Raw genomic sequence first — 72,089 nt, 5'->3', positions numbered from 1 at the left:
AGCAGAGAGACGGAAGGGAAGGCATCTTCATGCGCTTATCTGAAGTTCCTACCAATGAATTACATAAGTATCACTATCTTTATCTTTTATGTTATTTTCGTTCATCATCATATACAATTGAGTTTACCTGACTAAGATTTACAAGATGACCATAGCTTGCTTCAATACTAACAATCTCCGTGGGATCGACCCTTACTCGCGTAAGGTTTATTACTTGGACGACCCAGTGCACTTGTTGGTTAGTTGTGCGAAGTTGTGTAATGCCATGGTATTGAGCTACCACGTTTTTGGAGCCATTACCGGGGATTATGAGAGTTGTGAAAAAGTATTGTTCACAATTTCGCGCACCAACAGTGTCACAGATTTGCAAGAATTCAGCCAAAAACTGATGAGGATCTTCCAATGGAAGTCCATGGAACTTGCAATTCTGTTACATTAGAGAAACTAATTGAGGCTTAAGCTCAAAGTTGTTTGCTCCGGTGGCAGGGATAGAGATGCTTCTCCCATAGAAGTCGGGAGTAGGTGCAGTAAAGTCACCCAGCACCTTCCTTGCATTGTTGTTGTTTTCGGCTGCCATGGGTTCTTCTTCTTTGAAGATTTATGTTAGGTCCTCTACAGAGAGTTGTGCCTTAGCTTCTCTTAGCTTTCGCTTCAAGGTCCTTTCAGGTTCAGGGTCAGCTTCAACAAGAATGCCTTTGTCTTTGTTCCTGCTCATATGAAAGAGAAGAGAACAAGAAAATATGGAATTCTCTATGTCACAGTATAGAGATTCCTTGAGGTGTCAAAGGAACAGAAAAATAGAAGGAAGAGGTAGAAGAATTCGAACTTAGTGAGATAGAGTTCGAATTGTGCATTGAGGAGGAGTGATACTCCATAAATAGAAGGATGTGAGAAGAGGGGAAGAAATTTCGAAAATTAAATTAAAAAGATTTTAAAATCATTTTGAAAAACCTTAATTGATTTTGGAAAACTAAGAGTGGGAAAGAAATCAAGTAATTTTTTTTTGAAAAAGATTTTGAAATTAGAAATAAAAAAGATATGATTGAAAACTATTTTTGAAAAAGATGTGATTAAAAAGATATGATTGAAAAGTTATGCTTTTAAAAAGATATGATTGAAATGATATGATTTGAAAACAATTTTAAAAAGATTTGATTTTAAAAAATAATGACTTGGCTAACAAGAAAAGATATGATTCAAACATTAAACCTTTCTCAACAGAAAAGGCAACATACTTGAAATGTTGAATCAAATCATTAATTGATAGCAAGTATCTTTGAAAAAGGAAAGAAATTGATTTTGAAAACATTTAATTGAAAAGATATGATTTGAAAAAGATTTGTTTTTGGAAAACTTTGAAAACTTGAAAAAAATTTGCATTGAAAACAGAATCTTCCCTCTTGTGCCATCCTGGCGTTAAACGCCCAGAATGGTGCACATTCTGGCGTTTAACGCCCAATGCACTACCTTTTTGGGCGTTAAACGCCCAACCAGGCACCCTGGCTGGCGTTTAAACGCCAGTCTGCCTTCTTCACTGGGCGTTTTGAAAGCCCAGCTTTTTCTGTGTAATTCCTCTGTTGTATGTTCTGAATCTTCAATTCTCTGTATTATTGACTTGAAAAGACACAAATTAAAAATATTTTTGGATTTTTTATAGTAAGGAATAATCAAAATGCAACTAAAATCAAATAACAATGCATGCAAGACACCAAACTTAGCAGTTTGTATACTACAGACACTAACAAAATGAGAATGCATATAACAAAACACTCAAGTCAAGAGAATTCAAAGATCAGAGCAATGAAATCATCAAGAACAACTTGAAGATTGATGAAGACACATGAATGAATGCAAGAAGAACAAAAACATGCAATTGACACCAAACTTAAGATGAGACTCTAGACTCAAACAAGAAATATTTTTGGATTTTATGATTTTTTTTTATTTTTCGAAAATTAAGTGAAAAAGAAAATAAAGGTATCAAAATTCTTAATGAGAATTCCAGGAATCATGCAATGTTAGTCTAAAGCTTTAGTCTAAAGAAATTAGACATGGCTAGCCAAGCTTCAGCAGGACATTGCATTCAAGAGCTAAATTGATGAGAATCAATCAGCTTTGGTGATGATAAGAACATCACCTTGAAACACTAGAATTCATTCTTAGGAACTCTGAAGATAAGTACCTAATCTAAGCAACAAGATGAACCGTCAGTTGTCCATACTCGAAACAATCCCCGGCAACGGCGCCAAAAACTTGGTGGGCGAAATCGTGATCACTACAACTTCGCACAACTAACCAGTAAGTGCACTGGGTCGTCCAAGTAATAAACCTTACGCGAGTAAGGGTCGATCCCACGGAGATTGTTGATATGAAGCAAGCTATGGTCACCTTGTAAATCTTAGTCAGGCAGACTCAAATGGGTATAGATGATGAATAAAACATAAAGATAAAGATAGAGATACTTATGTAATTCATTGGTGAGAGCTTCAGATAAGCGTATGAAGATGCTGTCCCTTCCGTCTCTCTGCTTTCCTACTGTCTTCATCCAATCCTTCTTACTCCTTTCCATGGCAAGCTTATGCAAGGGTTTCACCGTTGTCAGTGGCTACCTCCCATCCTCTCATTGGAAATGTTCAACGCACCCTGTCACGGCACGGCTATCCATCTGTCGGTTCTCAATCAGGCCGGAATAGAATCCAGTGATTCTTTTGCGTCTGTCACTAACGCCCCGCCCTCAGGAGTTTGAAGCACGTCACAGTCATTCAATCATTGAATCCTACTCAGAATACCACAGACAAGGTTAGACCTTCCGGATTCTCTTGAATGCCGCCATCAGTTCTTGCCTATACCACGAAGACTCTGATCTCACGGAATGGCTGGCTCGGTTGTCAGGCGAGCGCTCGGTTGTCAGGCGATCAACCATGCATCGTGTATCAGGAATCCAAGAGATATTCACCCAATCTAAGGTAGAACGGAGGTGGTTGTCAGTCACACGTTCATAGGTGAGAATGATGATGAGTGTCACGGATCATCACATTCATCAAGTTGAAGAACAAGTGATATCTTGGAACAAAAACAAGCGGAATTGAATAGAAGAACAATAGTAATTGCATTAATACTCGAGGTACAGCAGAGCTCCACACCTTAATCTATGGTGTGTAGAAACTCCACCGTTGAAAATACATAAGAACAAGAGTGATCATTGGCTTCGGTCCCAAAGAGGGAACCAGAAGAACCAAGATCTGATCTAAGAACTAGATGTCCAAAGATGATCTAGAGATCTAAAGTGATCAAAAGATGAAAATACAATAGTAAAAGGTCCTATTTATAGGGAACTAGTAGCTTAAGAAATACAAGGATGAGTAAATGACATAAAAATCCACTTCTGGGCCCACTTGGTGTGTGCTTGGGCTGAGCATTGAAGCATTTTCGTGTAGAGACTCTTCTTGGAGTTAAACGCCAGCTTTTGTGCCAGTTTGGGCGTTTAACTCCCACTTTGGTGCCAGTTCCGGCGTTTAACGCTGGGAATTCTGAAGGTGACTTTGAACGCCGGTTTGGGCCATCAAATCTTGGGCAAAGTATGGACTATCATATATTGCTGGAAAGCCCAGGATGTCTACCTTCCAACGCCGTTGAAAGCGCGCCAATTGAGCTTCTGTAGCTCCAGAAAATCCACTTCGAGTGCAGGGAGGTCAGAATCCAACAGCATCTGCAGTCCTTTTCAGTCTCTGAATCAGATTTTTGCTCAGATCCCTCAATTTCAGCCAGAAAATACCTGAAATCACAGAAAAACAAACTCATAGTAAAGTCCAGAAAAGTGAATTTTAACTAAAAACTAACTAAATCCTACTAGAAACATACTAAAAACAATGCCAAAAAGCGTATAAATTATCCGCTCATCAGCGTGCAAGGGAGGGTCGTCCCAGGTCTACTCGGATACGGACAAATATGAACGAGGCAGATCCAAACCGGCCTAAGAGATGCGGTTTATGTCGGCAACCCGGACACACTCGTTGGAGCTGCCCACAGGTCAGAGGTAGCCAAGGGATACAGTCGTAGCTGGGTAGGATTGGTTCTGTGTTGTTTGATCTACTAGTGTCCATTGTTCGGAGTTTTAGTTTTTAAGGAAGAAAATGTTCTAGTTAGAAATGCATTGTATGTCTGTTATTTTTAACGACTATGAATATTTTCATAATATAATATTAAATGAAAAAGTACATAGTAAACACATTAAAAGTATGTAACGGAACTAATATAAATAAGCAAAGTAAACTAGTTTTCATAGTGGTTAATACAATTTAATCTCTTAGAAACAGACACACACATCAATTGATAAACTAAATGACCCCACGATACAACACTGATAACCGAAATACATAAACATAAGTATGTAGCATACAACGAAGTAACGAACATCACAATACAAAAATCATCTAAACAGGTGCGATCTTGTGAAGCAACGTCGTGGGACCCGTGTCCTATGACCTCTCCGGATCAGCGGCTCCTCATCCTCTATCTCATCCTCCTCATCATCCGAGGTGGCTATGCAAGCCTCGTAGGGTGGACATGTAAAGGCCGGGATGATGAAGGCCCTGCAACTGAATGTGACCCAGCAGTAGCTGCGGAAGGGGGTGAACTGCCCAGGGCAAAATAGTCAGCTGGAGGTACAGATGGAGGCTCATTCAGATCTACATCTAAATGTTCCTGTGACCCCGTCGTCTGACCCCCTCGACGACCAGCCTCATCCTCCTGCATGATGGCAGTGATCCCATCTAGGAAGTGCTCCCCATCGTACTCCGCATCAAGACTATCACTGGCAAGAAAGTCTGAAAACATGGTACCCGGACTCACCCATAGTGTACTCTCCTGAAGCGTCTGGTCGTGACCAGGGACAACGACAAAGTAATCTCCGAATGGCCCCTCTCCTAGTCCAGCGTCGTCAACAGGTGCCGAAGGATCTCCCAAACCAGACCCATACCACTCTCCACCAGCTCTGCCAGCATCGGGTATAACAACCCCCTGAGCAGCCCCTCCTGGAACGGCATCGTCACGAGGATCACCTCCAACGTGGTGGTCTGCAGGCCCTCTCCGTCTGCCCCCCACGACCTCTTCGTCGACCACGACCCCTACTTGCCTGGTCACCATCCTCCATAGCCTGGTCCAGCCACCTCCACCCCCGGTCGCTACGTCGTGTCCCAACATGAGCTCTCCTGTCAACCCGATGCCTATCAGGTACGTCATCGACTCGGTCCATGTCGGAAACTCTACCGACACCCCTCTGTGTCACCTCCACTAGAATAGGAATGTCTCTAGGATCCCCCAAGTACATCTCTGGTGACAAGAACCTCTTTCCGTGCTGACGCCACCATTCTAAGAAGTCATATGAAGGACTCGGGTCGGCAACAATGTCAAACCGAAGCACGTGGTCCGCACGTGTCTCCCAGTGAAGATGCCAGTGCTGTAGATGGTGCGGGAATCAACGATCACCCCCTCTACCATCTTTCGACATCAAGAAGTCGATGTTCAGGGCGGGACGGGGACAAGCATGTACGCCTCCAAACTGAGGTAACACCCTATCAACCTGGTGCCACTCAACCACCGCAAAATATATCAGCGACGTCACAGAACGCCATAAGGCCGTATGACGAGGCTCCAACACCTCCGGATGGACAACCTGGACGACGTCGGGTGTGCTATATGGCATCCATATAAACTGAAAAAGGCATCACGAATACATTAGAAAAAAAATTTAGCTATAACTAAACTTACATTGACTAGGCAAAGGTTTTTTGCATACTCACATCCCTAGGCTGTAACATGTCGATCCTCAGCCGAGTCATCTGCACCCGAGGTCCCTTCTCGCTAACGCCAGGATTGTAACCTGACCACCTACAAAGGTCGTTAAGATACAAAGTCAGTCATTAATGTGACGAACTAGTATACCATTACAGGTGAGAACTTAAATTCATAGAATAAGTAAACATAATATAATGACATATTCGTACCTGGATGCCAGGGGCCAGCTAAACGAATCATACCCATCGGGCCAAAATCTAGGAAACCGCCAAAAGATCCAAGACTGAAGTAACTGTAATAGCCCAGCTAACTTCACGACATGTCTGTTGGCCACTCGACATATACACCGGTACAACCATGCAAGCGCCGCCGACCCCCAACTGTAGCCACCCATCTCCTCAAGCCTAGCCACGTACGGTAGCCATCTGATGTGAATACGATTGCCGAACTTGTCTGCAAACAGCTGGGTGTCCAACAACATCATGATATAGGCACGGGCAAAGCGCCTAACTGTCGCCTCATCGGCCCCCTCGGGGCACTCTTCAAAGGTCTCTTGGAACCAGCTGCAGTTCACATCGAACTTTTGAATTTGGCTCGGGGGAGGTAACACACCGAGCAACTCCTGGAACCACTGCCAAGCTGGCCGGCCACCCTGTATGTATACGTGGAAATTCGTAAGGCAACCGCTGACGTAATGTCTGTCCATTGGCAAACCCAACTGATACGCCACGTCCTGAAGTGTGATGGTGCACTCCCCGAAAGGCATGTGGAAAGTGTGCGTCTCCGGATGCCACCTCTCGACGAATGCACTCACAAGCGGCTCGTCTAGTCGGAACCATCTGTCGTTCAGTCTCGCAAGATGGTATAATCCGGCCATCTGTAAGTACGGAACGTGCCGCTCATCGAGCCGCATTCCCTGCTGGCGCCGCGTACTCGATATGCAACGCCGGGGCTGCGTAACACATGGACCACATGATTAGAACAGATTCAAAAACCGGTTACAAATACAAATCAAGACATAAACATCTAATAAATACCACTTGCAAAATGAGATGTATCAAACCACTAGCAAAAACCCGTTGTCAAGCCGCATCCAAATAACCACTAGAAACACAGCAGCCTAAAACCGCATACAAAAAACAACTAGCATAAACCAGGGACAACTCCACTTACAAAAACCATCGGCCAAAACCGCTCAAATTAACAACTACCAATACCACCTACGTAAACCGCTAGCATAAACCATCAACAAAACCGCATAAAAAACCACTACACAAAACCGCATGCAAAACCTCTTATATAAACCACTAGCAATACCACTTTAATAAACCATTAGCAATACCACTTCAATAAACTATTAACATATAGTAACAACAAAAACCACTAAACAAAATCATCAGCAAAACCGCATAGAAAATCACTATACAAAACCGCATGCAAAACCACTTATATAAACCACCAGCAATACCACTTCAATAAACCATTAACATATAGTAACAACAAAAACCACTAAACATATACCACTTACAAAAACCACTAACCTCGTCGTTGATCACCCCGGTGATATGAGCGACTCCATCCAAACGATACATTCTTCCCCCATCGCGTCAATATGCCTCTCGAGTCTTTGCCGAACAGATTCTGGGTCGTTTTCTTTGGGATTTGGTGGGGTACGAGGAAGGGAAACTGATTCGAATGAGTTTGGTTCGAACTCCTTATATAGGCAACTCACTAGTAATTCGAATCAACTTAATTCGAATTACATAATGTCACCAAAAATGAATAATTCGAATCAACATGATTCGAACTCCCTAAACTCACGCAATCCTAGTAATTCGAATCGAGTCAATTCGATTTACGCTTCTCTAATTCGATACTACTTGATTCGAATTACATGCAACTCCATTTAAACGTAGTTCGAAGCAAGTTGTTTCGAATTACTTGCATTTTTAGTCCGAATCATGTTGATTCAAATTACATTAAAATGGTCATTGGTTAATTGATGAAATAATTTTGGTTTTGGCTGATTTTAGTAAAAAACTTCTCAGCCTGGTATATTTGGGTTTTTTTTGCCCTACTTTATATGTTATAAGGAATAAGGATATTGTAACATTTTGATTTTTGATATAAGATTATATCTTTAACAAGCGTGCATAGCAGACAAGAAAAGCGCACACACAAACTCTCACACAATTTGATACTTAGACATAAAAAAGAAATATTTCTTATTATAATTAACTATAAATAACATTCTATTATATATTACTAATATTTATAGATTTTTCATTAATCATATACCTAATACAATATAATATATATAATATCTTCATATTTTTTTGGGCAAATAATACATAGTATTTAATGGTATATATTTTTTTATCATCAATTACTAGTCAATGATAATTTTATCAGAGAGATATTATGGTAAAGAATCTACTATTGGATTTACACTAATTAAAATTGCTTAGCATAGGTCATTCCCTTCTTTTTATAGATGAAATTAATATAGGCTCTTCCCATTCAAGTAAGTTTTTGGTACATTCTATCGTACAAAATGTTTGGAAAACAATAAAAAAATAGTTTAAATAATCTAAAATTATTTTATTTAATATTTATTAATTATTATTAGAATAATTATATAATTTTAAATATAATAAATATATAATTATTATTTTAGAGGTTTTTTTTTTCCAATTGAGATTGCTTTGCTTAGTTCATTCCCTAGATTTTTATTGATGAAATTAGTATAGGCTTTTCTCATTCAAGTAAGTTTTTGGTACATTGTATTATAATATAACGGTCAAAGTCAATCAATTAAATAATAGTAATAATAATTACATAATAATCCTGCCATTTCTGTATGCTAATTAATTTCATGCAAAACAAACTTGCAATTAAAAGCCATTGAGACTAAGGCGATAAGATTTGCCACTAGTGATGTGAATATAGATAGATACACAATAAAATACAATAAACAACGACAAAGATGATAATTAACAAATTAATTACTAGTATCTCATTGGTTATTCTTAAAAAAGAAGATTAAGATAAAATAATATTAATTAACGTTATGAGATATCTAATATAAGAAATGAAGATCCGGAAATGGCTGCTGATAGATTTGATGAAAAGCAACTAAATCCCGCAAAGCAAATGCTAAAATGGGTAGGGTTTATTCACATGTGTCATTTCTTCCGATACTAATGTCACTTATTTTTGTTACAACCATTACGTGTGCTAACTACTAACACTTTTCTCTCCCTCTCATACAACTATTACTTTCACTTTCCTTCTTTAAATTATGCACCCCCCACATCAAATTATATTAGCAAACAAATAAACTAGATTTGTGCATGGACCACTAACTAACAATCATTATATATAACATTGATATTGATTCTTTACTGTTCTAGAAGACTAAAATAACCATCAATTAAGAAATGATGGGAACCTATATGGTACAAGAGTTCTAATGTTTTATTGTTATCTATAAGATATATATGTGTATTAATAAGAAGTTAACATAACAAACAAAATTTAAAAGATAAATTTGTTAATGTGATAATGTATAAGTAGGTATTTTCATAAATTTTTTACTATAAAATAAAAATACGAATTCGATCATGTATTATCACTTAAATGCTAAAATAATTACCTTTTACATTCGCAATAGCAATAATCAATGAAAGAAAAAAAATTGTGCTAATTTATTGGTTTAAATAAATTTTTTATTCTTATAAGATATTTTTTTGTCTTAGATATTTTATAAATTTGGTCGTGAAATTTAAAAGTGGTCTATTTTAATCTTATGATTAAAACCAAAATGAAAAATTTATTTAGAAAAAAGATGAGTAATTTCTTAAAACCAAAATGGAGAATTTATTTTTTGAACTTCATTTTATTCTTTGATTCCACCAATAAAAATAAAGTCCAAATACAAATGAAATTCATTTTTAGTTTTAATTCGTTTTTATTATTCATTTATTCCATAGAAAAAGCACAAGTCCCTATGTGAGTAAGTGTATATAAAAGTATATATATAGTGGCATAAGGTGAGGACCCAAATTTGTCAATTACAAACAAGTGAAGTGTGTTTTGTGTATGTTTGTGTGTGTGGAAGAAAACAAAGATTGCATTGCAGAACACGCTTCTTCACCTTCATTGGTTTCAGCTCCACTCTCTTCTCTTCTCTCTGGAGCTGAACCGAACCCGAACCCACCCCACCACCACCTTTCAAAAAAGATTCATACTTTTCTCATTTTCATTTCTAATTCTTAATTTTGATTCATACCCACCTAGTTTTAAGTCATTTCTGACACATAAACAACATCAAAAACATATCTTGATTAACTTTCTTCTGTGAATAGACAAAAAAAAAACATGGAAGATGACAACCACCGTAACAGCATAGATAATAAGAACATGAACACCACCACCACCGCCAACAACAACAACAACGTTAGTAGTAACAATTGTAGTGATTCAAAAAACATGGATTCTGATTTAAAAGGTGGAGTCTTTCCGGCTTTTCCAGCTAAGAGAAGCATAGCGGAGAGAAGGGGTTTCAATTCCAATGCAGCAAGGATCAACACAGCTAGGTTCAGAACAAACACAATCACAACAAGCCCGTTAGCTTCTCCATCTCCATCTTCTTGCTCTGCATCACCATGCATCACTATACCTCCTGGCATTAGTCCCACTGCATTGCTTGATTCTCCCATCATGCTCCCCAATTCTCAGGTTATTCGGCTTTCTCCTTCTTTTTATATTTTTTTGTTAATTTTTTCAGTGACCCTTTTGATTATTCTGTTTCAATCGGATCAAAAGATCATTTTTTTTTTTCGGTGTGTTGTATTTAATTTTTATTTTTTATTTTTTCAGGCTATGCCTTCTCCAACTACTGGCTCATTTCATTGGCTAAGTTCTTTGCCACTTGATCAAGGGAATCTCGATGATGCTCCTGATTCTTCCCTGAAGTTTAAGAACAATGCGACCCTTGCCGATCCTAATCCTTTGCCTCCTTACTCTGCGTCTCTGAATCAGGTAATTTTCTTACGAAATAAAATAAAATAAAACTAGTATATTATGAAAAGAAACGGTGGTGTGTTGATTTCTTATCATGTGATTCAATTCTGTGTTGAATTTTCATTTTTTATGCTAATGATTTATTTCTGTTCATTTCTTTTTTCTTTTTTTAATAGTTTGATTTGATACGAAGAATGAAAATCACTTTTCTTCAGTTGGATGTGGTTGATGTGAAGAGCAGCGTTTGTGTTTGGTTTACGTCCTTAATGATAAAGCATTATAGTTTACAACTTGAAAATTTTGACAATTTTGATACTAAATTGAAAAAAAAAATCCAGTTGGGCATGTGTCCAGTTCTTTTAGCTAAATCAGGATATGATCAATTGATCATCATTCTCTCATTTGTGATATGTGAAAGATTTCTAACTGGTATTTTTCTAAATTGTAATAACAATACATTTATCATATGGTAACCTTGAATTCTTTAGGTTTCTAGTAATTGGCACTTGGTAAAGGGAGGAAATACAGACTGTCAATCAATTGTTCCAGTTCTGCCGCCGATAGATTTTTCGTTCCCGGAAGACTTTTCAAAAGGACAAAACGCAAAAAGTATTGAGTCCCGTTCATTCAATGATGTGAAAATGGTAAATTGTTCACTTGTTAATGTTAATAAAGCTGAGATGATGCAAATATCACGTTCCGATGAAGCTGGTGATGAAAGCACTCTGCCGAAAAATGTTACTCTTGGTGGGGATATCGGACGGCAACCTGTTATGGAGAAAGACCAGAAGGAGACCTTGCTTACAACTGGAGTGGTAAGGACCTCGGAGGATGGTTATAATTGGAGAAAGTATGGTCAGAAACAAGTAAAAGGTAGCGAGTATCCTAGGAGTTATTATAAATGTACTCAACCTAATTGTCAGGTCAAGAAGAAGGTGGAAAGATCCCATGATGGCCAAATAACAGAAATTATTTATAAGGGTACTCATAACCATTCAAAACCACACCTTGGTCGTCGAGCGTCAGGGCTTTCCACTGATGAGATGTCAGACATGGGTGAAGCTGGTGAAAACTATGCTAAACTTGAAGGTTCAGGTTGGAAAAATGTTCAACCGGGAGTAAAAGACACGAAGCACGGTTTGGATTGGAAGGCTGACGGTCTGGAAAGAACATCCTCAACTTCTGTCGTGACTGAACTTTCGGATCCTATGTCGACTAACAAAGGTAAACCTTTGTGTGCCTTTGAAGCGGAAGACACTCCCGAACATTCTTCCACACTTGCCAGTAATGATGGTGATGAAGATGGAACCACTCAAGCACTAGCACCAGCTGAGGATGATGCTGAAGATGATGAATCAGATTCCAAAAGAAGGTTTTAAACTCCATCTGATATTATTTGCAACTTTTCATGTTAGCTATAACAATTAGAAACACAGCCTTTATGATTCTGCATTATTTTTCTATTGCAGGAAAAAAGAGAACTACTTGGTTGAATCAACTTTGCCTTCTAGGGCTGTTCGTGAGCCAAGAGTGGTGGTCCAAATTGAGACTGAGATTGACATACTCGATGATGGTTATCGATGGCGCAAGTATGGACAAAAGGTTGTCAAAGGAAACCCAAACCCAAGGTATCAATTCTTCCTTTGTTTATTTTTACACATTGGATATGGTTTTGTTTGTAATGTGTCTTAATATTGGTTGGTTGGTAATTTCAGTTATTTCGTTGGCTTTTTAACCTGAAAGTTCTAATTTATTACAACTTGTTCCTTTTTATTTGTCACCGTCACTTTTTCGTACAGTCTAACATTGTTGGATCAATGAATTTGCTTGCAATTTATAGCTTGATCTGGTGATGCACCGAAAGTGATAGTGGCAGGTAGATTAATGGGAGCGGAGTGAGTTATTGTTATTTCTGAAAGCTGTAATTTTTTCATTCTTTGCCATTGTGTTTTCCTCTTTACAGGTAGAAAGTTTCCATTCTTTGTTGACGCGAGTTGCTATTGTTTGATATTGTTTGTAGATATTCACTTATGTTGGTAGTTCTGTTAAGTCTTCATTTCATTATCTGAACTGGTGCATGTTCTAAGTAGATCAATGGTTTGTTCTTCAGGTATCAATTCATTCTCTATACATTTCACTCGCATCATGCTTTTCACATTAGATCTACAGTTGTAGCCGAATTGAGCACTCATGGTATACCGATTGCGCATTTGCTGATTTGCATTTTCTCATGAATTTCCTCCAGGAGCTACTATAAATGCACAAGTGCCGGATGTCCCGTGAGGAAACACGTCGAAAGGGCTTCGCACAATACGAAATATGTAATCACTACATATGAGGGCAAACATAATCATGAAGTGCCGACGGCCAGAACCAACAATCATGTAAGCTCGAATGATGGTGGTTTACCTCCCAGTGGTCCTAATGGCCAATCAGCTCTTGCATTACCTGGCAGTGCTGTTATCCCGAAGTCTGAAAATCATCAAACTCTTACGTCTCATTTTGATCGAAAACCTGAATTCGGCAGCGACTTTCTTCGGCCGAGTTTGGTCGGAGCATTCAGCAACAATTTGAAGTTCGGTTCTTCCCCCATGTGCCAGATGAAGTATCCTTCCTTGAGTAGCACCATGTCTTATGGTTCGTTTGGACTGAATCCCGATCGCTGCACTGCCCCACAAGCTGGATCTATTCCCTCAGTGTATCCCGACTTTCCAATGCCGCTTCCCTTGAATCTTCCCTCATCCGGAAACTTCTCTCTTGCTGGACTAAACTTCAACTGTGCAAAGCCAATGAATCCAGTGCAGCCTTTCCTTTCAGGGCAACAAGTGAAGGATATTGATACTGGGTTCTTGAGGCCTAAACAGGAACAGAAGGATGATGCAATATATGGAACATGCTTACCTCCAGTTGATCATGGAAATTCTTCATCAGCAGCACCATCATCCATTTACCAGCAAGTCATGCAAAATTTCCCTTCATAAATTTTGGTCTTAACTTCTGTTAGCAACAGCAAATTCAATTGGTTTTTTATTTAGTGTTTTTTTTTTTAAAAGAAAGGTCATAAATTATTTAGTTTTTTTCCCCTTGATATTTGAGGAAACAAACTGTGGTGTGCTCTTTTGCACAAATCGAACACCTGTATTTTGTAACTAGTTCTTGGTAGGTTAATTGTTTTGTTGTCCTATCATTATAGTTTACATTTTTCTCTGAATATTTATGGAACAGAGTTTAGTCTTCTTAATACAAAATTGCATACCAATATTTGTATCAAACTGTTGGTGTATAATTTTAGCTTCTTTTTTCTAATTTTTATATTTGGATTTTCGCTTTGAATGCTTGAGCTATTTAGGGTATACAAACAAAAATATAGATTCACATGAGTACATGAATGATAAGAATCAATGTATGAATGGGATCATACATTTAGTACAGGGGCCTTAGAAACTATTAACATTTTCATAAACCACTTCTTTCTTTTAATCTTTTCTGATTTGGGAAGAATACATAATGCTAGAGCAGAAATGATGTAAGAGATCTTTTTCTTTCGGCCTACACTGCTAGCAACTTAGCATGTTTCATCTACTTCCTAACTTGACTTGAATTGGGGTTAAATTCTTAATTTTGATTGCAATCCACACAATTTTCTCTTTTTAATTTTTGCTTCATTTGTAAGAATAGATATTTAGATTTTACAGGGTGAAATTTCTGAGATGTGTTGCACAGAAAAAGAGAATTTAAATTGAGGTGATTGGTAAAATGATAAAATGAGAGGTTAATTATTATTTCATTTGTAACTTCTATCATGAGTGAACCCTATTATATTAATTTGAGAGTTTTTTTTTTTTTACCAACTTTCTTACTTTAGAAGAACTTAATGCGAGCCTATCCAATTATGAAAGAGTGGAAGTTGACTTAATGAAATGTGTAAGAACACTGCTTAATTGGGAATAAAAGGTCAAACAAAATCTAATATTCCTAACATACCAGGCGTGAGACTGCAGGTGAAGGGCATGATTAGGTTAATACATGCCATAGGAGATAGGTATTTGGTCTGGAAATTCCAATACCTTGCCCTACTCTAAATTGTAGGAAACAAGTCCCCACCAAAAAATGAAAGTCTATGCTAAAATCATTGGAATGATAAAAACCAGGTGTGATACAAGCATTTAATAGCACAAGACCCTACACAAATATAAATTCCCAACCAAATATTTGTCAAAAACAGATATTGATAGGGAAAGATGCCACTAGACCCTACACAAACATAGAACCTTATTCTTATTCCAACATATCAAATTATCAATGGCACTAGAGGAGGAGAGGAAGCACCCACCATGATTCCATTCTTTGACTCGAGATATTTTGATATAATAAGAATAAAAAAAAAGAGTTAGTTATCATACAAGCAAAATATTAGCCATTTAGCATTTAATTATAAAACAGATGAATCAGAGACCCCTTCAAACACACACTATATCATCTAAAAACAGTCTTAACATTAACAACACCCGAGAAAAACAATTTAAATTTGAAGTTGATTTCCATTACTAATATAAATAGGTTATATCAAGAGTGAAAGGAGATTGTACAAGCAAATTCTCCCAAAACTCTTGTTTACTTTACACTGAAGATTTAAGCACAATGTGCTCAACGTTCATGGAAGAATTTATGTTCAAAAGGAGATGTCAAAAGAAAAAAAAAAGTTAGATACTTTTTAAGCATATCATTGGATTTATTAAGATCATCCACTAAAATTAAGAGAAATATATTATGAGGAGGACAAGAAGTTAAGCTAAAAAACATCTTAACAGCCATTATGAGTTAACTAATATACATTCCAGGCTTAGAAAAGAAGGGCCTCAAAATCAACCACCACCAAAGTTTAAATCCCTTCAAATCAAAAGAACCCCTTCTCTTCACATAGTACATAGACCATTATCATCATCATCATCAAAGTAACTAAGACCAAGATCAGGAAACACAATTAAGCTTAAGCATACCCATAATATCAAATCACTCGATATCCCCCAAAAGACACCAACTTTAAAAGAAAAAAAATGGAAAAACAAAAAAGTTTCGATCAAAAGAGTGAGGGGGTTCCCAAATTGGAGAGATTTCATATTATTTTATTTCTTTAGGCTTCCGCGAACGCCGGGTTTAGGCTTAGAGGAATCGCCGACGTGGGTGGCGTGGAGATTAACGATCTTCCCCTCCTCGAACGGAAGCTTAGGGTGCTTCGCATCGTGGTGGATCTGCATCGATTTCATGTCCGGTGCCGTCGCTTTGCAGAGCGGGCACTCAAACTTCGCGTGACCTCCCTTTTCTATCCCCGACCGGTCCGCCAAACCCGCCTTTCCTCCGCCGCGGTTGGTGGTGGCGGCGTCGACCTTCGCGGCGATCTCTTTCGCCGTGTGCTTCTTTGGCTTCGCTTTCCCTGTCATGGCGTAAAACTAGGGTTCCTTTGTTCTTTTTTAGGGGAATCGTTCTATGCAGAATAAATCTGTCGTTGTGGGTTCTTGATTGGTGATCGGATTTGTTAGAAATTAATCGAAAGTTTCGATTTTGAGTTAGATTTTCGGGGGCTGTTTTTGGAGGGGAAGGTAAACCCTAAGGATGAGAAACCCTAATTTTGGGTGCGTGGGCGTTTTGGATGAGTGAGTTGGGTTATTAATAGGGAAAACGGATAGGAATGGAGGCTTATCTGTGAGCCATTTCGTTTTCACTGGGTTTTTTTTTTTTTAAATTTATGTTTCTTTCTTTTAAAGAAGACACTTGACACGTGTTAAATTTTCATTGGATAAACTGATTGCTTCTACCAATGCCTTTAGGCCATATATCATTCACATGCGTTATGATTAACGCAGGGTATCTACTACTTGTATAATTGCCGTGGCTCATGAAGCCAGGTGTCGCCCTCATGTTATTTTGAAATAAAATAATGAAGAATAGATTGTTAAAGGTAAAGGTTATTCTATTCTCTCTGTTTCTACGTTGCTCCTTCTCTCTCCCTTCTAAGCTTCTCACTCTCTGTCTCTCCTCCTTCCTTCATCGTGTCAGTGTATCAATTTCTCTATGGATCTCCTTCTTCCCGGTAAAAGCCAGCAGAACCCGCTGTTTCAAACCCTAAACCCTGCCCCCTTTTCCATTTTCACTCTCAGGCATAGAACACATCAAAAGCCGAAACCCAACCCGCAAAATTCTAGGGTTTGTGTTTGCGGTTCCATAATGTCTCAGAACGGGAAGCTCATCCCAATCTCGACCAGCACAGCACCAAGCTCCTCAACCTCACTGATCTTCAGCGCATCGATCCCTTCGTCGAGGAAATCCTCATCACCGCTGCACACGTCACCTTCTACGAGTTCAACATCGACCTCTCCCAATGGGTTCGTTCCTTTATAATCTCCTTCGTTTCATCTATTCCATTCTCTATCTCTCTCTCTAACGCTTTCTCTCTCTTCTTTCTGCGATTACCGTTTGCAGAGCCGCAAGGACGTCGAGGGATCCCTCTTCGTTGTCAAAAGGTCTACTTTTTGTTCCTTTTCCTTCATCATATCGCAACAATTCATGAATTCCACGATCCGATTGCTTTTTGTTTGATTTTCTCTGATTTAAACAAACGAAATGAACGAAATTCAGTTTTCATTCCATTCATATTTGATGTGCACACAGAAATAAAAAGCATAGCTTGGATCTACTAAGTCATCAAGAACAGATGAAAAGATTCGGACATCACCTTAAACTATTGTTCAGTGATAAGAAACCATCACAATCTCAGACAAAACAACTTTGCAGAGGTTTCTGTCAGGTAAACACTGATAAGATTTGTTCATTCTTAATGGTTTCAATATTATATATGTTGTTGGGTTTTTGTTTCAGGGGACTAAGGTTGTTTCTCCAAACCAAGATGATTTTGCTATGATTTCACCAAGAATTAAACTCAGATGGGAGGCACCTGGCTTATCTTGAGAGGGGTTTCTAAGGATGTGGCAAAGTACAAGATCATTATTGTCCATGGTTTTGGAAGCTCCAAAGAGATGAACTTTCTCGCACCCCAAGTACAATTACTCATTCCCTTTCAACTTAAACAGAATAGTAGTACTATACAATTACGATATTCATATGCTGAATAAGGTTACTCAACGTGTATATATACATATATACAGGAACTAATAGATGAACTAGGCATATATCTGCTGATCAGTTAGAGTTAGGACCACAGTTCTATGTCATTGGAGTCTCAATGGGTTCATATGCTACATGGAGTTGCCTTCAGTACTTACGCCACCGGTACAGAATTACAACCTTCCATATGGATATATAGATTGCAAGACAAAATAGTCTATTAGGATTTGTTTGATAAGAGTGAAATTGATAAGAGATTAATTGAGTATCCAGCTGGATTTTGATCTGAGATTGCATCGCAGTTAGGGAAACAGAAATGAGTTCAGAACGTCTACAAGAAAATTAAGTTAAATAATTTTTCTTCTTGCTTATATTTATATAAATTAGATTTATAAATAATTTTTCTTATTGCTTATATTTTTCTTCGAATTTGTGTGCTCAGGTGAGAGAGTTAAGCATAGAATTCGCTTGAGTTGGCGGAGTGGAGATTCCGAACAACAAGAGAATTGAGTTCTCGCTACAGTACATCCATGGAATCGGAAGGAGCAGAGATCGCAAGATTCTCTGCGATATAAGCATGGACAACAAGGTTACTAAGGATCTCAGCGAAGAGGATCTCATCACTCTGAGATGAAGTCTCCAAATACGTCATTGAAAGCGATTTGGTTAGTTTCTTTTCGCTTAAACCATTCAATTAATTAAGAAGAAAGTTTAATTTATTGATGTGTTTATTGATTTTCTCAGAGGAGGTTTAATGTGCTGAATATATGGAGATTGAAGGCAAACGAAATATCAGTAGTAGGAGTATATATGCTTTTACATTTCCTATTTCCTCTTATATATATGCTTTCTGTGGGTAACAAACTCTGCTTTATGCTTAATTAAATTTGATTAGCTTTCACATTCCTAATTAAGATAGTATTTTGTTGAACCAGATTGGGGTTGGGTGCTTATTAGAGAAGCTAATAAGGCTAATAATTTGAATTTCCTCATATAGAGCTGAAGCTTGCCGGACTTATTTTTCTTCTTGCTTATATTTATATAAATTATATTTAATTTGTTCTTTTTTTTGTGGTTTAGTAATGTTTTTTTTTTTTGAGATGATGCATATTTTAGAACGAGTGAAATGAGAAGAACCGGTTGATTGTAGAAAGAGAAAAAGCTTTTAGCTTTTTTTGAAGTTAAAGATTGGTTTCTGATATATATTTAGTGGTTCTAATATTTTATATGCTAAAGTTTTTGCTTCTTTTATGGGTTGTTATGTTAATATAATACATTGGAACGAGGAGTTGTGTTGAGACAATTTTGCTTCTTTTGGTTTTAATTTCTATTTATCTCTTCTATTTAGCAGCAGAGAAAGAAGAAGAACAACTCGAGCATGGCACAAACGCTAGCGATGCCTATAGCTCCCTCTCTCGCCCTAATCTCAAACTCCAGACCTCTTTCCAGAGCTGTCTATTTCCCTGTTCTCAACCCTCCCAAGGTAACATAAAACAAACTCTACCTTACATTTCTGAAATTTGTTTGTTTACTTTCGAATTTTTGTGCTCAGGTGAGAGAGTTAAGCATAGAGTGCGCTCGAGTTGGCGGAGTGGAGATTCCGAACAACAAGAGAATTGAGTTCTCGCTACAGTACATCCATGGAATCAGAAGGAGCAGAGCTCGCAAGATTCTCTGCGATATAAGCATGGACAACAAGGTCACTAAGGATCTCAGCGAAGAGGATCTCATCACTCTTAGAGATGAAGTCTCCAAATACGTCATTGAAGGCGATTTGGTTAGTTTCCTTTCGCTTAAACCATTCAATTAATTAAGAAGAAAGTTTAATTTATTGATGTGTTTATTGATTTTCTCAGAGGAGGTTTAATGCGCTGAATATAAGGAGATTGAAGGAGATTCAATGTTACAGAGGATAGGTAGATAGGTAAGTTTGCTGAAGAAGGCAAACGAAATATCAGTGCTATGCGTTGCCGAAGTCGCACTCATCATCTTCTCTACCAAAGGCAAGCTCTTCGAATATTCCAGCGATCCCTGGTTCGTACCTCTTCATTCTCCCTCTCTCTGACCCAATATCACCTTTACTTAATTTCACTGCTCATAACTATACATAATATGGATCTTGATTAATTAGTGAAATTTTAATTTCTGTGTGGAAATTACTTAATTCAGAATGCCACCGATTATGTGTTTTCATCTGTTTCACATTAAGAGTACTGTCCACATGCAGTAGTAGGAGTATATATGCTTTTACATTTCCTATTTCCTCTTATATATATGCTTTCTGTGTGTAACAAACTCTGCTTTATGCTTAATTAAATTCTATTAGCTTTCATATTCCTAATTAAGATAGTATTTTGTTGAACCAGATTGGGGTTGGGTGCTTATTAGAGAAGCTAATAAGGCTAATAATTTGAATTTCCTCATATAAAGTTGAAGCTTGCCGGACTTGTTTTTCTTCTTGCTTATATTTATATAAATTATATTTAATTTGTTCTTTTTTTTGTGGTTTAGTAATGTTTTTTTTTTTTGAGATAATGCATATTTTAGAATAAGTGAAATGAGAAGAACCGGTTGATTGTAGAAAGAGAAAAAGCTTTTAGCTTTTTTTGAAGTTAAAGATTGGTTTCTGATATATATTTAGTGGCTCTAATATTTTATATGCTAAAGTTTTTGCTTCTTTTATGGGTTGTTATGTTAATATAATACATTGGAATGAGTTGTGTTGAGACAATTTTGCTTTTTTTGGTTTTAATTTTTATTTATCTCTTACTTCTATTTAGCAGCAGAGAAAGAAGAAGAACAACTCGAGCATGGCACAAACGCTAGCGATGCCTATAGCTCCCTCTCTCGCCCTAATCTCAAACCCTAGACCTCTTTCCAGAGCCGTCTATTTCCCTGTTCTCAACCCTCCCAAGGTAACATAAAACAAACTCTACCTTACATTTCTGAAATTTGTTTGTTTACTTTTGAGTTTGTGTGCTCAGGTGAGAGAGTTAAGCATAGAGTGCGCTCGAGTTGGCGGAGTGGAGATTCCGAACAACAAGAAAATTGAGTTCTCGCTACAGTACATCCATGGAATCGGAAGGAGCAGAGCTCACAAGATTCTCTGCGATATAAGCATGGACAACAAGGTCACTAAGGATCTCAGCGAAGAGGATCTCATCACTCTTAGAGATGAAGTCTCCAAATACGTCATTGAAGGCGATTTGGTTAGAGTATTTTTATAGAATACGGATTGAATCAAGATGAAGAAGCAAGAACAGAGTTGAGAGCAGTAGATGCGTGGATACTGACTGACAAGCCTTACTCTCATCAATCCATTCATTCGGTAAGCTTCAATCTCCATTCCCAGTTCTTCCCCATCTTGGATCTGTTTTTGGCTATGATATCTTGGTGTTTCGGGTTTCTTTCTTTTCCTAACCCTTATTGATATAGCTACCTGTGCGATTAGGGTTCATGGAAAAGGATGCTGGGAACAAATTTTTTTTGGTCTGATTTGTCAGATTCATTTAAAGATCGGTGGTAGTTCTCAAGAGGAAATCAGCCTAGGCTTCATGTCACTCTGCCGCTCTCTTATCTTGGGAAACAACAAGTTAGGTGGGAATTTTTACGGCGGCCCTGTCCTTTCTCTGTCCCCTTCCATCATGTGACGTGTTTTACTGTTCAGTCCGAATTTCCTGTGATGTAGGTATGTAGTGGTTATGACTTATTTCAGATTCTTTGATATTTGTTTACTTTGATACTCAAGTTTCCTTTCAATTAACAAGATTTGTTTTTGTCCCTGTTTGGGCGTTCTTTTCTGATTCTATTTTGAAAATTGGATTTTTTGTTTCGATATAAGATGTTGTGTTCCAGTAACAGTAATTGTTTTTGGTCCTGTTTATCCGTTCCCTTCTGATTTCCTTCTGAAAATTGGGTGGTTTTGTTTGTATTGCTGCTTGTGTGATAGATGAAACAAATGAACTATGCTTAGTGTCAACTGATTCAAAAAAGCTCCTCTCTAATCTCACCCCCTGGAAGGAATGTTAGAAGATAACACTTAGAATCATCGGAATGAGGAGTTTAATTGATCATAGGGAGGAGAATGAAGAACATGCTTTTCTTCGGCTTCTAATAATGGATAAAGAAGTTAGTTATTATAGCTATTTTGATAGTTTTGTTGAATAAGTTTATAGGTGTGTAAAAATAAGTTAGTGTATTTATAGGATGCAATTGTATTCACTGGTTTATTGTTTTTTTTCTGGTTTTCTGATTTTTATGGTATTTTATCTTCTTGATCATTTACTTTCTAAATACATATTTTGTTTTTCTCTTTTATTTATTCCTTTTTTCCTTGTCTGAATCTTTTTTTCCTTCTGTTTTCTTGGGTGTTGAACTAAAACCCGTGTCTCTTTAAGTGGTGAAGAATTTAGTGGTTGGTGTTCATATCCATTGTTTTCTTTTGCATTGTTAGTGTCTAGAGAAAATGAGCTATTTGGGTGTAGGTGTTAGTCCTGGAACAGCTCCAATGTACCATAGCACAAACCTGAAATTGTTGGATAAGAGGATCAAGATAGCTGAGTTGGTGTTAAGGTTTATGATTCTTGGTCTTGGAGTTGTTGCAGCTGTTCTTATGGAACTGATTCACAAGTGAAGGTGTTTTTCTCCTTTGAGAAGGAAGCTAAATTCACTGATGTTAAGGCTTTGGTGTAAGTATCTATTTATCTATGTTCTATGTTAATTTCTAGCAATAAAAGTGTTGCATGTTTTGTTGTCCAAATTCATTAGTTTTTGATGGATTAAAAACTTTGCAGATTCTTGGTAGTTGCTAATGGTTTGGCTGCTGGATACTCTTTGATTCAAGGACTCCGTTGTGTTGTGAGTTTGGTTAGGGGAAGTGTTCTCTTCAACAAGCCCCTTAGCTTGGGCCATTTTCTCTGCTGATCAGGTACCCTTCTATATTTGAAAGATCACATCCTACTTTTTTTGTTGTCTTATACATTGTGGTCAAAACACAAGATTATCAAGATTCATCAACATCTTGCTTTTTCCTCAAGCATTTTGTTGCCATATTGATTAATATCATTTATTTTTGTTATAAATTCATGCAAAGACATAATAAAAAAGTAATTTGTCATTATGTCCATAGTGATATAACCTGAGTGGCAATATATATTTTTTTCTGGTTTTCTTATTTTATGGTATTTTATCTTCTTGATTATTTACTTCTAAATACATATTTTGTTTCTCTCTTTTATTTATTTCTTTTTTCCTTGTCTGAATCTTTTTTTCCTTCTGTTTACTTGGGTGTTGAACACTATAATTAATAAGTGTTGTTGTTCTGTTTTTTTTTTCACCATTTGCTTCAGATTGGAGCTATTTATCTCTTATATTTCTAACTGTTGTATTATGCCTTTTTATGATTTCAATTTCGAAAAACTATTGTGTTAAAACAGTGGAAAATTCTTTAAACCCTAAAGAATTGTGTTATTTCGATCTGTTTTTGCTTTCCCTAGTTGAAGTGCGAAAAATTGTGTCTTGATTTCGTCCTGGATTGTTGCAAGTTGCTATTCCTTCCCTTTTTTATGATGGGTTTTCTCTATTTTGTGTTTCAGAGAGCCTTGACTTCTAATATTTTTTCTACCTTCCATTCTGTACGGAGTACTCTTATAAATTAATTACTTCAATTGTATCTACTATATCATGATTGATCTTAATTACTTTCTTTTCTCTTGCTCAGGAAGCATAATTTCTGCCTTCCTGTTGTTGCCCCCAGTGTAAGTTTGATATATTTCGTCTTCATTCTTAACTATCCCTTTTTATGAGGCCATATTTTTGTCATTTTTTATCTGTATCTGATCTTCCTAGAGTAAAAAGGAAACAAGTGCCTTAATTAGGATGATGCAAAACACTTAATTCATTAGTATTGCTTGTGCTGTTCTATCATTGGGTTTTAAGGTTTAACGGGTTTCATTGATATTTAATTTGATTGTATGGTAATTAGCTAATTTTAGGTACTTAATTACTTTGGTTAGATAAAGATAACTCTTTATTTACTTCACTTCCTAATTGATTAATTTTTATTTGGAGATTAAAGAAATATACCTGTGTTGTACATAGATGCATACTTCTTTTAGGTTTGTTAGTTAAAACCTGGCTAATTTTTTGGTTCTAGCAGCAATTGGAACAGAAGCATGTGAAAAAAAACACAAATGAAAGTGAGACACATAATAAGATCTATATACAATCCATATAAAAACACTTCAAATGCTCTCTGAATATCCTAGAAATTGTAGGCATCAGATTGGATTTGGTTTTCTAATATGTAATTCATAGTAGCTTTGAATAATTTTGATTCTTTTTCTGAACTCTGTCTTCATGAAGAGAGATTCTTTTTCGATTTTCTGTTAGGTTCTTCGTTTTCAGTATGCAGTGATTTTATTAGAGTTTGCAATTGTGTTCCTGATTTCCCATTGGGGTTTGCGTGTTTTAAATCTGAGTTTTGTAATTTTCCGTTGATTTTAATACTCAATTTTCTATAATGTACACTGAACTATTAAGCTATTAATACTCATACACACTTGATTTAGGGTAGGATTTAGGGAGGGAGATGATTTGTGGGAGTGATTGCTGATTGGAATATGGGTCAAATTGAAAAGCTAGATTTGTGGTCATGGAGATGTCTTTTTGCTTTCATTATGGCAATTGTGAGGTGATCCAATAGCTTCGACAGGTTAGTAGGCATTAGATTTATTTAAGTTTTCTTATGATGTATTCATTTATTGGGACCCTTGCTCTATTGGGTCTTTCTTTTCTTCAATTTGTTGTTGGAAAAAGCTACAGCAATAATATAAGTATAATGTCTAAAATTAGTTTGAGTATTTAAAGTATATAACTATAAGTTATGGAATAAATTTAGAAATAATGAAGTTTATTACAGTGCACAAAATGAGTTAAATAAACATTATTATTAGAAAACTGTCTCGTGGGATTGCTGATAATTTGGATGACCCAAAATACAAGCATTACAAATATTGGTCTAACCCCTTAGAAACAAGGTGAGATCCTATACTTAATTGCTTTAGTAAACATTTTGTAGAAGTTGCACACAAGAAGACTGCCAATCTAGAATTTGACTATTGTTGGCACATAGCTACTACGTAATTAATCATTTTATTACCTTGGTTTGGGGCATTGATAGATTCCTGCTTTTGCTATCTTCTATAATGTCGTATCCTGCTGTCTTTTAAAATCCGTAGTTTATTCATACTACTTCTCTTTATGGTTTGTGTTATATTTTTGTCCTGCTGCTACAGATTACCACATGCTCCAAATATGGAGATTTACTCTATGTATGGGGTCGGGATTCCAACGTAAAGAGTCTATGTTTATAAGTCAACCTTCCAATCGGAATGCTACATTCCGTTTCAGATTGACACATCAGCAATTGGTGGAGATGAGGACTCTTTTTTAAAGGATGGAGTTTATAATGCCAATTGGGATGAAACCGTTCCTGTTTTAAGCGCTGGTTTCATTTGTGCAAAAGGCTGGCGGGAAAAAACCCGTTTTAATCCTTCAAGCATCTAAACGTTCGTAAGGGAGTATGAAGACGCTGCTCCGGCTAATCTTCTCGAAGGAAGGGGAACCCAGAGTGGTGCTCATGTTGATATATTGGAGAACTTTGCACTTATTGAAGATATTATACGAGTAGCAGCAGGGGCCTCTGGTGAGGACTTAGGTAGACATAGAGTTCACTCAGATTTTCAAAGGGTTTCAAAATATTAACTCTCAGTGCAATAAATGTTCCGGCTGGCAGTTGTTCCTTTATTAAATTATTTTTTACTTTTCGGATTATAAATACTCATTGTTACCTTAGTTTAACATGAGTATTACCCATGAGGTTATAAAGAACTGTTGTTAGGAATTAAATGGAAATGTGCACTAATCTTTGATCATTTTAGCATTGGTATTGTGACACCAAACTAATCATTTCTATGTGTTAGTGAGTTTTCTGAAATGTTACCTGTTCTGTATGTTTGTGTTTTGGATTAATTTTAAGACACTTATCAGTTGTATCATATTATTAATAATTTCCTCTTTTGGTGCATGTGTTTATCTTCTTTTGATAGTGTTCCTACTAAGGCATATACTTAAAGTGTTGACAAGGATATGTGTATACCACAAAATCAGTCATGATTTTCTATTCGATTGATTGTTTTTTTATTGGATAAAGTAATTTAAAAAAACATTTAGATCTTATTAGCTCTCTCTCGTGTCAATTTGAGTGTCAATTTGAGAGTCAAATACGCAATTCTCTAAATACACAATTGTGATATTAATGGCACAATTATAAATAAAATTTTTTAACAAGAAAAAAAATTTAGGACACCATGTATTATTAACGTATATTAGAATAACATTAATTTATAGATATTTGTTTGAATCTACATAACAATATAATTTTGTTATTTTAAAACACAAGGAGTTGTATTAACATTATACGCATAATCAAATTATTAGTTAATAAGTTGTTTTCGAGTGGATTAATAACTTCGTTCACTTATCATATTTTTCAGGTTCTTGTGATTCAATTCGAATAGTTTACTTATGAATAGTTGATTTGCTGTAGAATACGTTTAACTATATATTTTATAATAATAACTCTGTTCTTATTGTGTTAGGATAATTACTTGCATTTGAGATTTTAGGTCAATAAATTTGCGACTTGCGTATGTGTATGAAATTTTTTTAAAACTTGATATTATTTGTTTAGGTTCAAGTATGAAACTAAAGCAATTTTTACTCTTTTGATTACTGATGATTTTTCTCAATTTTGACTCTTCTTTATCTCAATGTTAGAAGATTTAATTTTATGCATTTGAATAATAATATATTTTTGTTGTAATACGTGAAAAACCTATAAAATCTTATACGGTTCAATTTCAATTGCTCCCTTCCTTAAATTTTAATGCGATGAAAGAATTCTTTTTATATACATAAATTATATTGGTTTTTGTTCTTATTTATGTTTATCTTCTTAATTGTGTTGTTTATATTTTTAAGTTGTATTTGTTGTTGCATAATTTATGAAGTTGAACAAGATACAATGTTCTATGAAACAGGATTTCTATAGCCAATTCTAAGACGTGCTCATCAAAATTAATGTTTTGAAAAGTAACGATACTTATGCAACTATGAAGAGTTAGGAAAAAATACTTATGTATTGAGTAGTGATAGAGTAAACAAATCTGTCACATTTAGTTAAGAATTAAACAACAAAAGTACTTTTTATTAACTTAAAAAGTGACAATCCAAAAACATTGAGAAGAACCGAAATTTTCAACCCGTGCAATGAACGGGTCTTCTGCTAGTATATATATATATCAAGATTCTGAAAACCGAACCGGTCATCGAATCGTTTTAGTCACTGGTTTACTGGTTTACTGGTCCAACCGGTCTAACCGTGGTTCAACCGAAAAAACCGTTCCTTAATAAAATAATAAATAAATTATAAATAAACATCCTAAGGTATCTTTCAAATTTAAAACCCTATATAACATATCACCAACTAAATGTAATTAATCATCAAAATACTCAAATACTTACAGCAAATATATTGGCAATTAACATAATTATACTTTCATTAAAAATAGTTGAATTGAATTGCAGTGCACAAGTTAAAGACAGAGAATATTGCCTTAATGTAGCTAAGTCAAAAAATAAAACAAAACAGGCCCTTTTAATTCTTACGCTTGTAGGCTTCAATATAATCATTACCATACAAAGAAACTTTCTTGAAGGGATTTATGGCAACCAAAATAGGCCCTGCTTTTGTCTGAATTTTACAAGATATGATTAACAAGGTTAAATTAAAAGAATATTTTTCAGTTGTCTCAGTGAGTCCAGCTAGATAGAACAAACATCACTGTGTACTGTGGTAATTCTAGATCATATCTTACTTTTCTATCAGGCAGTGAAACAACATACTCAGTTCCAGAAGATGTTATTATCTTCACCAGCTCCCAATTCCTATTTGAAAGTTGAAGCCAATACTGAACCTTTGAAACAATGAACTTCAGAAGTAAGGGAAAGAAATAGAAAATACTAAGCTATCCATGTCTTACTAATAATAGAATAGAAAAACTCAATCTCTTAGAACTCAATAATTACATCAGTTATCCAACTAAATAATTGCATCACAGTTATCATAACCTGATTTCAAAGCCTAGAAGCAAAGTGAAATTAAAAACATGAGACATACAATAAATCAAAAGATCACCAATTGCAAATTTTTTTAACAAGAACGGAAGTTAAGAACAATAAAATTAATAAATTATTCACGAAATTAAAAATAGTAACAGCATTCAGCAACAAACATTTAGCATTCAGCACAAACAGCATTCAGCAACAAGACCATATCTGAACTCAACAATCAGCATTCAGCAACAAACATTACAAAATATTAACCAATAATCACACTAAACCTCCAACTAGCAACCAGCAACCAACAATGACAAAATAGCAATAAACATTAGTACATAAACATTCCAAAACAGTGATGACTCTAAACCTGCACCCAGCAACCAATAATTACAAAGCAGCAACATTATAAAACATTACACAAAAATTTGAACAAAAATTCCAGAAATTAAAAAGAACAAGAAGAACCAAGCATTCAGAAATTAAACAGAGCCATCACTCATCAGTAAACAGAACAAAATTAAAAGGAAGGAGCCGATCGAAGCAAAATTAAACAGACCCATCAGTAACCAGAAGCAAAATTAAACTGAGCCATCACTCATCACTCATCAGTAACCACTAGCCATGGCAATGGCAAAATTAAAAGGAAGGAGCGAATGCGAAGCAAAATTAAACAGACTAACAGAGCCATCGGTGACCAGAAGCAAAATTAAACAGATCCATCACTAACCTTCGACGGAGACAGGATGGAAACCGACGAGACGACGACAATAGGCAAGGCGACAGCAAGCGGCGACCCAACGGCGAGCTGCTCCAAGCCACGAACAGAGAAGACAGGGAAGATGGGGATGACGAACCAAGCTACCTGGGTTCCGAACAGCGAGAAGAAGAAGAAGTGGAGGCGCCGAGAACCTGGGGACGGCGGCGGCAAGGATCCTAGGGCTAGGGTTCTCTTTGATTTTCTTCAGAAGGGGCTAATGGGGGTGCACGATGCACGAATGATTCTTGATTCGGGGAAGGTGGCCGACGTGGTCGTGTGGAATAGAGCTGCCATCGGCGGGAAGTGACTGCACGACGGAGGCAAGAGGTGAGACCGGCGACGGTGGCTTCGATTTTCGAAGCTCAAACGGCGGTGGCTGGACGAACGTTGCGCCGTTGCCTTCGAAGCTCGAAGTTGGGACGGTGGCGGTGGCTGGACGGACATGCGCCAGCGGCTTCGATGAGGTTGAGAGAATCTGGACTCTGGACTGCTGCTTCGCGTTGTGGAGGCTGGAGACTAGAAGGAAGGGGGTTAGGGAACTTAGGGTTGCCATCCTGCACAGCGAAACGCAGCGTTTTTGGTAAGATTAAAAAACCGGTCGGGTCACGGTTCGGTACGACCGACCGGTTCCCGGCCGGTTCAACGATCCAACGACGGTTTTCAAATTTGCCGGTTTTGCCTTCTGTCCGAACCGTAATTGATAGCGGTTCGCGGTTCGACCGTCCGGTTCGAACCGGTTTTCAGAACCTTGATATATATATTGTGTGTGTACTCTATAATTATTTTGGGAATGGGCACTAGTGTCCTTAGCCGTCTTAGTGTGTTACTATAGATTGCAATAATAGATTCTGATAAGGCTTTCTGATATGTTTTTTTTATTATATCTTTTTATTCAGATAATATTAATTTTAATATTTGAATCTATTGTAGTAATAGAGTAAATATATATATTTTCCTTTAGTTTATTGGAATAATAATAATATCTGGTATAGCATGCGTCATGCTGCCAAAACACTTATATCGCTACCAGAATAGATGATGATTCAGCTGTATTTTTGTTATGCAGTTAGTCCATACTTTAAAAAGGTGCCTGTAAAGTCGATACTGATTAATGAACAAAAGAAGTTGGTAGAAATGTAGAAGTAGAATGGTAATTGAGGTTCAATATTTATCATGGATTAAGAAAAAAGCCTCCTCTTTAAGAACACAATCTAACGTTTGGTTCTTTTCCTGGTCATAGTTCTAACTTCTAAATTATTCATGATTACTGCATTTGATGGGACAGACACATGTTTTTGTTCTTTTGGGCTTACACTCAACCAGTTCCTGATAAAAGAGTTACTACTAAGCCCTGATGCAATAAATCAATATTAAGGCCCAAAGATATTTAAGGTTTGGATTTTCATAACAAGGCCAAAATCTGAATAGGTCGTTTCGGAGAAGAAGTACTTCAGACAAAAAAATGAAAAGAAACGCTTCACAAAGAATTCTCTTCTAGCCCATCATGGCATTGTCCAAAAAAAAAAAGAAAAGAATTCTCTTTATATTAGAACGTTTTTTGTGTGGATCTCGTAATTATTGAGAAACACTCTAATGCCTCGCTGATTACTACAATGGCTATATGATGTATCAATGTTTAGATTGTCACCAAAAGGGGTGGCAAATGGGCCAAAATTTACCGAGCCAATCTTTGTAATTTGTCAAAAAGGATGAGTAAGGTTAAAAATTTAATACTGCTAAATTTAGAATATTTGTCTAACTCGTACCGCTTAATCTGTGAGTTTTGATGGAACGGGCAGATTTTTATGTTGGGTTAGATATTTTTTTTGTCCAGTCTATTTTTCATTAATCTGTGAGTTTTGCCCATCGATTCGCTTCTGTCGTTATGGGTGTTGTACTTCGCCAAACTAGGATTTTTGAAAAATCCAAATCTAGCTCCCACCGTACCAGATTTGCCTGACCTGCTCCCTTTTGGCAACCCCTCCACCCTCTTGCCGTTAGGGTCAACCCCGGTCTCCTTCCATGCTTGATTTCGCCATTCAATAGACGTGGCTCTATCCAATTAAGCTAGCAAATTATCAAACTGAGCCACCTCCAACTCTGCTTGAATTTTCTTTTTGAGTCTATTTGCAAAGATGCACATGAGAGCCTCTGTTCCCAGGTTTCTCTGCGTTCGAACTGCAGACTTAAACTCTTGCTTATACTAAGCAACGTCCTCCACCTGTTTCACCTCTAGTAACAGAGCCATGGGGTTGAGAGCAGCTCCAGGTTAAAAACATTTCAATAAGTCCTCTTTGAATCGTCTCCATGTCTAAAATGGTGTGTATTCTTCCCACCACTCCATCCATGCGAGATCCTCTCCCTCCAAAGCAAGAGTGACAAAGTCCATTCTTCTGCCAGAGCCACCTGGGTGATACGAAAATACCTTTCCATCTCACCAGCCAGCCATTTACATCATCTCCCGAGAAGATGGGAATGTCAAGCTTCCTGGTAGGCTCAAATCTCCTTTATTCTGTTTCACCTTCATTATTGCCGCCACCTCTGCCTTCTGAACCTTCTCCATCTCCCTTGTTTCTCCCTTCAGCCACGTTTCTTCCCTGGTCATGGTGTTGTTGTGAAAGCATTTTCCTCACCTGTCTTAGTAGGTTGGTGGATAAGAGTTCAAATGATCGGTTTTGAGTTTCCAATGAACGATTCTGGCCTCCCTCATCTCCTCCATTTGCTTCTCCAAAACTTCCAACCTCGACTTCATGGCAGCTCGCGTGGAAACCATGCATAGAACACCTAAGATCGGTGCTCTGATACCAGTTGTTACACTGGTATTTATTTTAATAGAAATACAGAAATACAATAGAATAGTAAAAGATAATAGAAGAATTTCGAGAGTTCTCTTCTCTCCTAACCTAGACCTTTCCAAATCTTTTCCTACCTCTCACCTAATCAGCTCCTTCTTTTATTGCATTCCCTAAATTAATTATCATAATTAGCATTCAACTCATATGATTACACATTTCTCCTGCCTTATTATTCCTCTCTTTTCTTTATTGCTTCTTCTAGATTAATGATAAGGTAAAGGGATTATTTTCTTTCCTTTTTAAGCTGCCTTTGCTACTGACTCAGCATTTTCTCTCTCTCTCTCTCTCTCTCTCTCTCTCTCTCTCTCTCTCTCTCTCTCTCTCTCTCTCTCTCTCTCTCTCTCTCTCTCTCCAGGATATGTAACACTTTGTTGCTGCACTTTTTTCCTCCTCTTTCTATTGATTTTGCAGTACTCTATATATTTTTTAGAAGGTAAAATAAGAAGGAAAAGATGAATAAGAAGCAGAAGAAGATGAAGAGGAGAAAGAGGAAGAGTTTTGAATTATGCAGAATTTATCAGTACAAATCCACCGAAAATTTTTAAACAATACACCTAAATATCTTAGTTTTACCGCGAAATTTACTGCAACTACACAAAAATATTTTCTCTAATGCTGTATTTTTTTCTTCTTTTTTTCCTTATTTCTGTTTTTCTTTTAGTTGAATGAATGTAGGTTCATCATCTTCCAAGTAATTTTGCAGCATTATGTGTTTCTTCTTTTTTATTTGATTTTTTTTTCTTTTATTCTTATTAAGAAAGAGTAAAACAAGAAGAAAGTTGAAAATGTAAAACAAGAAAAGAAAGATGAATAAGAAAAAAAAAGGAAGAAGATGGTGATGATGATAAAAAAAGAAGCATTAGAAGACGAGGAGGAGGAAGAAGAAGAGTTTCGAATTATGCAGAATTTATCAGTACAAATTCATCGAAAATTCTTAAATACACCTAAATATCTTAGTTTTACCCTGAAATTTGCTGTAACTACACAAATTGAGAAAATTTTATGGCAAATTTTGGATCAGGCAACGTTATTAATATAGCAAAATTTCTACGATAACGATAACAATAACGATAACGACGATACATATAAGACGACGACGATGCTATAACAATGATGATCATGATGATGAAGATGATGAACGAGAAGGAGAAAAATGAATAAGAATAAAAAAGTCCAATGAAAAAAGGAGGAGGAGGAGGAGGAAGAGGTGTAAGAAGAAGAAGATGACTATAACAAAAGAGAAAAAAAAAAGAGAAGAAGAAGAAGATGACGAAGTGTAAAGAGAAGAAGAAGAAGGAGGAGGAGGAGAAGAACTTGGCAGGTCGCATGAATGTAAATGACTTGTATGTGTAAATAACTTGTATATGAAGAATAATTGATTTAGAAAATGCATGAACATACTGTTATTGAAGCTGTAGAATCTTATCCAGAAGCTTCTATTTTTGGGTTGGCTTTTGATTGGGTGTAAGTTTTAAACCAACTCCTATCTAATTAATGAAAATTTTAACTAACCATTATATTGGCTCATGACTTGCTCCTCTCCCCTTACTGAATCCACGAGGAAGAAAATCTTGGAGTTATCGTTCTAAAACTAGGTTGCAGAAGACTGATATGGTGAGACTCATAACTAATCTTGGTTACGGGGCTTAATTTCTGCTCAAGCAGATAGCAATGTTCCATCTTTATTTAAAATAGCAACACCTCAACTTTCCCTTCTCCTCCTTTTCTTGTGTACATGATAAAACAACAAAACCTTATCCCACTAGGTGGAGCCGGTTTCTTGTGTACATAAATATAATGAAAATATAAAGACTGAATTAACGTCTTACATAAGAGTATAAGACACCATCCAAACTAACAGCAAACTATTAGACATAATGAAGCATTTCAAAATTCAAAGCTTTGCTGGTCCCTTGGGGTGTTGTATGACTATGTAATTGTAGGCATTCAGGGTCAGAAAATCATCCAGTGTTGGAGCAGTGCACTGCCTTTTGAAGATCTTGCAAGCCTCCTTATACATTCCCTTCTTGAATTTATCTTTTCCCACCTCACTTTCAATCCTAGCCATCTCTTCCTCAACCACTCGGCTGAAGAGCTCCTTGCTCACTCTTACTCCGAGTCCATCCCCATCCAACTCCACTCCATACTTGATCCACTGCCAGTTCTGCACCCTGCTAATCTCAGCAGTGGCAGCATCTTCCATGAGGTTGTAAAGAGGAACTGAACCAGATCCAGTGAGCCATGCCGCCACATACTGAATACCGACACGTGTATTCAAGCGGAGACCATCCATTGTACGTACACCTCTAGGTATTTGCAAGAGGTCTTCTTCAGTTATGCTTGCAGCATCATCGCGCTTCGCGTCCTTGATCTGATTAGGAGCATTGCCCATGTTGTTGTTAAAAACCTCCACGCAGGCTGGTATCAGACCGGGGTGTGCTGCCCATGTTCCGTCGTGCCCTGCCTTTACTTCTCTTAGTTTGTCCTTCCTTACCAGTTCCAGTGCTGCCTCATTAGCAGCTGGATCATCTCTAATTGGAATTTGAGCTGCCTGGTAAAGAATATAAACTTAAGAAACATTTTCAACAAAAAACCACCTTCATGTATGGCTTGCCTCAATTTGGTTTAAACAGTTCCAGCTAAATTTTCAATCTAGCCTTGTGATTGTTATCCTTAATGTTCAATTTGATACTAGTCAGTTAGCATCTAAATTATATAGTCCATATACCCTTCACTTAAAAGTTAGAACTACCACTAGAAATTAAGAATGCTGCATAGTAGTAAACTCTGGTCAGCTTCAAAATTTCATGTGAACTTAACATGTTATACTTTGATTTCAATGCCATCATCTTATTTTCCTGTCCAAGCAATGAAAACATGTTTGTTAAAGCCATATGCAAGTTTGACATTGGAGAACTTATTCTTGTAGTGAACCAAATTCAGAGAATGGATATTGTCATTTCTATTTTTATTCCTTCATTTTTTCTACAAATTCATGCAAACATGCAAACATACAATGCAAAAGTATGTATGGAGTGACATTATAGAAAAAGAGTGACATTACCATTTTCTCCCAAATTTATCACATATACATACCATGCCTCCCATAGCATGCACGCCACGCCTATGACACGTCCGGATGAGAAGGTCAGAGTAGCTCTTCATGAAGTGCTGAGTCATGCCAACAAGAACCCTGTCCGGGAGCAGCCGATCCGGGTGAGCTTGGAAGGTCTTGACATAACTGAAAATGTAATCCCAACGGCCACAGTTGAGACCAACGGAGTGGTCCCTCAGCTCATACAGAATTTCGTTCATTTGAAACACAGCAGGAAGTGTTTCAATCAGAACAGTGGCCCGTATGCTTCCCCTTTCTATGCCTGCCATCTTCTCTGCCCTCTCAAACACATTATTCCATATCTTAGCTTCCCTGTCAATCACAAATTACTTGTTTGATTGTATTCTATATAAACTCCTAAACATAAAATCTCTAGCTTTCAGCTAGAGCTAGCTTTGTTCTTTACCTTGAGTGCTCCATTTTTGGAAGATAGAAGAAAGGGCCAAAGCCTGCACCCTGAGTCTGGCGGAACGGTGCATGATTGTGGTAGAAGTAGAGGCCGAAATCAACAAGGCAACCGGTTGCTGGTTCACCATCAATGAAAATATGGGCCTCGGGTAGGTGCCAACCTCTTGGTCTGACAAAAAGCTTAGCTGTCTGATCGTTGAGCTTGTAAACCTTGTTCCTGGCTTTGTCGTTGAAGGTTATAGTCCCAGCCACTGCATCCTTCAAGTTCACTTGACCCCTCATAAGATTCTCCCAGCTTGGTGAGAGTGCATCTTCAAAATCAGCCTACAAATCGAAATTTTAACAAACAGCAACTTTTCATTGTTTTGGTTCCAAATCTGAAATGTTATTTGAACATCACCCCAACATAAACACAATCTCTTATGAGAAAGTCTAGGGACGAGCACATTTATTAAAATTTAATCATTATTTAATAAAAAAAAATAAATAATTTATATTATATAAATTTTCACACTATTAAAAATACTAATAATGATTAATTGATAATTACAAATCACAAGAGTTGTTAGTTTCTATCACTTCACATCTCTTATAAGATAGGAATATCTCCTCTTAATCATTATCCTGGCCCATCTTCATAACTCCTAAAATATCTAAAAATCAAGTGTACTGGTAAAAAAAAATTCTTTTTTGTAAGAGCATGCGTGGAGTGACGATTATACAATTTACGTATAGTATAGTGTTTTTTTTTTTTTAAAAGGAAGTACTAAATAAATGTTTGATATATTGATTTTGGATCAAACTCCTCAAAGGGAGAGAATTAATAAAATAATAAAGTGAAATATTAATCAGTTTTAAATTAAGATAATAGAGTTTACATGATAAGAATTACAAATTCAATGATGATTATTGATTTATCTCTCATTTTATCATTTAATTAATTTCTTCACTAATTCATTCATTTTAGATATACAATATTGTTGACTTATCCATTATCTTTCAATGAATAGAATATAGACTCTACTGAAATCCAATCCAATAGTAAATAATGAATGAGTCGACACATTTTATTCCATGTAAAATGGATACCCCATCGTAAAACACTGCAAATGCGCATAAAGATGTGTTGGTAATTAGTACTAACCATAAAGACTTTAGCTCCAGAGTTGAGAGCATTGATAACCATCTTCCTCTCCACAGGTCCTGTGATCTCTACCTTCCTATCAGCCACAGCCGGTGGAACCGGTGCACACACCCACTCCCCTTCCCTTATGTACCTCGTTGCCGGATCGAACCCCGGCAGAGCCCCTTCATTGTACCTCCTCTTTGCCTCTTTTCTGCACTCCAGAGCATACCTTATATGGCTCCTGAACTCACGTTGCAACTCAGCAACAAACTTCAGAGCATCCTTTGTGAGGATTTTTGCAAACTCCTCATCATATCTTCCCCGAATGTCCACTCCTTCTGGAACATCATAGGACGGATCAATCTTTTTCACTCCTTGTTTGGGATATCCATAGGTTCCAGTATCCATCCCTTTCCTTTTTTTGTTTTATTAACCTTTGTTTCCCCTTCTACGTGCCTATAGTAATAGTATTGGTTCTTGTATGAAAATATGGAATGTGTCTTGAGGGGAAGGGCTAGTTAGAATTTATAGAGCCAATAGAGAAACGGGAGCAAGTTGGATAGGTAATGTTACGAAAACAATCAGAGTCATCATACAAACCGATACAAAATAGGAAATGAATTATCTCAAATTCTACAAGACAAATGTCACCCACATCATCAATGGCGTAACCTATCACACTTCTCAATGAGGGCACAAAATTCAACAACACCACACTCTTATCCCATGATAGACTTTATCCCTTGAGCAAATATAGTCATGCAATCTCTTCAGATACCCCATGCCGATAATTAGCTTTGTACCAATATATATTTGAATGATTTATTTTTTATTTATTTATTTTAATAGAATGTGTTGTTTCACTTGTTTGTATTTGTATCAAGGTTCTGAAAACCGAACCGGTCATCGAACCGTTCTCGTTACTGGTTTACTGGTTCATAGGTTCAACCGGTTCGACCGTGGTTGAACCGAAAAAACCGTTTTATAATAAAATAATAAATAAAATATAAATAAATAAATACATTAAAACATAATTATAGTTTAATATAAACTTTAAAATATCATCCAAAATAAAACCAGAATGTTATGATCTCATTCAAATACAAACTCAAGTCAAATAACAAAAAGAACCAACTAAACATAAAATGCCAACATCCAAGTTTGTCATCAATCATATTTATTCATATTCACAATTTTATCACATTCATTCATATTCATAATCCCTTGCCTTATTCAACAGCACAAAAATTGAATTCAATTAACCATCAATCTGTTATTCATAAAACACCTGCTCTGAGAACATCAGCAACAGCATCCTCTGCTGATTTTGCATACTTCAGATATTCATGTGGCCACTACATGTTACTATTTAATAATATTAGGAAGGGTACTAGTTATGCCCAATAGAATTACTTAGTCTTTAAAGAATATAGATAAGAGACTTTTATCAATGTATTAAAGGAATTAATGAATTGATATTGAACTTGGTTCAATTTGGAGTTTCTCTCCCTAATTCATGGAAGGAGTTCTAACATTAGTGCTCCCGCCGAGAGGTTTCTTCCATTTTTCACGGAAAAACAAATAACTCAACAATCTGAAAATACATTTCCAATATTCAATGGGAAAGATGGTTATGGATGGACACCTGAGGAGCAGAGATTCATAGAGGTGGAAAGAGGTTTGAAAGGAAAAACTCTAAGATGGTTTCAGTTATGGAAGGCGCTCTGCTGGAAAATTGAGTGGGAAGAGATTAAAGCTAGACTAAGGCAACAACGGCAACCAAATCTCAGCTATCAACAGAACAAGACTCGCAGCAGCATCAACAGAAATTCAAGAAAAAAGAAAGGCCGAAATCAATGCAAATTCAGATTCAACAAGCAATTTAGCAACAAATCCAACAACAGATCACAAATTCAATTTCACAAGATCAGTTCACAAGTCAACAAATCCAGAATATGAAATTGACGAAGAAGAAGAATCAGATTTCAATTTTGAATTCCAACCACAACAACAATATGAAGAATTAGACAGAAATTGCAGATCAAGCACGAATTCAAAATTCAAATCCAGAAATTCAATAAAAAATAACTCTAAATCCAGAAAATCAAGTACGCTTTTATCATGGAGTCTTCAGCAGCGGCTTTCGGCGGGGGTGACTTCTCCTCTCTCGCAGCTTTGGTCTCTCATGCTTCCTTCCTCACGTGACAGCGACGACGATGGCTTTGCGCAGCTCCAACAAACCCTAGCAGCGGCGATGATGGATTGGCAGCGATGGAGGCACGACGGCGACGCAGCAGAGGCTCCCTCCTTCCCTGCGGTGGCTGCGATTTTCGAAGGCTGACTTCGTGACGGTTCGTGGCTGCGCGCGAATAGAGCTAGCTGACGTTAGCACAACGGAAGTTGTGACGGCGGCGGTGGCTCGACGGAAGTTGCGCCGGAAGCTTGAGGTGAGTCAGACTGGAGACGTGAGAGGTGAGAGTGGAGGCTGAGGCTCGAGAGGAGAGGAGAGGAGTGGGTCTGTGCCTCTGGGTGACTAGGGTTCTCTTTTGGCCCTTTCACTCTCAGCATGCAAAACGCAACGTTTTGCCCAAATTTAAAAAACCGGCCGGGTCACGGTTCGGTTCGACCGACCGGTTCCCGTCCGGTTTGGCGGTTTAACTCCGGTTTTTAAAACTGGCGGTTTTACTATCTGTCCGAACCGTATTTAACAGCGGTTCCCGGTTCGACCGGCCGGTTCGAACCGGTTTTCAGAACATTGATTTGTATACATTTTTTTGTTTTTGATATTGAAATGGTAATGAAATTTTTTTAAAATGTAAATTATTGGAGTGTCATTTTTAAATATAGAACCGTATAATTAAAAAGGTAGAAATTGAATCGTCTGATTTGTTTGATAAAATTGTGAAAAAATAGGAAAAGAAAAGATGCAAACTTTTATTGATTGTTGATAAATTTGAATTGAATTGAAGTGTAGTGTTGTAAACTACGAAGGTAAACTAAATATATATAAAGTATTGTCCTATGAAAGATAAAAGTAAAGATAAGATAAAAAGAGAAGATAACATAAAGATAATATAAGATAAAATAATAAAAACTAAAATTAGAACTGAATTTATGTATTCTGTTGGGCCGAATTTGTGGACCACAAGACTTCTTTATTGTTGTCATAGGCTAGTATAGAAGAGTAGTTTAATATTATTAAAAGTACAAAAATTTAGACTGTCTAATTTGATTGGTATAAGTACAAAAATTGGACCGTCTAATTTGTGTTAAAAAAATTTTAAAAATTGAGGTATAGAAATTAGACGGTCCGATTTGTATATTCCAAATTTTTTAATTTTTTAAACACAAATTAAACGGTCCAATTTATATATTTTTTAAACGGTCTAATTTGTATATTTTTTACAATTTTAAAAATATTAAAAATTACTATATTAAGACATATTATTTATATTATTTTATATCTAAATTTTTTAGTCTATTTGTATATTTTATAAAAAATTATTTTTATTAATATTTGATTTAATGAACTTGATAAATAAGGCGATTATTATTTTTTAATATTTGATTTAATGGTGAAAATAATATTTAAGTAATGAATAAAAATTATACCAAAATTTGACAGAATGAATATCAACCTGATGTATATCAAAATTTGTGTCTTCTAAAAGCATTACTATTTCCTATATTTATGTAGGAGTAATATTATGTATTTAAATTTTTTTATGAACTAAATTTAACTAAATTAAATACTAAGTTTTGAAATAATATTAATCATAATTAATTTTTATTATATTAAATTAATTTAATTAAATTTAATAAATAAAAAGATTTAGGTATATAGTATTATTTTGTACGAGTATTTGTTTAAAAAAAATAGAAAGCTATAAACTTTATTAGAATATAGTCGTTAGAATAATATGAAATATTCATTGATTATTTGACAATTTATTTATCCAATAATCAGCAACAAGTTCTATTAGTAGTATTTTTAAAAAAATACTAAAGACTAATATTTTAATAAAAAATAAAAATTAACTAAATATTATCTCAATGCAATATAAATTTAAAAAAATATTAATCACTTAATTTGTTCGTTGTTTTGTAGGAATTAAATCTTTTTAATTTTTTATTTGAGAAGATAAAATATGATTATTTTATAAATTTTTATCTAAATAAAATAAATTAATTATTTACTCAAATAATCGATTATATAATTTTACTGTTTTAAATATTAGTTATAAGTTCGCTGGCACAAAAAATAAAAACGGAATTTATAATGTTTGCGTTGGTGCTAACAATAAAAATAGCACATAATTCTCTTTCAAATTTTGCTGTTGTTGTCCGGGAAAACAGTATATAAATTCCGCTTTCCTTGATAATAATATAATATATACACACTCGTAATAAAATTAATAAGTCTAATTTTAAGAAAATAAATTAAAAAAACTAAATAAATGTATACTAAATAACTTTTATTAATTTATTTTTCATTCCACTAATTTAAATAAATAAATTTTAAATTTAAATCGGTATCATCTTTTACAACTAAAAATTAAAGCTAACATATATTAAGTGTATATCTATACTAATTTAAACAAACTTATCCCTTAATCTAAATAAATACATGTTAAATTTAAATCTTAATCATCTTGACCGCTAAAAATTAATACTAACATCCATAAACAATGCAAGTTTATATTTATACTAACTTAAACAAAAATAAATATAAAAAATTAATTTTCATAATTAAGAAAATAAAAAAATTATAAACTATCAACCTGGCAACATGCTTACTTAGATAATCCACAATGTATATGTCCATGTCGTTATTTAGTCTATTAATAATTTAATATTATTATTATGCGACATTTTTTTTATTACTCTTCTTCTCCTCTCTTTCATATCTCTTCAGCTGCTCTACTCTCCCTCTCACTCAGCGGCGGAACTTTGTGTAAGTAAAAGGAGTCATGACCCTCCAAAATATTTGTAAATTTATTAATAATTTTATTTTAAAAAAATAAAATTAGTTTATTTAATTAAATTAATATACTTTTAATTTATGTATTTGAGTTTTATGTCTATTTTTATTATTTTTTTAAATTTTTTATTTTCTCTATTTAATATAATAAATGACATATTTTTAAATCAATAACAAATAACATATTTTTAAATTAATTTTATAAATTAAATATTATTATAAAATTAACACTAAATTATATTTAATTTTTCATATAGTTTTATGTATTTTTTATTATTAAAATAATAAAAATTATAATACAAATGATAGTAATATCAGTTATTAATAAAAAGTTATTATTTTATTTTTAAATCAATTTTATAAATTTAATGCTATTATAGTATAACATTGTTTACATTAATAAATTTTGATATTTTTATTTTATTAAAAATTTAAGACTTTGTTTTGTTGTATTATATTATTTAATTTGTAATAAAAATAATAATAAAAATAAGTCATCTTAAAATTTTTGAGAGATAAATATTATCAAAAATAAAATTAATTTTTTAAAATATTAAAAAATAATTTATAAATTATAATTAATTTTATATAATTTAAATAAAAAATTAATTTTAAAAAATTCTATTTTTAGATAAAATATTAATTTTTTAAATAAAAATTTATGTGCAAAAACTAATTTTTTATGTACAAACTGATTTTTTTAAATTAATTTTTTATTTAAAATTAAATTGACTTATTAACCTAAACAAATTTTTTATTAATCAAAGATCAAAATTATTTTTTGTTAATTTTAATTATATATAATTTTACATGTTAATAATAAATTTTAAAATAAAATAATTATATTTATAAATTTTATTTTAATATAAATATTATTATATAATTTTTTATTAAAATTTTTTGCTCCTTCAAATTTTTTTTCAAGCTCCGGCGACTATTCTCACTCAAATAAAAAATTTGGCAAACGAAGTATTTTGGAAAATACTTACAAAGGTCGCACTATTTATAGTCGCTATCGTCCCTTTTTAGTTTTTAGTAAAAGCACGCAAGAACTTGATCACATCGTCTGCTAGTGTTAGCAGTCAGGGACGGTTCTACTTGTGGGGGAAAGTACAATTTGAAATTTTCTTCAGTAATACATTATGATAATATTTATTTGTTTTTATTAAATTAATAAATTTAATTCTATAATAATTTTTTATTTAATTTTATTTTAATATTTAATAGTGAGAGAATTTCATATTAAATATATATTATAATAATTAATTTTTAAATTTGAATGAAATTAATATTTTTTATTAAAAATTAATTCAAAAAATATTATTTATTTATCGGTATTTTTTTAAATTAGCTTTAGTTGTTTTTATAATATACATTAATTAAAAGAATTCTTTAACTATAAATATTATTAAAAATGAATTATATGTGAGACAAATTTTTAAATAATTATTTAATAATATTTCAATTGTATTACTAAAAAATATTTAATTTTTTAAAATATAAAATTTAAAATTTAAATTTTAAATTATATATTATTATTTAAATTATTATTTTACTGTTTTAATTTATTAATTAAATATTTTAAACATTAATCATATTTTATAATAATCAAATATAATTATAACAACTATATTATATATACACAAAAAAATTACTTGTATAAAATATAAAATATAAAATATATATTAAAAATATATTAATATATAATAAATAATTTAATAATTAATTATATATATATATAATATTTTTATTATAAAATTGTTAACATACTATACATATTTTATTGTCACTAACAAAATTTTTTGGATTTATCAACTGTTAGTACTCATCTACTGAGAAGCTGAAGAATTGGAACACAATGATTTTTTATTTCCCAATTAACAGAGCAAGTTAATCTTATATGGATTCTATTTAAGTTTGAACTATATATATCTACTACTTGTATAATTGCCGTGGCTCATGAAGCCAGGTGTCGCCCTCATGTTATTTTGAAATAAAATAATGAAGAATAGATTGTTAAAGGTAAAGGTTATTCTATTCTCTCTGTTTCTACGTTGCTCCTTCTCTCTCCCTTCTAAGCTTCTCACTCTCTGTCTCTCCTCCTTCCTTCATCGTGTCAGTGTATCAATTTCTCTATGGATCTCCTTCTTCCCGGTAAAAGCCAGCAGAACCCGCTGTTTCAAACCCTAAACCCTGCCCCCTTTTCCATTTTCACTCTCAGGCATAGAACACATCAAAAGCCGAAACCCAACCCGCAAAATTCTAGGGTTTGTGTTTGCGGTTCCATAATGTCTCAGAACGGGAAGCTCATCCCAATCTCGACCAGCACAGCATCAAGCTCCTCAACCTCACTGATCTTCAGCGCATCGATCCCTTCGTCGAGGAAATCCTCATCACCGCTGCACACGTCACCTTCTACGAGTTCAACATCGACCTCTCACAATGGGTTCGTTCCTTTATAATCTCCTTCGTTTCATTTATTCCATTCTCTATCTCTCTCTCTAACGCTTTCTCTCTCTTCTTTCTGCGATTACCGTTTGCAGAGCCGCAAGGACGTCGAGGGATCCCTCTTCGTTGTCAAAAGGTCTACTTTTTGTTCCTTTTCCTTCATCATATCGCAACAATTCATGAATTCCACGATCCGATTGCTTTTGTTTGATTTTCTCTGATTTAAACAAACGAAATGAACGAAATTCAGTTTTCATTCCATTCATATTTGATGTGCACACAGAAATAAAAAGCATAGCTTGGATCTACTAAGTCATCAAGAACAGATGAAAAGATTCGGACATCACCTTAAACTATTGTTCAGTGATAAGAAACCATCACAATCTCAGACAAAACAACTCTGCAGAGGTTTCTGTCAGGTAAACACTGATAAGATTTGTTCATTCTTAATGGTTTCAATATTATATATGTTGTTGGGTTTTTGTTTCAGGGGACTAAGGTTGTTTCTCCAAACCAAGATGATTTTGCTATGATTTCACCAAGAATTAAACTCAGATGGGAGGCACCTGGCTTATCTTGAGAGGGGTTTCTAAGGATGTGGCAAAGTACAAGATCATTATTGTCCATGGTTTTGGAAGCTCCAAAGAGATGAACTTTCTCGCACCCCAAGTACAATTACTCATTCCCTTTCAACTTAAACAGAATAGTAGTACTATACAATTACGATATTCATATGCTGAATAAGGTTACTCAACGTGTATATATACATATATACAGGAACTAATAGATGAACTAGGCATATATCTGCTGATCAGTTAGAGTTAGGACCACAGTTCTATGTCATTGGAGTCTCAATGGGTTCATATGCTACATGGAGTTGCCTTCAGTACTTACGCCACCGGTACAGAATTACAACCTTCCATATGGATATATAGATTGCAAGACAAAATAGTCTATTAGGATTTGTTTGATAAGAGTAAAATTGATAAGAGATTAATTGAGTATCCAGCTGGATTTTGATCTGAGATTGCATCGCAGTTAGGGAAACAGAAATGAGTTCAGAACGTCTACAAGAAAATTAAGTTAAATAATTTTTCTTCTTGCTTATATTTATATAAATTAGATTTATAAATAATTTTTCTTATTGCTTATATTTTTCTTCGAATTTGTGTGCTCAGGTGAGAGAGTTAAGCATAGAATTCGCTCGAGTTGGCGGAGTGGAGATTCCGAACAACAAGAGAATTGAGTTCTCGCTACAGTACATCCATGGAATCGGAAGGAGCAGAGATCGCAAGATTCTCTGCGATATAAGCATGGACAACAAGGTTACTAAGGATCTCAGCGAAGAGGATCTCATCACTCTGAGATGAAGTCTCCAAATACGTCATTGAAAGCGATTTGGTTAGTTTCTTTTCGCTTAAACCATTCAATTAATTAAGAAGAAAGTTTAATTTATTGATGTGTTTATTGATTTTCTCAGAGGAGGTTTAATGTGCTGAATATATGGAGATTGAAGGCAAACGAAATATCAGTAGTAGGAGTATATATGCTTTTACATTTCCTATTTCCTCTTATATATATGCTTTCTGTGGGTAACAAACTCTGCTTTATGCTTAATTAAATTTGATTAGCTTTCACATTCCTAATTGAGATAGTATTTTGTTGAACCAGATTGGGGTTGGGTGCTTATTAGAGAAGATAATAAGGCTAATAATTTGAATTTCCTCATATAAAGCTGAAGCTTGCCGGACTTATTTTTCTTCTTGCTTATATTTATATAAATTATATTTAATTTGTTCTTTTTTTTGTGGTTTAGTAATATTTTTTTTTTGAGATAATGCATATTTTAGAATGAGTGAAATGAGAAGAACCGGTTGATTGTAGAAAGAGAAAAAGCTTTTAGCTTTTTTTGAAGTTAAAGATTGGTTTCTGATATATATTTAGTGGTTCTAATATTTTATATGCTAAAGTTTTTGCTTCTTTTATGGGTTGTTATGTTAATATAATACATTGGAATGAGGAGTTGTGTTGAGACAATTTTGCTTCTTTTGGTTTTAATTTCTATTTATCTCTTCTATTTAGCAGCAGAGAAAGAAGAAGAACAACTCGAGCATGGCACAAACGCTAGCGATGCCTATAGCTCCCTCTCTCGCCCTAATCTCAAACTCCAGACCTCTTTCCAGAGCTGTCTATTTCCCTGTTCTCAACCCTCCCAAGGTAACATAAAACAAACTCTACCTTACATTTCTGAAATTTTTTTGTTTACTTTCGAATTTTTGTGCTCAGGTGAGAGAGTTAAGCATAGAGTGCGCTCGAGTTGGCGGAGTGGAGATTCCGAACAACAAGAGAATTGAGTTCTCGCTACAGTACATCCATGGAATCAGAAGGAGCAGAGCTCGCAAGATTCTCTGCGATATAAGCATGGACAACACGGTCACTAAGGATCTCAGCGAAGAGGATCTCATCACTCTTAGAGATGAAGTCTCCAAATACGTCATTGAAGGCGATTTGGTTAGTTTCCTTTCGCTTAAACCATTCAATTAATTAAGAAGAAAGTTTAATTTATTGATGTGTTTATTGATTTTCTCAGAGGAGGTTTAATGCACTGAATATAAGGAGATTGAAGGAGATTCAATGTTAAAGAGGATAGGTAGATAGGTAAGTTTGCTGAAGAAGGCAAACGAAATATCAGTGCTATGCGTTGCCGAAGTCGCACTCATCATCTTCTCTACCAAAGGCAAGCTCTTCGAATATTCCAGCGATCCCTGGTTCGTACCTCTTCATTCTCCCTCTCTCTGACCCAATATCACCTTTACTTAATTTCACTACTCATAACTATACATAATATGGATCTTGATTAATTAGTGAAATTTTAATTTCTGTGTGGAAATTACTTAATTCAGAACGCCACCGATTATGTGTTTTCATCTGTTTCACATTAAGAGTACTGTCCACATGCAGTAGTAGGAGTATATATGCTTTTACATTTCCTATTTCCTCTTATATATATGCTTTCTGTGTGTAACAAACTCTGCTTTATGCTTAATTAAATTCTATTAGCTTTCATATTCCTAATTAAGATAGTATTTTGTTGAACCAGATTGGGGTTGGGTGCTTATTAGAGAAGATAATAAGGCTAATAATTTGAATTTCCTCATATAAAGCTGAAGCTTGCCGGACTTATTTTTCTTCTTGCTTATATTTATATAAATTATATTTAATTTGTTCTTTTTTTTGTGGTTTAGTAATATTTTTTTTTTGAGATAATGCATATTTTAGAATGAGTGAAATGAGAAGAACCGGTTGATTGTAGAAAGAGAAAAAGCTTTTAGCTTTTTTTGAAGTTAAAGATTGGTTTCTGATATATATTTAGTGGCTCTAATATTTTATATGCTAAAGTTTTTGCTTCTTTTATGGGTTGTTATGTTAATATAATACATTGGAATGAGGAGTTGTGTTGAGACAATTTTGCTTTTTTTGGTTTTAATTTCTATTTATCTCTTACTTCTATTTAGCAGCAGAGAAAGAAGGAGAACAACTCGAGCATGGCACAAACGCTAGCGATGCCTATAGCTCCCTCTCTCGCCCTAATATCAAACCCTAGACCTCTTTCCAGAGCCGTCTATTTCCCTGTTCTCAACCCTCCCAAGGTAACATAAAACAAACTCTACCTTACATTTCTGAAATTTGTTTGTTTACTTTTGAGTTTGTGTGCTCAGGTGAGAGAGTTAAGCATAGAGTGCGCTCGAGTTGGCGGAGTGGAGATTCCGAACAACAAGAAAATTGAGTTCTCGCTACAGTACATCCATGGAATCGGAAGGAGCAGAGCTCGCAAGATTCTCTGCGATATAAGCATGGACAACAAGGTCACTAAGGATCTCAGCGAAGAGGATCTCATCACTCTTAGAGATGAAGTCTCCAAATACGTCATTGAAGGTGATTTGGTTAGAGTATTTTTATAGAATACGGATTGAATCAAGATGAAGAAGCAAGAACAGAGTTGAGAGCAGTAGATGCGTGGATACTGACTGACAAGCCTTACTCTCATCAATCCATTCATTTGGTAAGCTTCAATCTCCATTCCCAGTTCTTCCCCATCTTGGATCTGTTTTTGGCTATGATATCTTGGTGTTTCAGGTTTCTTTCTTTTCCTAACCCTTATTGATATAGCTACCTGTGCGATTAGGGTTCATGGAAAAGGATGCTGGGAACAAATTTTTTTGGTCTGATTTGTCAGATTCATTTAAAGATCGGTGGTAGTTCTCAAGAGGAAATCAGCCTAGGCTTCATGTCACTCTGCCGCTCTCTTATCTTGGGAAACAACAAGTTAGGTGGGAATTTTTACGGCGGCCCTGTCCTTTCTCTGTCCCCTTCCATCATGTGACGTGTTTCACTGTTCAGTCCGAATTTCCTGTGATGTAGGTATGTAGTGGTTATGACTTATTTCAGATTCTTTGATATTTGTTTACTTTGATACTCAAGTTTCCTTTCAATTAACAAGATTTGTTTTTGTCCCTGTTTGGGCGTTCTTTTCTGATTCTATTTTGAAAATTGGATTTTTTGTTTCGATACAAGATGTTGTGTTCCAGTAACAGTAATTGTTTTTGGTCCTGTTTATCCATTCCCTTCTGATTTCCTTCTGAAAATTGGGTGGTTTTGTTTGTATTGCTGCTTGTGTGATAGATGAAACAAATGAACTATGCTTAGTGTCAACTGATTCAAAAAAGCTCCTCTCTAATCTCACCCCCCTGGAAGGAATGTTAGAAGATAACACTTAGAATCATCGGAATGAGGAGTTTAATTGATCATAGGGAGGAGAATGAAGAACATGCTTTTCTTCGGCTTCTAATAATGGATAAAGAAGTTAGTTATTATAGCTATTTTGATAGTTTTGTTGAATAAGTTTATAGGTGTGTAAAAATAAGTTAGTGTATTTATAGGATGCAATTGTATTCACTGGTTTATTGTTTTTTTTTTCTGGTTTTCTGATTTTTATGGTATTTTATCTTCTTGATCATTTACTTTCTAAATACATATTTTGTTTTTCTCTTTTATTTATTCCTTTTTTCCTTGTCTGAATCTTTTTTTTCTTCTGTTTTCTTGGGTGTTGAACTAAAACCCGTGTCTATTTAAGTGGTGAAGAATTTAGTGGTTGGTGTTCATATCCATTGTTTTCTTTTGCATTGTTAGTGTCTAGAGAAAATGAGCTATTTGGGTGTAGGTGTTAGTCCTGGAACAGCTCCAATGTACCATAGCACAAACCTGAAATTGTTGGATAAGAGGATCAAGATAGCTGAGTTGGTGTTAAGGTTTATGATTCTTGGTCTTGGAGTTGTTGCAGCTGTTCTTATGGAACTGATTCACAAGTGAAGGTGTTTTTCTCCTTTGAGAAGGAAGCTAAATTCACTGATGTTAAGGCTTTGGTGTAAGTATCTATTTATCTATGTTCTATGTTAATTTCTAGCAATAAAAGTGTTGCATGTTTTGTTGTCCAAATTCATTAGTTTTTGATGGATTAAAAAACTTTGCAGATTCTTGGTAGTTGCTAATGGTTTGGCTGCTGTATACTCTTTGATTCAAGGACTCCGTTGTGTTGTGAGTTTGGTTAGGGGAAGTGTTCTCTTCAACAAGCCCCTTAGCTTGGGCCATTTTCTCTGCTGATCAGGTACCCTTCTATATTTGAAAGATCACATCCTACTTTTTTTTGTTGTCTTATACATTGTGGTCAAAACACAAGATTATCAAGATTCATCAACATCTTGCTTTTTCCTCAAGCATTTTGTTGCCATATTGATTAATATCATTTATTTTTGTTATAAATTCATGCAAAGACATAATAAAAAAGTAATTTGTCATTATGTCCATAGTGATATAACCTGAGTGGCAATATATATTTTTTTTCTGGTTTTCTTATTTTATGGTATTTTATCTTCTTGATTATTTACTTCTAAATACATATTTTGTTTCTCTCTTTTATTTATTTCTTTTTTCCTTGTCTGAATCTTTTTTCCTTCTGTTTACTTGGGTGTTGAACACTATAATTAATAAGTGTTGTTGTTCTGTCTTTTTTTCACCATTTGCTTCAGATTGGAGCTATTTATCTCTTATATTTCTAACTGTTGTATTATGCCTTTTTATGATTTCAATTTCGAAAAACTATTGTGTTAAAACAGTGGAAAATTCTTTAAACCCTAAAGAATTGTGTTATTTCGATCTGTTTTTGCTTTCCCTAGTTGAAGTGCGAAAAATTGTGTCTTGATTTCGTCCTGGATTGTTGCAAGTTGCTATTCCTTCCCTTTTTTATGATGGGTTTTCTCTATTTTGTGTTTCAGAGAGCCTTGACTTCTAATATTTTTTCTACCTTCCATTCTGTACGGAGTACTCTTATAAATTAATTACTTCAATTGTATCTACTATATCATGATTGATCTTAATTACTTTCTTTTCTCTTGCTCAGGAAGCATAATTTCTGCCTTCCTGTTGTTGCCCCCAGTGTAAGTTTGATATATTTCGCCTTCATTCTTAACTATCCCTTTTTATGAGGCCATATTTTTGTCATTTTTTATCTGTATCTGATCTTCCTAGAGTAAAAAGGAAACAAGTGCCTTAATTAGGATGATGCAAAACACTTAATTCATTAGTATTGCTTGTGCTGTTCTATCATTGGGTTTTAAGGTTTAACGGATTTCATTGATATTTAATTTGATTGTATGGTAATTAGCTAATTTTAGGTACTTAATTACTTTGGTTAGATAAAGATAACTCTTTATTTACTTCACTTCCTAATTGATTAATTTTTATTTGGAGATTAAAGAAATATACCTGTGTTGTACATAGATGCATACTTCTTTTAGGTTTGTTAGTTAAAACCTGGCTAATTTTTTGGTTCTAGCAGCAATTGGAACAGAAGCATGTGAAAAAAAACACAAATGAAAGTGAGACACATAATAAGATCTATATACAATCCATATAAAAACACTTCAAATGCTCCCTTAATATCCTAGAAATTGTAGGCATCAGATTGGATTTGGTTTTCTAATATGTAATTCATAGTAGCTTTGAATAATTTTGATTCTTTTTCTGAACTCTGTCTTCATGAAGAGAGATTCTTTTTCGATTTTCTGTTAGGTTCTTCGTTTTCAGTATGCAGTGATTTTATTAGAGTTTGCAATTGTGTTCCTGATTTCCCATTAGGGTTTGCGTGTTTTAAATATGAGTTTTGTAATTTTCCGTTGATTTTAATACTCAATTTTCTATAATGTACACTGAACTATTGAGCTATTAATACTCATACACACTTGATTTAGGGTAGGATTTAGGGAGGGAGATGATTTGTGGGAGTGATTGCTGATTGGAATATGGGTCAAATTGAAAAGCTAGATTTGTGGTCATGGAGATGTCTTTTTGCTTTCATTATGGCAATTGTGAGGTGATCCAATAGCTTCGACAGGTTAGTAGGCATTAGATTTATTTAAGTTTTCTTATGATGTATTCATTTATTGGGACCCTTGCTCTATTGGGTCTTTCTTTTCTTCAATTTGTTGTTGGAAAAAGCTACAGCAATAATATAAGTATAATGTCTAAAATTAGTTTGAGTATTTAAAGTATATAACTATAAGTTCTGGAATAAATTTAGAAATAATGAAGTTTATTACAGTGCACAAAATGAGTTAAATAAACATTATTATTAGAAAACTGTCTCGTGGGATTGCTGATAATTTGGATGACCCAAAATACAAGCATTACAAATATTGGTCTAACCCCTTAGAAACAAGGTGAGATCCTATACTTAATTGCTTTAGTAAACATTTTGTAGAAGTTGCACACAAGAAGACTGCCAATCTAGAATTTGACTATTGTTGGCACATAGCTACTACGTAATTAATCATTTTATTACCTTGGTTTGGGGCATTGATAGATTCCTGCTTTTGCTATCTTCTATAATGTCGTATCCTGCTGTCTTTTAAAATCCGTAGTTTATTCATACTACTTCTCTTTATGGTTTGTGTTATATTTTTGTCCTGCTGCTGCAGATTACCACATGCTCCAAATATGGAGATTTACTCTATGTATGGGGTCGGGATTCCAACGTAAAGAGTCTATGTTTATAAGTCAACCTTCCAATCGGAATGCTACATTCCGTTTCAGATCGACACATCAGCAATTGGTGGAGATGAGGACTCTTTTTTAAAGGATGGAGTTTATAATGCCAATTGGGATGAAACCGTTCCTGTTTTAAGCGCTGGTTTCATTTGTGCAAGAGGCTGGCGGGAAAAAACCCGCTTTAATCCTTCAAGCATCTAAACGTTCGTAAGGGAGTATGAAGACGCTGCTCCGGCTAATCTTCTCGAAGGAAGGGGAACCCAGAGTGGTGCTCATGTTGATATATTGGAGAACTTTGCACTTATTGAAGATATTATACGAGTAGCAGCAGGGGCCTCTGGTGAGGACTTAGGTAGACATAGAGTTCACTCAGATTTTCAAAGGGTTTCAAAATATTAACTCTCAGTGCAATAAATGTTCCAGCTGGCAGTTGTTCCTTTATTAAATTATTTTTTACTTTTCGGATTATAAATACTCATTGTTACCTTAGTTTAACATGAGTATTACCCATGAGGTTATAAATAGTTACCCATGAGGTTATAAAGAACTGTTGTTAGGAATTAAATGGAAATGTGCACTAATCTTTGATCATTTTAGCATTGGTATTGTGACACCAAACTAATCATTTCTATGTGTTAGTGAGTTTTTTGAAATGTTACCTGTTCTATATGTTTGTGTTTTGGATTAATTTTAAGACACTTATCAGTTGTATCATATTATTAATAATTTCCTCTTTTGGTGCATGTGTTTATCTTCTTTTGATAGTGTTCCTACTAAGGCATATACTTAAAGTGTTGACAAGGATATGTGTATACCACAAAATCAGTCATGATTTTCTATTCGATTGATTGTTTTTTTATTGGATAAAGTAATTTAAAAAACATTTAGATCTTATTAGCTCTCTCTCGTGTCAATTTGAGTGTCAATTTGAGAGTCAATTTGAGAGTCAAATACGCAATTCTCTAAATACACAATTGTGATATTAATGGCACAATTATAAATAAAAATTTTTAACAAGAAAAAAAATTTAGGACACCATGTATTATTAACGTATATTAGAATAACATTAATTTATAGATATTTGTTTGAATCTACATAACAATATAATTTTGTTATTTTAAAACACAAGGAGTTGTATTAACATTATACGCATAATCAAATTATTAGTTAATAAGTTGTTTTCGAGTGGATTAATAACTTCGTTCACTTATCATATTTTTCAGGCTCTTGTGATTCAATTCGAACAGTTTACTTATGAATAGTTGATTTGCTGTAGAATACGTTTAACTATATATTTTATAATAATAACTCTGTTCTTATTGTGTTAGGATAATTACTTGCATTTGAGATCTTAGGTCAATAAATTTGCGACTTGCGTATGTGTATGAAATTTTTTTTAAACTTGATATTATTTGTTAAGGTTCAAGTATGAAACTAAAGCAATTTTTACTCTTTTGATTACTGATGATTTTTCTCAATTTTGACTCTTATTTATCTCAATGTTAGAAGATTTAATTTTATGCATTTGAATAATAATATATTTTTGTTGTAATACGTGAAAAACCCTATAAAATCTTATACGGTTCAATTTCAATTGCTCCCTTCCTTAAATTTTAATGCGATGAAAGAATTCTTTTTATATACATAAATTATATTGGTTTTTGTTCTTATTTATGTTTATCTTCTTAATTGTGTTGTTTATATTTTTAAGTTGTATTTGTTGTTGCATAATTTATGAAGTTGAACAAGATACAATGTTCTATGAGACAGGATTTCTATAGCCAATTCTAAGACGTGCTCATCAAAATTAATGTTTTGAAAAGTAATGATACTTATGCAACTATGAAGAGTTAGGAAAAAATACTTATGTATTGAGTAGTGATAGAGTAAACAAATCTGTTACATTTAGTTAAGAATTAAACAACAAAAGTACTTTTTATTAACTTAAAAAGTGACAATCCAAAAACATTGAGAAGAACCGAAATTTTCAACCCGTGCAATGCACGGGTCTTCTGCTAGTTAGATACATAGATTCTCGCACGACCTTAATCCATAGCAATATGTAAGGGTAGTCTGATAACGAATTTTTGTTAATAAATAGTCAGTTGTTTAAAAATTTACCTAGTGTTATGATAAATATGAATGTCGATTTTTTCCGTCAAATTATTTTGGGCGGTTCAAAAATTTAATAATAGATGATATAAAAAGTTATGAAAAAAAAAATTTTACACGTATAAATAGAGAAGGTGTAGTATGTGAATTACATAATCAATAAAATTCTCTATTTTTCTTTTATACTAAAATATTCTTTTCTTTTTCTTTTATATTCGCTACTATATATATATATATATAATTTTTATTATATTGAAATATTAATTATAATAAATATTAATATTAGAATTTTCTACTTCTACTTTTTTATTTTATATTTATCCTTATTTATTTATTTTACAACACGTTATCAGTACGATACTTTGATAAAATTTTAGGAAAACTCACATAATAAATTTTTATTATGTCGAAACTTTTATCTTGGGATATATCTGGAAATAACTATTTATCATAGATATTAGATGCTGAAATCGATCTTTATTCAATAGATCTTGGAAATGCCATTAAAACTGAAAATAATGCATCTCAGAAGGATAAAGCCAAAGCCATGATCTTTCTTCGTCGTCATCTTGACTAAGGATTGAAAAATGAATATCTCACATTAAAAGATCATGCAGACCTATGGAAAGACCTTGAAGAAAGGTACAATCTTCAAAAGACAATGATACTTCCTCAAACCCGATATGAATGGACGCACTTGCATTTATAGGATTTTAAATCCATAAATAAATATAATTCAGCAATGTTTTGAATCACCTCACGAATAAAATTATGTGGGAAAAAGATAACTGATAATGACATGTTAGAGAAAATTTTCTCGACCTTCCATGCATCGAATGTGCTCCTGCAGCAGCAGTATCGAGAAAAAAGATTTAAAAAATATTTTGAGTTAATTTCTTGCCTTCTTGTTGCTGAACGCAACAATGAGTTGTTTTTAAAAAATCATGAAGCACGCCCAGCTAGTGCCGCCCCATTTCCTGAAACGAATGCGGCAAATCATTACGCCAGAAGAGGTAAATGGCAAGGTTTTAGTAACAAGAAAAATTATGGAAGGAAGAAGAATTATGTTCACAAGAAAATATCTCACCAGAAGTGGGATAAAGAAAGAAACACTGGGCAAAATAAATCAACAAAGGATAAATATTTTCGTTATGGTGGAAAGGGCCATTGGTCGCGTACCTGTCGTACCCTAAGGCACCTAGTCAATTTTTATCAAGCATCTTTGAAAAAGGATGACAAAGGAAAAGCGACGAATTTTGTTTCAAATAATGCTGAAAATTCCACCACTCATTATGATGTATCTGATTTCTTTGAAGATCTTGAAGGAAACATTGGTCATTTGATCAATGATGGAATAGTTTGATATGTGGGATTATTAAGTATTCATGTAAATAAATAATGCAAAAAACTTATTGTTAAGTTTTATTTTCTATGCATTTGAATTTCAAGTGTGATGTATATAAATAATGTTTGATAAAATATTTATGTTTATGAATTTCAAAATTACTAAATGTGCCAAGTTCTAAAATAATAATAAAATTTTTAATATATGATACTATGTATAGTATTTTTTAGAAAAATAATCAGAAAAATAATTTTATGCACATATACTTTTACTCATTTTATTATTATTATTATTATTATTATTATTATTTGTCTTTGAAAACAAATGGCAATGATATATAATGAAGATGTTTGTCTTGCGGATAATGCAAGTTTGCATACTATTCTCAAAAGTAATATATATTTTATCCATCTTGTGCCAAAAGAATAATATGTTAATACTATAATTGGCTCAGGCAATATGATAAAAGGCTCTGGAAGAGCTATAATTTTGTTTTCTAGAGGAACAAAATTCACAATAAATAATGCACTATTGTCTACTAAGTCTTTAAGAAACTTATGAGTTTTAGTATATTTGCCGAAATGGATATCATATTGAAACAATGAACGAGAGAATCATGAGTACTTATATATCACAACTCATGATTTAAATAAAAATATTATATTAGAAAAGTGACCCTCACTTTCATCTGGGTTATATTATACCAAAATTAGTGCAATTAAATCACATGTCATTGTAAACCAGAAGTTTACTAGCTCAAATGAATTGATAACTTGGCATGATCGATTGGGTCATCTGGAAACAACCATGATACGGAGAGTTATTAAAAACTCCCATGGACATTCACTAAAGAACCATAAAATTCATAAATCTAGTGAATTTTGTTGTGCTGCATGTTCTCGGAAAAAGTTAATTTTAAGGCAATCACCAGTAAAGATTGAATTTGGGTCCCCTTAATTCTTAGAAAGGATTCAAGGCGATATATGTGGATCTATTCATCCACCATGTGGATCTTTTAGATATTTTATGGTCCTAATAGACGCATATTCGAGATGGTCAAATATGTGCTTATTGTCTTTTCGCAACCTGGCGTTTGCGAGATTACTTGCTCAAATTATTCGATTAAAAGCACAATTTCCAGAAAATTCTATCAAAGCAATTCGTTTTGATAATGCTGGTGAATTTACTTCTCAAGCCTTTGATGCTTATTGTATGGCTAGTGAAATAAGTGTTGAACATCCAGTAGCTCATGTTCACACACAAAATGGGTTAGCAGAATCACTTATTAAATGCCTCCAATTAATTGCTAGACCCTTACTTATGAGAACAAATATCCCAACCTCGTCTTGGGGACATGCTATTTTACATGCCGCAACACTTATTCGCTTGAGGCCAACAAGTAACCATCAGTTCTCTCCTATGTAATTAGCTTTTGGCCAGCAGCCAAATATTTCCCATTTAAGAATATTCGGGTGTGCGACATATGTTCCCATTGCACCACCTTCTCGCACCAAAATAGGACTCCAAAGAAAATTAGGGATATATGTTGGATATGATTCTCCCTCTATAGTGAGGTATCTTGAGATACAAACTGAAGATGTATTTAAAGCCGGATTTACAGATTGTCATTTTGATGAATCAAAATTTCCAATTTAGGGGGAGAGAATAAGCTTCCTGAGAAGGAACTTAGTTGGACTACATCATCCTTGATACATTTAGATCCTCGATAAGAGCAATGTGAACTAGAAGTTCAAAAGATCATACATTTGCAAAGAATAGCTAATGAATTGCTTGATACATTTTCTAATACAAAGAGGATAACCAAATCCTATATACCAGCTGAAAATTCTCAAATTCGAATAAATGCCCCAGTTAAACAAGTGGCCACTGAAAAAAATTCACGCCATAAGCGTGGTAGACCTATCGCTTCTAAAGACAAAAATCTTCGAAAAAGAAAAGAGGTAAATACTATTCCTGTTGAAAAAGACATAGTAAAGACACCTTGCAATTGTCTAAAATTCTAATATAGTTTTAATGCCAGAAGACTTTCAGGTACCTGAAAATTCTGAAAATGATGAGATGTCAATAAATTATGTCTTTACAGGAAAAAAAGGGACCGAAATAAGATAATTGTCAATGAAATATTTTCATATAATGTGGCATTAAATATCATGAATGATAGTAAGGTTCTTGAGTCAATAACAGTTGAAGAATGTCGACAAAGGAATGATTAGCCAAAATGGAAAGAAGCTATGAAAGCTGAGCTAGATTCACATGCAAAACGTGAAGTCTTTGGACCTGTAGTCCATACACCAGAAGATGTAAACCTATTGGATACAGGTGGGTATTTGTGAGAAAATGAAATGAGAAAAATGAAGTTGTACGCGACAAAGCTCGACTTGTGGCACAAGGTTTTTCACAAAGGCCCAGTATATATTATGAAAAAATATATTCCCCTATAGTGGATGCAATAATATTGTGTTATTTGGTTAGTTTATCCGCATATCATAAACTACATATACATTTATTGGATGTAGTAACAACATATTTATACGGATCATTAGATCGTGATATCTATATGAAAGTCTTTGAAGAACTAAAGATATCTAAACCATCTAATGAATATTCGCAAGGGTTATACTCAGTCAAATTGCAAAGATCATTATATGGTCTGAAGCAATATGGACGAATGTGGTATAATCGTCTTACTAAGTATCTGACCAAAAAAGGATAAGAATGATGATATCTACCCATGTGTTTTCAAAAAGAAATTTGCATTTGGATTCATTATAATTGTTGTGCATGTTGATGTTTTAAATATCATTGGAACTCCTGAAGAGATTCCAACAATTATAAAAACTCTAAAAGAAGAATTTGAGATGAAAGATCTTGAAAAGACTAAATTTTGTCTCGACCTGCAGATTGAGCATACAAAAAATGGGATCTTTATTCATCAAACAACATACACGGGAAAGATGTTGAAGGGATTTTATATGGATAAGTCGCATCCATTAAGTACCCCAATTATCGTAAGATCTTTGGATGTGGAAAATGATCAATTCCGTCTTAAAGAAGAAAATGAAGATATTCTTGATCCTGAAATACCATATCTTAGTGTCATTGGAGGGCTAATGTATCTTGCTAATAATACACGACCTGACATATCATTTGCGATAAATTTACTAGCAAAGTATATTTTCTTTCCAACCAAAAGACATTGGAATGGAATCAAACAAAATTTTTTATATCTTCATGGAACAGTTGGTATGGGATTATTTTATCCCTATGGATCCAAGTCACAACTAGTTGGCTATACAGATGCAGGATACTTGTCTGATCCACCCAAAGAGAGATCTCAAATAGGATACTTGTTCACATATGGTGGTACAGCTATATCATGGAGGTCCACGAAACAGGCGATAGCAGCAATATCCTCTAATCATGTTGAAATACTAGCGATGCATGAAGCTAGTCGCGAGTATTTTTGGCTCAGGTATTTGATCTAATATATTCTGTCATCATGTGGACTGATTGATTATATGATAGCTCCAGCTGTTCTGTTTGAAGATAATACAGCATGCATTGCTCAACTTAAGGGTGGATACATCAAAGGAGATAGAACAAAACATATTTTTTCCAAATTTTTCTTCACTTATGATCTTCAAAATCAAGGAACCCTTGATGTCCAACAGATCCACTCAAGTGATAATTTGGCAGATTTATTTACAAAGTCACTCTCAAAATCCTCCTTTGAAAGATTGGTACATCAGATTGGGATGCGCCGATTCTGAGATATTAAATAATGCCGACAAGAGGGGGAGACTGTACTCTTTTTTCCTTGGTCAGGTTTTTGTCCCTAATGGATTTTTCTTGACAAGGTTTTTAATGAGGCAGTCCCCATCACAAAGGATATTGTACTCTTTTTCCCTTGGTCAGGTTTTTGTCCCTAATGTATTTTTCTTGACAAGGTTTTTAATGAGATAGTTCCATCACAAAGGATTTGTACTCTTTTTTCTTCACTAAAGTTTTTTTTTTTCCATTTGGTTTTTCATTAGAAGGTTTTAACGATGCATAATCCTAAATGGACATTCAAGAGGGAGTGTATAATGATAAATATGAATGTCCATTCCTCCATTCAAACCATTTTAGGCGGTTCAAAAACTTAATAGTAGACGGTGCAAAAAATTCTAAGGTTGGACTGCACATTTATAAAGCTATGAAAAGAAAATATTTCTATATGTATAAATAGATAAGGTGTGGCCTGTGAATTACACACAATCAATAAAATTTTCTATCTCTCTTTTATACTAAAACACTATTCTCTATCCTTTTTATATACGCTACTATATATACTAGTAATATATATATATATATATATATATATATATATATATATATATATATATATATTGAGATATCAATTATGGTAAATATTAATACTAGAGTCTTTTACTTCTACTTTTTTATTTTATATTTATCCTTATTTATTTATTTTACAACACCTAGCACTAATTATTTTCTGTTTACCATATTTTTAGTTTTAAAAAATATTATTCTTACACTAAAATCAGCTACTAATGTACTTGTATATAAATACATATATGATTTAATATATTTTTAACGTGTATTTATATTCTAATATGTATTTTATATTAGTGGCTAATTTTAGTATACACATAACATAGTCGTTTTAGTTAATATAGTATCATTAATTTTTCTTCAAAAATGATCTCTTTATGTGGGTGTTATATCTATAGCTTTCAATCATTTGACTAAATTCCTAAAATTATTCTGTCAGATTTACGATATTTATTATTTTAGTTCATCAAATTCAAAATTTATTATACTTATCTCTTAGATCTAGCTTCGAGCATCTAGACTTTTTTTGACGCTGAATTGACCAACGAAGTGTTGGACTATCTCTAAGTTAGATTCGTTCTACGACCCAAATTAGTCCCACCCTTTTATAATTCTAATTTATCCTCATTTGTGATCTCTATTGCATTCTTTTTCTCTTCTTCTTCTTTTCATTATTTTCATTATTACCCTTGATATCTGATACCTAACATAGTATCAGAGCAAAGTTTCGATCCAGAAATAGATTCACCAAAAATCACATCTTCTAAGAACCTCCACCATGACCAACAATCTTTCCCTTCTCACAAATAATACTTAGAAGTTCATGCCAATTGGTGACAAGTTTGATGAAGCAAGCTTTTTCACTTGAGAATAACTTGCTTTATTCACAATAGGAACCAATGATATTGAGGATCACCTCAAGAAAGAGTTGGTCCCATTAGGGGTGTACATGGGCCGGGCCACACCGGGTTTGGCTTAACTCAGACCCGACCCGAAATATAGATTGGGCCTAATGTTTGGACCCTAACCCGATCATAGACCCGATGAAACCCACGTACATTCGAGCCGGGTGAAAACCGGGTAAAAATCGGGTGAAAACTGGGTCTTTAGCATGTGAAAATCACCTAATCTCCAACCTTTATTTCACAATTCACATAGTAAAATTCACTTAAAAAAATATAATAAGAACCAACCCTTCTCTAAAATTAAAGCATAACCATAATCAATACTAATATTGTCTAACACCAAATATTTAAATCAATACAAATAACACAATAGTATGCATTAGTGTAAAGTCTTATACATTTTAAACATAAAACATTAACTTATAATCTTATAAATGACTAATAACACAAAATATTAAGGTTTACAATATTTAAATTCCACACAAAAATATTAATTGTGTATGATGACCGGGTCATCGGGCTTAGTTCGGGTGACCCGAGCTATGGCCCGGACCCGACCCGAAATAATTACCGGCTCTATCTTTGAGACCCTTACCCGACCCTAAACCCGATGAAATCACACTAAATTAGCCCCTAAAGTGTTCGGAGTCGGGCTGGGCCGGGCCATGTACACCCATAGGTCCATCAATGTATGATTCTAAAGCAAATCGTGCATCCAACATAGCTTTAAAGAACTACAAACAGTGAAAACAACGTGATAATCTTCTCACTATATGTAGGCCTGGCAGCATGGACCCTATCCGCGGGTACTCAACCCGACTTAACCTGGTCGGGTAGGGTTGCCAACCCGATCCGCTGCGGGTAGGGTTGGGCGCAGTGCGGGTAGGGTGCGGATTGAGCCTCAACCCTACCCGCCCTACCCGCACCCTCTATAATATGTATTATATATGTTTAAAAAATGTTACATATGGGAGTTGAACCAAGACCTTAAGCATGTGCAAAAAGCTCTTGGCCACTGAACCAAATTTATAAATTTGTAAATTTTACTTATTAAATTTATAAAAAGTTTACAAAAAAGGGAGAGATCAATTCAAAAGCAAGAGCAACCTTCAGTCAAACAAATAAACGGTGTCATTGTATGTTTAGGGTTGAAATAAAGAAAAAAGCAGCCTTCAGTCCTTCACTTTCTCCTCTTCGAACCATGGAAGCCTTTGCACACTAAGCCCTAACCCCTTCGCCGAACAGCTTCGTCTTTGTCTCACTCACCGACTTTGTCTGCACTTTGGGTGTTCGTCGTCTTCGCTTGTCTTCTGCTCGCCGTCGTCCTTGTCTGCCCTCTGCTCGTGCCGTCGTCTTAGTTTGGTCACCGAAGGTCAGCACTGCCTGCTCACTGCTCTCTGTTCTTCATTTTTTTAATTTTTTTCATGCGCTCTGTTTCTGGCTTTCTGCTCACTGCTCTGTTCTCTCTTTTTTTAACTGCTCACTGCTATGTTCTTTGTTTTATTGTGTTTGTGCTACTTGTTATTGAACTGTGTTGTGATTTTGTGTTTGTGTTTGTGCAATTCATCTGGTAATTCTGCTCGCCACCTCAGATCGAAGGTCAGTGCTTGCTCACTTGTTCTTCATTTTTTTAATTTTCTTAATGCTTTGCTTAATATTCTACTGTGCTGCTGTTTTGTGGGAGGGTTGTGATTATTTTGGGTTCTTCATTCAGATCGAAAGTTTTACTGAAATTAATATAAACGTTGCAACATGAATGATGGTCCAACTTTAATTTATACTGTCATATATTTTAATGTGGCATTAAAAAATAAAATGACGTTGAATAAACACTTTTGTAGGCTTATTAGTTTGAAAATGGCAGCAAAAATCTGAAAATTAAAGAGATTATTCCATTAAGAAATAATTAATAAATTTTGAAACGATATGACATGAATGCACGTTTCCTTCTTTCAAATTTTTTAGTTTTCCAAATATATTATATATGTTAAATATGGGTATTAAAGAAATGTTGAATTTTTAACTGCCACTTAATTTTTTAAATAAACTTTTGGATCTTTCTGTCAATTTAGAATATCTAATTGTTTTTTAGCCCCTAGCTAGAAATCATGCACAAATTAAATCATTGAATTATGGATAATTTACTACCATTTACCAATTGAATTGACCTTTCACAATTCAAAATCAAGGCACATGGACTTACATCATAATTGAGTGGTTGAATTAGTGAAAGATGTATAAACTGCTTTGTGTAGTGATATGCTGCTTTGTGTAGCTTACCATGTTGTTATGTGCTGCATCGTGTTTGTTTTTTTTGTATGTTATCGTTGTTTATGTATCTGTATCTTCTTCACCGGATCTGAGTTGTACTAGTCCTTTTTATTATTATTATCTTTTAAAGTTTTAATAGATAAATTTATTAACTAAAGAGAAAAAATCTAATTCGATCTTCTACCTGCCCCACCAAAGTTTATAAGGGTATTAATAAAATTATAACTAACTTTTAAATAAGTGAAAAAGTGTATCAAATAATTCAATCCCATTCAAATTCTTTTCGTGAAAAAAAAAACAAAACTTAATGTTTTTTTACAATTTTCTTGTGGATTAAATGGGAAAATGTTGACTGTAATTGAATTATAGAGGATTAATTATGATCCAAAGTATGAAGGAAACTAGGATACTTTGTAGTTGTAATTTTTATGTTGTAGACTTAGCTATTTTTCTAATGGAATTTAAGTTGATATAGAAAGGAATTTTTTTTCTTTTTATTTTATTTTATATGTATGTGTGTGTAAATTGTATATCTGACTATCTGTACAAAGTGTATTTAAACATGTCACATATATATATTTGTAAGAAATTCACTTCGAAATGTCAAGTACCAATATGGATGTAGTGGCACAAGATGTGGCTGCAGAAGAACAACAACAAGAACCTCCGGTGGAAGTAACTGCTAATTTTGTTCCAGATGAGTCCGCTTCGATTGAAAATAGCAACAAATTGAGTGTGAAGAGTGTTTATTGGCAATACTTTACTCGATTTTAAGAGGAAAAAGATTGGATGTAAAACCCGGTTAATTATCGGCTAATTAACCCATAAATTAGAATTTATTCTAGAAAGCCCAAAATGTGATTTTTATGGCTTAATGTGATAGAGGAGATTGAGACGAGAATTTCGGTACCAATTTTATAGAATTCGGACCAAGATTGGACCGAACGGGCCAAACCGGGCCAACCAGACCCAAAGTGGGCCCTTGGCCCAACATAACTAAATCAAAACCCTAGTTTTCAGCACTCTCTCTCCTCACAACACTCAAACTCACGCTGAAAATTGAAGAGAGGGGAGGAAGAACACTCTCTCAAGTTTTTTCTCTCACTTGATCTTCAAACCACCATAACTTTTGATCTAGAGCTCTGATTGCCGCACCGTTTGCGGCCATGCGTTCACTATGGAGAGCTCTACAAAACCCATACAATCAATCTTGAGGTAAGCCACGTTTTGCTCTTCGAATTTCTAGCCTTGATTTCGAGTTTTATGAGTAAAAATGTTGAGATTTTGGGCTCTTTGATGTTATAGGACCCAACTCTCTTGAAGGAGAAGATTAATCTTGTCTTCTTGGACCTTGGGTGTGGTAAGATTCTCAACCCTAGTGTAATTTGTGGTTCTATGATGTTTGGGTTTTGAGATGTTGTGTATGGGTGTGATGATTGTGGCTTAGGTTGTGTATGTGTGAATATTGGAGCTTGGTTGGTGATATTGAAAAGCTTAAAGAGGGTTTGGTGGTGAAAAATCTGTTCTTGGAGGTGTTGAAGCCTTGAGATCTTGAGAAAAAAGTGGTTTGAAAGTGCTCCGGTTGAGCTTGGGAAATCGGCTAAGGTATGGTCTCGGTTTCCCGTATCTAATATGTAATGTGATAGGAAATACTTAGACTAGAGGCCCTAAGATAGGCATTGAATTGTTGATGTTGTTGAATGGTTGATATATATGATGTGGTCATATATGTGATGATGATTATTGATGCCTTAATGGTACGATGTATGAGAAATATGCATGTTGTGATATATGCTTGATGATTGATTATGGTTGAATTGTGGGTGGAACCATGTTGATGGTGAGTATGATATTGATTGTGTAAAAAGATGTTTTATTGGAATTGGTGTTGTTGAAAATTGGCATGAGGAAGAGTATATGATATGTTAATGTGTTTGGGTTTGAGCCACTTGGGTGAAGTGGGTTAAAATGATGGGATAATGATTTTGTAAATTGTGGCAATGTGTCAATGTGTGAGTTGAGGAGGCTTGATGTTGAATTTGATATATTTTGAGTGATTTCAAAGAAAAGGAATGAAATTGGCACGTTTTGATTGATTTTGAAAAGAGTTGAAAATGACTTATTTTGAAAATGGCACTTTGTGGTTTTGTATGAAAAATATGGTTTTTGGGCATACTTTGACGGGATATAACTTGGACTACGGATATCTGATTTGTGCCAAATCTATTTAGAAATGAAATTGGATCTGGGATGTCCATGCCGTTCGAAGAACGGGTGAAAAATGATTTAAAATGAGAAAGTTATGTTCGTCGGAAGATTGGGGTTTGAATATGTGAATTATGCAGCTTTTAACTTAGAAAATTTTTAGCAGAATGACCTCTCGCGCGTAGGCGCACTTGGCGCGTACGCGCTATTCTTCCAGAAAGCGCCATCCACGCGTGCGCGTGATGTGCGCGGGCGCGCCGAATGTGCTGCACCCAATGCCCAGCCATTTTCCAGAAAGTTGTGCCAAGACTGTGCCAGATTTGTGCCTGGGGCACGGGAGCACCCACGCGTACGCGTGGATGACGCGTGCGCGTCGATTGGCTAATTTTCAATCCACGCGTTAGTGTGCATGACGCATATGCGTCGATGAGTTTTGTGGCCATCCACGCGTGCGCGTGGAGTGCGCGTACGCGTGGCCCTGTTTTCATCCCAAAATTGATTTTTGAGTTTTAAAAGCCAAATCTCATACTTCTAAGCCTCCGATCTCACCACTTATGTCTTAAATCTTTATGATATGCCTAGCAATTAGAAAAGGAGCTAGGGTATGTGGTAACTTGTGAGTGAAGCAAGGAAAAAATGAATGATCAATGAGGATCAAAGATGATTATGTGAGAGGCAGAGGATGGCGGTGGAAGTGCTTATTATGCCATGGGCCGAAAGGCCGTAATTGTTAATGAAATGGCTGGTTATGGATTTAACCGTGAGCCAGATGGCTGGTTATGGATTTAACCGTGAGCCGGGTGGCTGGATTATTGCCGTGTTACGTAGGAGCCATGATTATGGCTAAGAATAAATGCATTTATATGCTGTTGAATGAATAGTGAATGTTGCACTTCCATTATCGGAGATGAGAGTTTCCCTGGGAGAAAACAGTGGCTAGCCATCACGTGCTCCAGGTTAAGACTTGAAGCTCTTTTGACCCTATGTCGTCAGGGTGGCCGGGCACTGTGAAAGCCCTGGATGAGCTCACCCCCATAAATATTCACCAGTGAGGGTGATGGATATGGATCATGATTATGATCAAGTTTATATTGAGTATAACTCGAGTTGGGGAGACACGACAGAGGGATAGTCCAATGGTTAACTACCAGGACTTGTCGGGTTGGCTCTATAACCGACAGACGATATCATCAGCCACTAGGGACAGGCATTCATCATATGCATACTATGTGAATTGATTGAGATTGCCTATTTGACTGCATATTACTTGCTATTTATCTAAATGCCTTAATTGTTCCTATTTGTATATCTCTTGTCTGATATAACTGTGTTTGCTATATTTTATACTCCTGTTGGTGGTTGGGAGGTTTGAAGGAATTGGAAAGGGAAGTATTAGTTAGACTGAAGAATCTTTAGTCAGATGCCCTTATATGGTTTAGCTTGTTTATAAGCTTTGATATTATCTGGAGGAAGTTCTAGGATTGCCTTCGGCTTTCCTCTATCATTATGTATTATATATGTGGAAGCTGTTACCATGCTGGGGACCTCTGGTTCTCACCCATGCGGATTTTGTGGTTTTCAGATGCAGGACGTGAGGCTTTTCGCTGAGGCCTGCTTGAGACTTCTGGATTTGCGAAGATCCTTTATTCTCGGGGATATGTTTTGGTTTATATGTTTTGCTTAGATACTTTTATCTCCATTAAATAATACAAACTGTGATGACTCCCCTTATGGGAGGTTTTTGAGAATAGGTTTTCTGTATTTGTGTCCCTTTGGGTTTTCCTTATTTTATCATATGTATATAATGCTATGCTCGGACCGGTTATCTTCGCAGCCGGATTTTGAGTCTTGATATTCCTGTTTTTGACACTCCTTTGTATATATATATATAATCTCGCGTTGGTTATTCTTGTTCGTTGCGTTACCGATCGGAGTATTGCGCTTTCGTGTTACGATTTTTGTTTACCCCTTTTTCTACAAAGGCTCCTAGTTATAATCAATCATTCATACTACTATACGTACTAAATTTTTATTTTAGAGGTCGTAATACCTTGCCATCTCTGAATTATGACTTAAGCATAAGACTCTGTATGGTAGGGTGTTACATTGGAAGGCAAAATGCAACCATTGTAAATCTGTTCTTGGAGCCAATCTAAGAAATGGAACTGCAAATTTGAAGAATCACGTGCTCCACTATTGTAAAAGGATCAAATTAGCAAACTCTAGGCAATCAACAATTGCTGATTCATTGTCTAAACATGCAAGGAGTGTTGTGGATGCTTTTGTATTTGATCCATCTTATACAAGAAGGTGTATTGCCAAGGCCATATGTATGCATGAGTACCCTTTATCTTTTGTGGAACATGTTGGAATGAAGGAAGTATATGCATCAACGCAACCAACTTTTAAGGTGCCTAGTCAAAACACAATCAAGAAGGACATTTTTGAAATGTATGAGTTGAAGAAGCTTAACATGACTAAGCTAATGGATGGAAATGATAGTCGAGTAGCAGTTACAACTGACATGTGGACTTCCAATCAAGAAAAAGGATACATGGTTGTCATGGCACACTACATTGATAGTTCATGGATTTTGCAAATGCGCGTATTAAGGTAATCTTCTAAATTATACTTCTAGTAATTGATATGACTTTTAATATTTTTTTACTTGAAATTAATTTATCTTTTAGATAATAATTGAAATATATTTTTAAACGATTTTCAGTTTTACTTATGTTCCCGCTCCTCATACAAGTGAAGTGCTCTCGAATGCATTAATGAAAGTTTTTTTAGAGTGGAACATAGATAGAAAATTGTCAACTATTACATTGGATAATTGCTCTACTAATGATGCTATGGTTGATGAGTTGTTGGGGCACTTAGACTCAAAATATTTGTTGTTGGGGGTTCCATGTTGCATATGCATTGTTGTGCTCATATTTTGAACCTAATTGTGAAAGATGGTCTAAATTTGGTTAAGGAGAGTGTGGAAAAAATTTGTGGCAGTGTGGTGTATTGGACTTCAACCCCTAAAAGACATAAAATCTTTGTGAGTTGGTGTAGTAAGTCAAATATTCAATTTACAAAAAAAAATAGCTCTTGATTGTCCAACTAGATGGAACTCCACTTATGTGATGTTAGAGACTGCATGGTTGTATCAAAATGTGTTTCCTCAATTAAGACAAAAGGATCTTAATTACAAAAGTTTCCAAGCAATGAGGAGTGGGACCTTGCTAAAGAAATTTGTGGTAAATTAAAGTTGTTTTATGATGTGACACAATTATTTTCTGGTACTCAAGTTCCAACAGCCAACATTTATTTTAACAAAGTATATGATATAAATATTGCCTTCAAAAAATGGTCTGCCCTCCAAATCCACTTATTAGTAATATGGCATGTAGTATGAGGGTAAAATTTGATAAGTATTGGGAAGAAATTCATGGCATATGATGGGTGTTGCTGTCATTTTAGATCCTAGGTATAAGCTTGCTAGGCTTTAGTATAAATTCTCAATGTTATGTCAAAATCAAGATGAGTGCTTAAGTAAGATTGAGAGGATCAAACAGATATGCTATGACTTGCTTCATGAGTACCAACAAAATCCGTCTAATTCAAGTAATGCATTTGAGGATTCTACACAAGAGCTACAGATGAATGCAGAGCAAGATGATGATGCTGCTTACCAGTTGTATATTAGACAAAAGAAGAGGGAAAAGGGTTCATTTGTGAAGACTGAATTTAATCATTACATAGAGGAAGATGTTCATCTTTTGAGTGCCGATTTTTATATTTTATCTTGGTGGAAAGTGAATGGAGCTAGATTTCCAACACTTCAAAGAATTGCGAGAGATATATTTGCCATCCCTGTATCTACAGTTGCTTTTGAGTCTTCTTTTAGCACAAGTGGTCGAGTAATTGCTCCTCATCGTGGTAGTCTTCATGAAGATACTGTGGAAGCTCTTATGTGTAATCAAAACTGGTTGTTGGCAACATATCGTCAAAGAGGTTATTTATGATATAACTTTTCTATTTGTTTATGGTAATGTTAAATTTATATATAGATTGATTAATAAATAAATTTATTATCTTTGATTTTTAGGTGACAAACCTGATTATCAACCTGCAAATGATGATGATGATGATGATGCTGAATCTGAAGTCATAGACTAGTGATGGTGTTGTTGCAACAAATAAAATGCGCATGGAGACATGAAATTAAATAATTTTATTTATGTTTATGTTATTTACTTAGACAATGACTTTTATGTGTAATTTAATATTTGATGGTTATGTTGTGTATGAGATACTTGTGTTATTTGTGGGATAATTTGTGTTGTTTGAATACTTGTGTTATTTGAATGCTCATGGGATAACTTGTGTTATTTGATGGTTATGTTGTGTATGAGATACTTGTGTCATTATAATAATTCTTTTTGTCAACCTGTGGATAGGGTCGGATACCTGCGGGTTGAGTGCGGGTAGGGTTAGGGTTGGGTTCAAACACTACCCTACCCTACCCGTTGCCACCCCTAACCATATGGCTCCTTCAATTCATGGATGAATATTTTAAAACAAAAATGATTGATTATAAATTTGCTTATCAGATGTGGGAAAGAATTCAAGAGCATTTTGCAAATTTTTCGAAGATTAAATCAAGCAATTGAGGAAAGAATTGGAAAGCATCAAGAAAGAAGGAAATTCAATTGGTGAGTATCTCAAGAAAATTTAAAAAAAATGATTCTTTGGTTGCTATGGGTCATCATTTAACACTTGATGAGCACCTTGAAGCCATTATTAAGGGTTTGAATGAAGAATATACAATATACATCTTGATGATGTCAAAATCAGACTTTATGAGTGTAACACCCTTTCTATCAGAATGTCACACTTCCAACTGCATCACTCTGATAGCGAGGATATTACAACGACTTCTATATACTTAATAATAAAATAGGAAAATAGAAGCCTTTAACTCGAAACCGTATCATTGTTTTCTTTGAAAAATCGAAAATTCTTTTTCTTTTTATAAACATGCATATCTAAACAAATTCAATCACAATCTTCATGCATATCTAAACAAATTCAATCACAATCTTCACACAAAGACTTCTTATACAAGTAATATACAAATATACTAAACATACATATCATTACAAATCACGATCCCTATCTCTTACAAAAATATATAACAACGCGAGGGAAAAACTATAACTAAGATATATAGAACACAATCAGATGCACAGAAGAAACTCCTTAAACTCTTCGTTCATCTTAAAAAGAGAAATCTGTAGGGAGTGAGAACCTAACCACACGGTCTCACCAAAGAAGTTCTAAAATTGTTATAAGAGGATATATATAAAGAAATGAAGGGATTTCAAATGTAAATCAGATCCTATGAATCTTTTTAAACCACAATAATTAATTATTCAGAATTCAAATTCCCTCTTTGATTACAACACTTTCAAAGCTCAATTAATATCCCATAACATAATCAAGTACTGCCTCTGGCCCAATACAAAATCAAATCACGGCCTCTGACCCAACATATAATCAATCAACACTTGGTCTTAGAATCATCAATCCATCACCAAAACTCAATCTCAAAATAGAATCAATCACATGCAACAAACAATGCAAGACAAACACAATTAGCGAGTAGTTACAGCAAACACCACAATTAACAATTAGACAAAATTCATCAGATAGGCAAACCAAAACACTTAAACACACCCAAACACTAGCAACCAAATGTAATATGATGCATGCCTATCCTACTGGCCGTGAGCTCACTTATCGATTAAAGGGCTAGAACCCGACATATCTGGTAGTTAATCTGGATATTGTCTTGGTTGTGTATCTCTAGGAGGAATATAAATGAAGGATAGTGCCTTTCTACCTTCTCCTGGAGGTATTATGAAGGAGTGTGTCTTTTCACCTTGCAACCAGAGAGAGCTATGGGGGAATCAATACGAAAGAGAGTATTTTTCCACCTTCCCCACATCCACACCACAATAAGAAAGGGAATCCTTCATCTTCAACTTACCAATCAATAATCATTATCGATTTCAAACACGCAAGTGGGGTAAAATCACCGTCCTTGATAATCGATCGTTCAGGCCACAATCAGACATAATCATTTACTTTAATCAATCATACTCATAATCATAATCAAACCATTTCTCTTTAAATTAAACCACACAGCAAAGTCTCTAGACTTTAGGAGGGAGACAACCAATATCATTTTCCTTACTATTCAATTTAGTATAAACTTATAAAAATTTTGGCAAGACCTTCCCTAAAACTAGGACTTTACCACCCTTCAAGGTTCCCTCCAAACATCTCTCAAAACTTTCTCAACCATTTTCAAATATCAAATAACTTCCAATCTCAAACCATTTTCAATATCAAATTATTTTCAATATCAAATCAATTTCGATATCAAATTATTTTCAATAAATAAAGAAAACCAATTCAACAAAGTTAACCAACAAACCAGAATTCCCAGCCTTTAATAAATCAATCAGGCAAACAATTACATTCATCCAAAGCAACTCAGTTCATTCTATAAGACTCACGTAATCATAAAAATATATTTTTTCATATCAATATTGACTTGTAATAACTCTTGATAATAAAGTGGTTTTAAGAAAAAACCCTACCTCGATTGTCGAAACTTGTAAGACTAAACACAGCAAACCCTATTTTCTTTTGGTTCATAGCAGCAGCATCAGTTCCAACCATTCCCCGCAACAGCAAAAGCCATTAAACACGACATGCAAGTACCGTAGCTCAACCCTAAGACATTAACATCATAAAATTCTCAGTAACTTATAACAAAATATCAACGGTAAGAGTTTCAGGGCAAGAAAACTCACTGTACCAAAAATATTCCAAAGAACAGAATAACAGCGGCTCCCGTAGTGACTTCTGGCGATGTTAGCGTTGTTTCCGGTGACCAGGTGGTGCAGAATTTA

The 72,089-nt window shown here is 34.7% G+C and overlaps 4 protein-coding genes, 1 long non-coding RNA gene and 4 pseudogenes across 5 annotated transcripts; 5 read left to right on the top strand and 4 right to left on the bottom strand.

Moving 5' to 3' along the window:
* Nucleotides 1-5,476: 5,476 nt before the first annotated feature.
* On the bottom strand, nt 5,477-6,709 carry LOC130975709 (serine/threonine-protein phosphatase 7 long form homolog). Its single transcript, XM_057900455.1, has 3 exons — nt 6,006-6,709; nt 5,802-5,889; nt 5,477-5,713 (listed from the first exon to the last, which is right to left on the bottom strand). Exons 1-3 carry the CDS (start codon nt 6,707-6,709, stop codon nt 5,477-5,479), a joined length of 1,029 nt encoding a protein of 342 aa, XP_057756438.1.
* Nucleotides 6,710-9,884: 3,175 nt separating this feature from the next.
* On the top strand, nt 9,885-13,975 carry LOC130975998 (WRKY transcription factor SUSIBA2-like). Its single transcript, XM_057900721.1, has 5 exons — nt 9,885-10,536; nt 10,678-10,839; nt 11,310-12,193; nt 12,291-12,449; nt 13,067-13,975. The coding sequence occupies exons 1-5, from the start codon at nt 10,177-10,179 to the stop codon at nt 13,800-13,802; spliced, it is 2,301 nt and encodes a 766-aa protein (XP_057756704.1). The 5' UTR covers nt 9,885-10,176; the 3' UTR covers nt 13,803-13,975.
* A 1,633-nt stretch (nt 13,976-15,608) lies between these two features.
* On the bottom strand, nt 15,609-16,506 carry LOC130975999 (protein METHYLENE BLUE SENSITIVITY 1-like). Its single transcript, XM_057900722.1, has one exon. It carries the CDS (start codon nt 16,260-16,262, stop codon nt 15,948-15,950), a length of 315 nt encoding a protein of 104 aa, XP_057756705.1. The 5' UTR covers nt 16,263-16,506; the 3' UTR covers nt 15,609-15,947.
* A 531-nt stretch (nt 16,507-17,037) lies between these two features.
* On the top strand, nt 17,038-19,310 carry LOC130975285 (uncharacterized; annotated as a pseudogene).
* Nucleotides 19,311-21,260: 1,950 nt separating this feature from the next.
* On the top strand, nt 21,261-23,671 carry LOC130975708 (CASP-like protein 2B1; annotated as a pseudogene).
* A 3,988-nt stretch (nt 23,672-27,659) lies between these two features.
* On the bottom strand, nt 27,660-29,421 carry LOC130975286 (uncharacterized). The gene is made up of 2 exons (XR_009084524.1): nt 28,853-29,421; nt 27,660-27,980 (listed from the first exon to the last, which is right to left on the bottom strand). It is a non-coding gene; the product is annotated as an uncharacterized LOC130975286 (long non-coding RNA).
* A 3,939-nt stretch (nt 29,422-33,360) lies between these two features.
* Nucleotides 33,361-38,937, bottom strand: LOC130975282 (malate synthase, glyoxysomal-like). Its single transcript, XM_057900100.1, has 5 exons — nt 38,499-38,937; nt 36,405-36,842; nt 35,259-35,584; nt 34,834-35,164; nt 33,361-34,288 (listed from the first exon to the last, which is right to left on the bottom strand). Exons 2-5 carry the CDS (start codon nt 36,792-36,794, stop codon nt 33,632-33,634), a joined length of 1,704 nt encoding a protein of 567 aa, XP_057756083.1. The 5' UTR covers nt 36,795-36,842; nt 38,499-38,937; the 3' UTR covers nt 33,361-33,631.
* A 4,470-nt stretch (nt 38,938-43,407) lies between these two features.
* Nucleotides 43,408-44,818, top strand: LOC130975284 (uncharacterized; annotated as a pseudogene).
* Nucleotides 44,819-47,867: 3,049 nt separating this feature from the next.
* On the top strand, nt 47,868-49,931 carry LOC130975707 (CASP-like protein 2B1; annotated as a pseudogene).
* Nucleotides 49,932-72,089: the final 22,158 nt, after the last annotated feature.

This window comes from Arachis stenosperma, chromosome 4 (assembly GCF_014773155.1).
Source record: "Arachis stenosperma cultivar V10309 chromosome 4, arast.V10309.gnm1.PFL2, whole genome shotgun sequence".
Taxonomy (NCBI): domain Eukaryota; kingdom Viridiplantae; phylum Streptophyta; class Magnoliopsida; order Fabales; family Fabaceae; genus Arachis; species Arachis stenosperma.
This window is presented reverse-complemented; position numbering and strand designations above follow the sequence as displayed.

Excerpts from the sequence above, each read along its gene's own strand:
- LOC130975709 (XM_057900455.1), bottom strand. The coding sequence starts at position 6,709 with ATGCGGCTCGATGAGCGGCACGTTCCGTACTTACAGATGGCCGGATTA. Across the intron at positions 5,890-6,005 it reads AGCTGGCCCCTGGCATCCAG|GTGGTCAGGTTACAATCCTG; the intron begins GTACGAATATGT and ends CGACCTTTGTAG. Across the intron at positions 5,714-5,801 it reads ACATGTTACAGCCTAGGGAT|TTTATATGGATGCCATATAG; the intron begins GTGAGTATGCAA and ends TGCCTTTTTCAG.
- LOC130975998 (XM_057900721.1), top strand. The coding sequence starts at position 10,177 with ATGGAAGATGACAACCACCGTAACAGCATAGATAATAAGAACATGAAC. Across the intron at positions 12,194-12,290 it reads GAATCAGATTCCAAAAGAAG|GAAAAAAGAGAACTACTTGG; the intron begins GTTTTAAACTCC and ends TTTCTATTGCAG. Across the intron at positions 12,450-13,066 it reads AAAGGAAACCCAAACCCAAG|GAGCTACTATAAATGCACAA; the intron begins GTATCAATTCTT and ends AATTTCCTCCAG.
- LOC130975999 (XM_057900722.1), bottom strand. The coding sequence starts at position 16,262 with ATGACAGGGAAAGCGAAGCCAAAGAAGCACACGGCGAAAGAGATCGCC.
- LOC130975282 (XM_057900100.1), bottom strand. The coding sequence starts at position 36,794 with ATGGATACTGGAACCTATGGATATCCCAAACAAGGAGTGAAAAAGATT. Across the intron at positions 35,165-35,258 it reads CCAAAAATGGAGCACTCAAG|GGAAGCTAAGATATGGAATA; the intron begins GTAAAGAACAAA and ends TGTGATTGACAG. Across the intron at positions 34,289-34,833 it reads TGCATGCTATGGGAGGCATG|GCAGCTCAAATTCCAATTAG; the intron begins GTATGTATATGT and ends ATTCTTTACCAG.